The 72,089-nt window shown below is 41.3% G+C and overlaps 2 protein-coding genes and 1 pseudogene across 2 annotated transcripts in view; all 3 read left to right on the top strand.

Moving 5' to 3' along the window:
- Window positions 1-7,089: 7,089 nt before the first annotated feature.
- LOC101955832 (trimeric intracellular cation channel type B-like) lies at window positions 7,090-24,584 on the top strand (annotated as a pseudogene).
- A 5,013-nt stretch (window positions 24,585-29,597) lies between these two features.
- On the top strand, window positions 29,598-48,457 carry LOC120889000 (MHC class I polypeptide-related sequence B-like). Its single transcript, XM_078020310.1, has 6 exons — window positions 29,598-29,711; window positions 41,427-41,687; window positions 41,897-42,208; window positions 42,617-42,895; window positions 43,010-43,138; window positions 45,151-48,457. Exons 3-6 carry the CDS (start codon window positions 41,965-41,967, stop codon window positions 45,333-45,335), a joined length of 837 nt encoding a protein of 278 aa, XP_077876436.1. The 5' UTR covers window positions 29,598-29,711; window positions 41,427-41,687; window positions 41,897-41,964; the 3' UTR covers window positions 45,336-48,457.
- A 6,153-nt stretch (window positions 48,458-54,610) lies between these two features.
- LOC120888908 (MHC class I polypeptide-related sequence B) overlaps window positions 54,611-72,089 on the top strand; it is a 19,632-nt gene continuing 2,153 nt past the window's right edge. The window contains exons 1-5 of the mRNA XM_078018539.1: window positions 54,611-54,680; window positions 69,545-69,811; window positions 70,056-70,367; window positions 70,802-71,116; window positions 71,196-71,318. Of these exons, the coding sequence (XP_077874665.1) occupies window positions 54,611-54,680; window positions 69,545-69,811; window positions 70,056-70,367; window positions 70,802-71,116; window positions 71,196-71,318 (1,087 nt within the window). The remainder of the gene's footprint in view (window positions 54,681-69,544; window positions 69,812-70,055; window positions 70,368-70,801; window positions 71,117-71,195; window positions 71,319-72,089) is intronic.

Raw genomic sequence — 72,089 nt, forward strand, 5'->3', positions numbered from 1 at the left:
TGAAGACAAATTGAGTCAAAAAAAAATCTTCAGTTGAAAGTTTCTTTAGTAGAGAAGACCATGCTGAAGACAGGATCTCAGAGCTCAAGGTCAAAGTGGGAGGCCCTGGATATTCATACAATATTACAGAGAGTAAGTAATGTGGCCAGAATATATATAGTCTTCTGGGAGAAGACTGAGAGACCAAATTTAAGAATCTTTGGAATTGAAGAGGGTTATGAAAGGAGGACTAATGGCATAGATAACTTCTTCAGGGAAATAACAGAAAATTTTCCAAAACTTGAGACAATACAGGAGGCATTGAGAACCCCAAACAGACAACATCAAAGAGGAATCTCTACAGAACTCATTATAAGTAAAATGCCTAACATACAGAGCAAGGATAAAATGTTAAAATACTCTGGGAAAAAATGTCACATTAAATGTCACATTTAAAGGCAAGTCTATCAGAATTACATTTGATTTCTCAGCACAAACTCTAAAGTCGAGGAGGCTTTGAATGAAGAACTTCAAGCCCTGAAAGAAAATGACTGTCAGCCAGGATGGCTATATAGAGCAAAGCTTTCTATCAGAATCTAAGTGGAAAGAAAAACTTTCCAAGATAAGCAGAGACAAAAAGAATTCATGAGTACTGAGCTGGTGGTATAGAAAATATTTAAGCACATACACAGAAGAAATTTTAAAAAAGAATTCACAAATGGACAAGTGTCATTTGAAGTGGCATTACACAAATGAGAAACAGGACAAATTAAACATTAGAAATAAATCAAAATGGCTGGAAATAATAGACATCTCTCATAATAACATCAAATGTGAATGGTCTCACCTCTCTAATTAGAAAACATAAGCTGTCAGATGGACTAAAAAACAAGACCCAACTAGATGTGTTGGTAAAAGGCTCACCTGACAGGCAAAGATAGCCATAGGCTGTAATGAAAGGATGGAAATCGAAATATTGTGCAAAATGGAGACCCCTACCCCCGAAACATGAGTTTACATTGTCACACCCAACAAAGCAGACTTCAAGTCAAAATTAATCAGGAGAGACAAAGATAATTTCATAATGGTAAATAGAAAATCCAACAATAATTAATAGTTAAAACCCAAAAGGTAGTATAGCTAATTATATAAAACAGTCACTACTTACATAAAGACTCAGATAGACCCCTGTACAATAATACTGGTTGATTTCAACACACCTCTCTCATCAGTAGATAGATCATCCAGACATAAATTCAGTAAAGGCTTTGTACTGAAAAAAATATTATAAATCAAATAGACTTAATAAATTCTAGAGACTATTTTGTCTAACTTCAGTCAAATACACTTTCTTCTAAGATGCTTATGGGCCTTTCCCACAAACAGACCATATATGAGGCCACAAAGCAACCCATACCAAATAAAAAAATTGATATAATTCCTTGCATCTTATCATAATAGAATGAAATTAGAAATCAACACCAAAAAAAGACCTTCAGAACCTATAAAAACATGTGGAGATTGAACATTACATTTTGAATGATGATGAGTGATAGAAGAGAGAAATTTAAAAATTCTTAAAGTCAAACAAGAATAGTGATACAACATACCAGAACCTTGGCAACACTATGAACTCATTCTAAGAGACAAGTTTATAACAATAAGTGCCTATATTAGAAAATCAGAAAGATCCCAGATAAACAAAGGATGCATCTCAAGACTCTTGAAAAACAAAAATAAATCAATTCCAAAATTGATTTGTAGAAGGGAATAAATAATTAAGAACAGAGGTGAAATTGATGAAATAGAGAATATAAAAACAATAAAAAGGATCAATGACATGAAGAGTTGGTCTTTGAAAAGATAAACAAGATTGATAAGCCCTTAGCCAAACAACCAAAAGAAAAAGATAGAAGACCTAAATTAATCAAACTTGAAATAAAAAGGAGAAATGACTACAAATATCACAGAAATCCAGAGGATTGTTAGGCAGCAGTTTTAAAAACTTATACTCCAATATATTGGAAAACCTAGAAGAAATGGGGACATTTCTAGGCACATATAACCTGCCAAAATCAAATCAAGAACACATAGAAAACTCACACAGATCAATAACTAGCAAGGAGATAGAAGCAATAATTAAAAAAAAACACCTGGGGGCTGGGGTTGTAGCTCAGTGGTAGAGCAATTGTCTCACAAGTGTGAGGCACTGGGTTCCATCCTCAGCACCTCATAAAAATAAATAAATAGGGGCTGGGGCTGGGGCTCAGCAGTAGAGTGCTCACCTAGCATGTGTGAGGCCCTGGGTTCCATCCTCAGCACCACATAAAAATAAATAAAGATTAAAAATAAATAAACAAATGTATTGTGTCCATCTACAACTAAAAATATATTTGAAAAAACCACCTATTATGGTTTAGATATGAGGTATCCCCAAAAGCTCATATGTAAGACAATGCAATGATTTTCAGAGGTGAAGTGATTAGAGGGGTATGAGCTAAGCAGTGGATTAATCCAGAGGTAACTGTAGGCAGGTAGGTTGTGGCTACCTGATTTAGGACACGGGGGACCTAAGGTACTTATATTGTATAAATGAATCTGTTTCTCTCTCTCTCTCCTCCTCCCCCCTCCCTCTCCCCTCACCCCCTGGCAAGCTCTCACTACCTGGCTCGCTTGCTCTCACTCTCACTCTAACTCTCTTGCTCTTACTCTCTGGCTCTCATTCTCACTCTCTAACTCTCACTCTCACCCTAGTTCCACTTCCTGGTCGCTATGAAGCCACCTGTGAATTACTTGAGGGTCTTCCTTAGGAATAGAAGCCAAGGAAATTTAGTTTTAATTTAGGGAACTATTTGTGGCTCCTCCCACTCAATAGATTGCCCAAGGCACAGAATCTTATTTCTGCTCTACAAGGAAGATCCCTCACAGTAGCTCTGGAGATGGGCGGAACCTATTGGGAACTGAACAGCCCATCTTGTACCTTTTTCAGCAAGGAACATTCCATGGAAAACCTTTGATGTTTCCCAGTATATAAATAAAGCAAGTACAGGCTCCATTTTGCTATTTTTTTTTTTTAGTGTGGAAGCAGCTAGCCCATCTTGACCCCCTTCCTCCCCCTTAAAAATATATATATATTTTTGGTGTTCTGTGGTGATTTCCCTTGCTGTATATTTCTCAGCCTTTATTCTGCACCTAGCCCATTCCACCTAGAGGAACCCCATTTCCACCCTCACCCCCAACCCCAAGTAGGTCTTGGCCTGGGTTCCTCCATGCCCTTCCACCACGATGTTCTGCCACATCTAGGTCCCATAACAATGGAGTGGGCCATCTATGGACTGAGATCTCTAAATTCATGAGTAACTAATAAACTTTTCCTCGTCTAAAACAGTTCTTGTTAGAATTTTTGGTCACAGTAACAAAAAGGCTGACTAAAACATCATCCAACAGAAAAAAACCCAGGAACACAATGATTCTAAGCTGAATTCTACCAGAATTTTAAAGGTTTATTCAGGCCAACTCTTCTCAAATAATTCCAGAAGTGGAATGGGAATAAACACTTCAAATCCATAGTATGAAGCAAGTGTCATCATCAGACCAAAGCCAGTATCACTACAGATCAATATCTCTGATAAGCTTAGATGAAAAAATTCTTAATAAAATATTAGCAAAAGGGAGGGGGCAGGAGATTAGCAAGGATGGTGGAATGTGATGGACATCATTATACAAAATACATGTATAAAGACTTGAATTGGGAGTCAACATACTTTATATACAGAGATACAAAAATTGTGGTAAATATGTGAATTAAGAATTGTAAAGCAAAACAACAACAAAAGAATAGTGTTACTTTAGATTAGGTAGAGGGAAGTGAAAGGAGGGGAAGGCAGGGGATGTGGGGATAAGAAAGATTGTAGAATGAAACAGACGTTATTACTGTATGTATATATGTATGTATGTGACTGTATGACCAATGTGATTCTATAATATGTATACTTAGAAAAACGAGAAATTATATCCCATGTATGTATGATACATCAAAGTATATAAGTGCATTCCACTGTCATGTATAACTAATTTTTAAAAAAGGCAAAAAAAAACAATACCAAAAAATAAAATTTTAGCAAATTGTATTCAATAACATATTAAGATGATCGTACATCATGACTAAGAAGGATTTATCCAAATGATGCAAAGTTGGTTTAATGTTCACAAATCAAGACATGCAATATACTACATAAATAGAATTAAGGAGAAAAATCACATACTCATCTCAATAGATGCAGAGAAAGCCTTCAATGAAATTTGGCACCCATTCATGATAAAGACACCAAGAAAACTAGGCATAGAAAGAACTTACCTCATCATAAGGGCTATGATCAACAAGCACAAAGCCAAAATCATAGTGAATGGGAAAAAACTGAAAGTATTTTCTTGAAGATCTGGAAAAAAAAAAAAGGATGTCTACCCTCCTCACTCCTATTCAATATATTACTAGAAATTCTACAAATCAGACAAGAGAGAAAATCAAAGGGATAAAATTAGGAAAAGAAGAAGTCAAATTTTTCAATGATTGCAAATGAAATAATTCTATAATTAGAAGATCCAAAAATCTCCCCAATAGACTACTAGAACCAATAAACAACTTCAGCAAAGTCGCAGGTTACAAAATCAACATATAAAAATCAGTATTTTCCCATACACCAATAATGAATCTCCTGAGAAAGAAATTAGAAAAACAATCCCATTCACAATAGCCTCAACAAAAAAAGTACCTAGGAATAAATCAAACCAAGGAGGTTAAAAAACCTCTTACTATGTAAACTATAGAACAGTGAAGAAAGAAATTGAAGACGACACAAGAATATGGAGAGATGTCCCATGTCAAAAATTAGGCAAAATGAATATTGCTAAATGAACATAAAACCAACAGCAATATTCAGATTCGATGCAATACAATGACATTTTTTCACGGAACTAGAGAAAACAGTTTTATTGTGCAGCTGGAAGAATGAAAGACCCAAAGAGCCAAAGTAATTCTAAGTCTAAAAAGCAATGCTGGAGGCATCACAGCACCTGACTTCAAATTATACTACATGCATGGCACTTGGGTACTAGGTATAAAAACATATGTTTTTATACACAAACCCACACAGATATAGACATCTGATCCTTTGTAAAGGTGCTAAAACATGCATTGGAGAAAATAATGCCTTTTAAACAATGGTGTTGGAAAATAGGCTATGCATATATGGAAGAATAAGGCATGACTTTTATTTCTAACCCTGCATAAGTCAACTCAAAATGATCAAAGTCCTAGGGATTAGGCCAAGAACTACAAAAGACCTAGAAGAAAAAGGAGGTTCAACACCTAATATACAGGTACAGGCAATGACATTCTCAATAGTAACCTGAAAGCTCAGAAAATGACGCCTACTCTTCTGACAGAGGATTGATATCCAGAATATATAAAGAACTCAAAAAACTCAACACCATAAAAAATAATCCAAATAATAAATGGGCAAATCACCTAAACAAGACACTCTCAAAAGAAACACAAATGGTCAACAAATACATGAAAATATCATTAGCAATTAGGGAAAAGTAAATCAAAACTACACTGAGATTTGATTTCGTCCTACTTCCGTTTGAATGGCAGCCATCATGAATACAAACAATAATAAATGCTGGAGAAGATGTGGAGAAAGAACAACACTGTTGGTAGAATTGTAAATTAGTACAACTACCATGGAAATTAGTAGAGAGGTTCCTCAAGAGACTAGGAATGGAACCACCTCCCAGTTGTATCACTCCTCAGTATTAAGTCTAAAAAATTAAAATCATCATACAACAGTGATACATGCACACTCATGTTTATAGCAGCACAATTCACAATAGCCAAGTATGGTACCAGCCTAGATTTCCATCAATGGATGAAAAAAGAGAATATGGAATGTATAAAGGATGGAGTTTGACTTAGCCATAAGGAAGAATGAAAATTTTCCATTTTCATGAAAATGGATGGAACTTGACAACATTAGGTTAAGTGAAATAATACAGAGTCAGAAAGTCAAGGGTCAATGTTTTCTCTCTTTGTGGAAGATAGAGAGGAAAAACCAAAGAAAGGAGGGGAGGGTCTCATGAGCATCAAAGGAAGATAAGTAGACTAGAGGAAAGGAACCAGGGGAGGGAGGAGGAGATGGAAAGGGGAAATCCTGGGGAATGACATTAGACAATTACATTGTTATATTGTGTACACATTTGAATACATAACAACAAATTCCACCATATGTACAACTATCGTGCACCAATAAAAAATATAGAGAACAAAAAATGGAGAAGGAGCCAAGCCCTATGGTGCATGCTTGCTACCCGGAGGCTGAGGCAGGAGAATTCCTTTGAGCCAAAAAGTTTTAGTCCAACCTGGAAGACATAGCAGACTCACCTCCAAAGTAAAACAAAACAAAAGAACACAAACTGTGGCAAATACAAAGAATAATAATCAGTTTTAAGAACAACAACAAAAAGGTAATTAGGGCTGAGGATGAAGCTCATAGAGGGATTGCCCAGCAGACTCAAGACCCTGAGATTAATCCCTAGTATATTTACATAAAAAAGCCCCTGTAAAACAGGACATTGTGTCATTTGTAACAATATAGATTAATTTAAAGGAGACAATGAGAGAATAAAACAGACATGCAAATGATCTCACTTTTATGTGGAGATTGAGGCAGGCAGGAGGGGTGCTGGTTAGCACAGGTTGAGAGTAGATACAAGAGGGGAGACACTGGTCAAGGGGTACAAAGTTTCAATTAGATAGGAGGAATTACATCTGTGCCATACTATAGCACATCAAGATAACCACAGTGAATAATAATGTAGTATATGTTGCAAAATAGATAAAAGAGAGGATTTTAAATGATCAGGTCACAGGAAATGATAAATGTTTGACCTGAGAGATATGCTAATTACTCTGATTTCACCATTATAAAATGAATACTTATATCAAAACATCATACTGTGTCCTATAAATCTATACAAGTATGTGTTAAGGAAAAAAAATAAAACTTGAGGCCAGCTGGCAAGGCCAAGTCTCAGGGGTAGGTTGCAGCCATGGACTCTCCATGGGAGTAGCTGGCACTGACCTTCTCCTGCACGTCCATGTTCCCCTTTTTTGACATCACCCACATCTGGTGTCTGTGATGGCACAGAAACATCAGCTGGTAGGAGTGGAAGGGGCATGGAAGAATCCTGTTTCAAGCTGGTCTACTGCTATACTCCCTGATTTAGTGGAGGAATTTTAACATGTGTACTGCTTGAAGAGCCTCCACTGAGGTTTCTTCCAAACCACATTAATATTTTACTGGCATCTTCAATCTGGTATATTATATATATATTTTTTGCCCATGGGACCTAAATTCCCAGGACTATTCATTCTTATCTGCTCAACTTATGGCTTTGGGGTTGAAGGAAGTGACCAGAACTTGGAAAACAGAAGGTGGAGTCACACATGCTAATAGTTATTACAAAAATGGCTGGCCAGTCATGATAGCTAGTGGATGGGCCCAAGGTGCAGAGGGTATCCTTATCATGAATTTTTAATGGCTAGTGAAAGGAGATTAGAAACCAGAGATGATGAATGGCTGAAGATGTCCTATCCTTCCAAGGTAACCTTGCTGGGGTCCCTTCACATTTCAGCACACCAAGCATCTGACCACATCAAAGCATAATCTTATGTTCCTTTATACCATCTTTCTTGTGGCCAAAAAGATAACCATCATGGTTACACAGACTTCTTCTATGTCTCTTAGTCCTTTTGAGGATATATTGAGTTGGCTGATCTTTGGCAGCAACAGTTTTCATTATATGAAAAGAAATGTGGAACAAAATCATCTTCTAGTGGCACTAGTTCATTGGTCTCAAAACCTATGACTGATGGTTCAAATAATGTTAAAGGGAAACATACTAAGAACACTGAGTACATTTACTTGAGCTCTAGAAGGCAAAAAAAAAATTTTTTTCTGCCTTTCAGATTGTGATATTTCTATGCAGATGATGTGAAATAATGATTATATAGAAGGAATGGAGGTGACAAAAAGAAATAAATTCTATATTAGGGCGACTACCACTTTCTTGATTTTAATTCTTGAATGTCATAAGTATATCATGTGAGTTTGTTTCTGATATAAAGTATCTCTTGTGATTACTTAAATATTTTACATTGATAAAAGAAATTATCAGAATTTTAAAGATTGGGTATTTTCATACATTTAAAAATATGAATCTATTGGGCTTTAGTTCAGCAGAATTAAACTTTTGTTTTACATTGCCATCATAATTCTTAGGTATGGAAAATTAATTGATTAAAAAATTAAAATTGCTTTTTAATTTTGAGCACTGAAGACTGTAAAGTCTTCCTAAAAGAAAATATAAAATACTTTATAAGTGAAAATAAATTGCTAGTTTATAGTTGCTATGTAAACATTGTAATTTTGCCCACATTAAATGGAAAGTACCTGAAATTTAACTTAATTTTATCTCTAGTAGTATTTTTCAGTAAAAACACAATATTGTTAGTATGAGTTTCAATTTTAAGTCTGTTTCATGCCCTTGTTTCAAAAAACTGTTTTTCTTATTCCATCAAAAGAAAATCTGGGGTGTGATTTTTGATAAATTACTATTTCCATGTTTGATACTTTTCAGTGTTCCAAAATTACAAAACGTGCTTGTTTTTTTTTTTTTTTGGTTTCTCTCTTCCTCTCTCCTTAAAACACATTTAATTCAACTGGAAAGAAATTTTTCATGTTTCACATGTTTTCTCTGACTTTGGTTGTTCTGAATACATTGCTAGCAGTTGTCTTAATGAGTAAAAAAAATTTATTATCTCCATTTAATTTTTTTCTTCTGTTCTCCTTTCTAGTGGCTACTTTCTTAGTTTTTTGTTTGAATATCCCATGTTAGATTACATATGGTTATGTTTAGTTTTAATCTACATATATGTATTATTAATTTTAAATAAAAACTGATTAGCTTCATCAGTTTTCACCTCTGATGAGAACTGTGTACAATTGATAGTAATCAGCTAAGAAACAGATCAACGGAAATCCATTGATTGAAGAATGGTGACATTAAATCTTGTTTCTTACTGGCAAAATAAAAAACAAACAAGAAAAGGAATTAAATGATGCTAGAATTTCTTTAACTGATAGTTTAAAAGTACACTTCCAACATTCAAACTCTGTGACATGACTTCTTATGCCAAGACTAAGAACCTATCTACTCCCTGTATCAGGTAGAAATTTTAGATGGCTTACAAATACTCAAATCATATTCAAGTTGAAAGTTCTTTGCCTTTACTTTTTAACGACTGTAAATACCAGCAGGTACTATACTTGCTTAGGAGAAATGAATTTTTCTTTTTTGAGGAGGGGAACAGGAGAAGCAATTTGATATTCTTGGAATGGTAAGAAGTTTAACAGCATTAAATTTGAGTTCTGTATTATATTTGATATCCTTATAGTCAAAAACTTCAAAATTAACATGTAATTAATCATTGGTCAGTTTTGAAGTTTAGATTTAACTGTAGCTAAAATGGTAGGAATTTTTCACCCTTGTATTGAAAGATAAATTCATTAAAATAAGTTATTCAAAACCAAAGAGAGAGAGAGAGAGAGAGAGAGAGAGAGAGAGAGAGAGAGAGAGAGAGAGAGAAGGAAAAGAAAAAATGGGGAAAAAAATAAAAAAAAATTTAACAGCAAAATTTGGAACAGGGAAGGGCAGGATGGGGTGAGGGTTTTTTATTTACAGCAGGATTGGGTACAGCTACTGTAAGCAATGAGTCACAGGGAAGAAGGAAGGGCCAGCAGTGGGGAGGCAGGGGAGTTGTGAAACACACCTTAGAAATAGATCAAAGCACTGCAGGCAGGAGGGGAGAGCAGGGAGGGCAAGGCAATGGGACAATAGGGTGGGATGTGTGAGACAGGCAGCTGGGGAGGCACAGAGAGGTGAGGTGGGAACACTGGAGTTCCTATTAGGGTAAGAGGGGGTGCAAGAGGGGAGCAGATCCCGCCCCACAAGCAGCAGGAGGCCAGGGGACCTTGAGGGTGGAGTTGAGAGAAGTCACCGGAAGAATCTCTTGGCCAAAGTCCTCAGATTCTAACCTTGCTCAGTTTGAGTGTTTGGAGCAGCCACAGTGTCCCAGCAATAGAAAAGGCAGTGGGAGCCTGGGACATTCCTACTAGTTCCTGGCAGGAAAAAAGGAAGATCCTACTCCAGACACTGAGGACTTCAGTAAGAACATGCTGCTGGCACCGGGAAGAGGATGGGGCTTCTGGGGGCTGGACATTCTCCCTTTCACTGGTGGCTGGTGTCGCTTGAAAGGCAGACCTCCAAGGGACCTTGAATGTCTCTCAAAGGAACAAAGCTAGAAGCAGACCCTGGGAGTCCCAAGAACAACAAAAGGAAGAGCAAGGCTCAGAGGGGAGGAGGGAGGGAAGCAAGGTGCAGCACACATCCAGATGTGGAGGTGACAGGAGGTGATGGAGGAGTGCGCCCTGAAGAGCAGAGTTGGGGTTTTGTGGCAAACTGGTCCTATACAGCCCTGCACCCCTCCAGAGTGCACAAGTGGTTTAGCCCCAAAGCTCACAAGTCTGCCACCCTTCCCTCTGACCCACAGCCCCCTGTTCCTGGGAAGGGAGATTCTGGTGGAGTTTAACTGTCATTGGGTGTTGCTCAATAAGCACTTACTCAATGGGGACAAACCAAACAGAACAGAGAGGGAGGGGCTACGCTTAAAATGGAACTTCCCTACAAGTACAGGGTACTATTTCAAGAAAATGGGAAATATTCACCGGGTCCCATCAGCCTCAACGTCCAGAAAAGTGACTGTGATTTAGGATGACCCAGGTAGGTTAGACAAGCAAGTAAGGGCAGCTAGGTGAATGCTGTAGCATCAGATTCTGAGCAAGTGCCATGGCCCAACCTTAGAAGCACTTCCACATCTCTGGGAACCTAGTGGAATTCAGCCCACAGAGAAGCAGGGGTCTCCCCAACCTCTGGTAGCACATCACCCCATGTGACCGGCTCTAGGTTGTTCCTTGCAAGGCACATTTCTGGAAGAGCCAAGCCTTGTCATTCTCAGCAAAACACTGCCCTCAATTAAGTATAGCCTTGCTGGCAATGTCACCAGTAATCAGATTAGGTGAGATCTTTGTAGATTTCAGCCACCTCTGCTCTCAGAAGCACCTTCTGCACAAAAATCTCTCAGGCTCCAAACACCCTTAGAAGTTTCAGCCATTCTAATCTGCTCCTTTTTCTGCCATTGACTCAGAGATCTAGCCAGGTTTCCTTTCTTCTGGCCACATCCTGTAACTGCCCTAGCTGTCCCAGGGTAACTCAGGAGCCCCATCAGGCTGTTCCCCATGGGCCAATCCAACACCAACCAGACTCCCTTAGGGCATCTGCATCTCTGGGCCCATTTGACCCTCAAATCAGACAGGTTTATAAGCTCACTCTAAACACTTTTCCAACCACTATAGATCCCCCCACCCCCCACACACTTGCCCTACTTCTATTAACTGCATCACCACCCTTGGTCACGTCTCACTGACCCTTTCCCCTGCTCCTCTGGCTTTCCCAGGCAGCTCCTAAAACCATTTTTATAGCTTATCAGTCACTACCTTGGTACCAACTTTCAACTACCTTTATCCTAGAATCCTTCAAAGACTTCTTCCTAAATACTGTGTCTATCTCCTGTTGTCACCATAATGCTCCAAGCCAAGCCACAGCAGCTGCGTTGTTGACTTTAACGTAGGATACCTCTACTCTCCCATCCAAGCCCACAGGTGCCACAACCTGCTGTTTAGCATCACCCTCTCCCCCATTTCTCTGGTCACATCTCTCCTAGGCTGGGGTCAAAGCAGGCTGCCCTGTCTCCTTGCCCTGACTCAACAGGATATTACTGCAAAGCAATCTCCCTGGGGACTGCTCCTGCCTCTGCCTTCCAACCATCAGACCTCCTCTCCACATCCTTTAAACAATCCAAAGAAGGTAGTAGTGGTGGTGGCACAACCTCATGATTGTACTAAAACCACTGAATTGCACACTTTCAAAGTCTGACTTCTGATAAATGAAGTACATCTCAATAGTAATAGTAATAACCATGCTTACCAGAAAGCTCCTTGTGCTGAAGTTTGCCTTGTCATTAAACACCCTTTCCCCTCCACTCTCCCTCTGGACTCCTGGACTCACAAGAATACCAGAGGCTTTCTCTGAGTTCACCTTGGGCGCCAATGCTGAGTTCCTGAATATAAAGCGAAACCACTGTTCAGCGTGGTTTGAACTTTTTGGCGCCAAACTTTACCGAATTGCTGAAGATCACGTCACCCCCACTTGGGCCAAAGAAAATCAAAACTATTGGTTGTCATAAAAGCAGAGTGAAGGCGCTTGTGGGCGCGGGGGGCGGGGGCGAGCTGCATCTGGGTTTCAGTTCTGGGGCTGCTTGGCAGTTAGGGGAGTCTGCGGGCTGCGAGAATCAGACCCCGCGGCTGGGGATATCCGCAGTCCTGAGCGGGATGTGGAGTTCCGCACACTTCAACTAGCATCCGCCTGGATTGTGGTGGGTGGATCTGAAAAGCTGAGGAGCCCTCCCACCTCCACCCCCCTTTGGGTTCTAGGATCAGATCACTTCCAGGGCTCCGTTTCCCCGCCAGGAGCAGAATTCCCTCCTCAGGGCGCGACTGATTGAAAACCCCCAGATCCAAAGGAAAACAAAGACTAATTTCAAGGAAAATCCTCTCAATGTTCGGACCCTTCAGTGAGGATCCTAATCGGGACCCCACGGTGTGATCTCCAGGGAAGACTGAAGTGACTTTCACTGAACCTTCCCAGGAAGAGCGAAGACAGCGCCTCAGCGCGCACAGCACCCTGGTGAGGAGCCCTGCCTTGTGTCTCTCTCTTTTTTTTTTTTTTTGGCTTGTCCCAGGTGGATGCAGTCCCGCGTCTTGGCAACCAGCTTTCAAAAAAACAAGATGAAAAGGAACAAGGAGAGTAAAGAAAAGAGGGTCCTGGAGAGAAAGGTTGAAATGCTGAAGAAAGGAGAGGAGAGAAAGAAAGGCGGGGGAGGGGAGGAGGATTTAAAAAGCAAGGACAGCAGGAAGGGGAAAGAGATCAGAGATGAGGGCTGTCAGGTCCCGCCCTTACCTGCCTTCCCCCAGGATCAAGCCTCTGCTTCCAAATCAACCCCTTTAAGATTCCAGAACAGGATGCAGACCCTGAGCCTTAGGGACACCCCACAACCCCCACTGCAGAAAGGGCCACAGCCCTCCTCCATTTATCATATTTAAAATGAAAACCAGCTGGTGGTGGTGGCACAAGCTTGTAATCCCAATGATTTGGGAGGTTGAGGCAGGAGGATTGCCAAGTTCAAGGCCAGCCTCAGCAATTTGAGAGGCCTTAAGCAACTTAAAGAGACACTGTCTCAAAATAAAAAACTAAAAAGGGCTGAGGATGTACTCCATGGTAAAGGACCTCTTGGGTTAATCCCCAGTGTGTGTGTGTGTGTGTGTGTGTGTGTGTGTGTGTGTGTATCTTAAGAGCAGGGTTTGTTTCATTTTCTTTATGCTTGCCTAGCACACGCGAGGTCCTGGGTTCGATTCTCAACACCCCATAAAAATAAATAAATAAAATAAAAGTATTGTGTCCAACCACTAATATATATATACTAAAATATATATACTAAAAAATATATATATATCTCCAAAAAGAAATATAAGGAAGGGTAACAGAGTTCTATTTTTTCCAGTGATTATGTTTTTTTAAAATGTCATATTTAAAATGTATTTATTTGGTGGTTAAGAACACAGCACAGCCTGAACCAGGCCCTGGGTTCAATGCTCAGCACCTCCCAAAACAAGCAACATTAGGCATGGTTTGAAGTTTTTGATGCCAGACTTTACTGGATTGCTGAAGATCATGCAGACTTCAAGCATGCAGACTTTTCCTACTCAAGTGTAGAGGGCTGGGGATGTAACCCAAATGGTAACAGGCTTGCCTAGCATGTATGAAGCCTGGGTTTAATCCCTAGCACTTCAAAAACAAGTGTCTACAAAAGTTCTTTATGTGTCAAGCCCTGTTGCTAAACTACATCATTTTAAAAACAGGGTTTAATTCTGATATCTATAATCACAATAAACTTTGAGTTTGGATTTAAGATCTGATGCCCTCCAAATGCAATAATGAATAAAAACAAAATAAATGATTGAAATTCTAAAATATATTATTTTGTTTCTTGACACATTAAATAGCCAGACATTAATTAGACAGACCTGGATGCAAGTCTAACCAGTACCAAAGAGTATAAAGGATGCATTGAGCTCCCTGCTACACTGCCATGAGAGATGCTAACATCTGAGTTTAGTGGTCAAAGTAGGAGGTATGGCTCCTACTATCCTGGTTTTCTGTTCATAATGGAAGAATATGCTAATTGTCAGAAAGAAAATATGTATTTATTATTTCTAGCTTTTATTTTTACTGTTAATCTAGGGTCATCTAGATTTTTGTCACAGTTGTTCTCACTCTCCCACCCTCATATACATATGGCTGTTAATGGGATTGCTGCACCTTTGGACAATAAGTTACAGACACCAAAAAAAAAGTCTTTTTTTTTTTTTTTAAACTTGGGATTGAACCCAGGGCATTTAACAACTAAGCCACATCACCAAGCCCTTTTTTTGTATTTTTATTTAGAGACACGGTCTCACTAAATTGCTTAGGGCCTCTCTAAGTTGCTCATGCTGGCTTCGAACCTGTGATTCTCCTGTCTCAGCCTCCTGAGCTGCTGGGATTGTTCAGGTGTTCACCACGAGGCCCAGCCCACCATAACTCTTTACCTCCAGATATGTCTGGGTCTATCTCTTAAGAACATGGGTTTGTTTTATTTTCTTTACACAGAACCAAAATACAAATTTCAAGGGGGTTCCAACCTTCTTAAATCAACTTTACTAATCCATAGTTTACATACAATAAAATGCATGTATTGAAATGTACAGTTCCTTGAGTTTGGATATTCATACATTCTTGTGTCACTAAAAGGGAATGAAGATGAAGAACATTCCTATCATACCCCAAAGAAAATCTATGCAATAAAATTCTAGGTAACCATTAAAATGAGCAAAATATATTTTAATTTATTGCTACTAAAAGAGGTGCCCAGGGGATGGGGTTGTGGCTCAGTGGTAGTGTGCTTGCCTAGCATGTGTGAGTCCTGGGTTTGATTCTCAACACCACATAAAAATAAGTAAACAAAATAAAGGTATTGTGCCCAACTACAATTAAAAAAATATTAAAAAGAAGAAGTGCCCAACATATTTTAGGCTCCTATTAAAAGGTTAGTAATATACTGGATTATAATGCTTCCACATACATAGTGTATATTTTTTAAGAGGGAAAACCTGGATGATTTTTCCCCAATGGTTTGACAGAGGCCCCAATTGAATAACCACAGCAATATTCTGCAACCAATTGAACACTGATTGGTTCCACTTCTTCCCCAGAAGCCATATCCTGGATCAGCACCAGAGGGCACAAGTGGCCACACTGGATCCACACAGCTGGGGTGTCAGCCTCTGCTGAAAGCTCCTGGGGCTTCTCTGGGAGCTTATACTGTGCAGCCCTGCACTGACCAGCACTTTCCCACTTGCTGCTTTGGTTTTTCATCTCTACAATGTGGGCACACATATTTTCTAACTTGGGGTTGGGGGTATATATGAGGTGCCTGCAGCTGTGCTGTTCTAGGTATCCTCATTATTTTATTGCATTATAATTTGCATAAAATTATGCAGGATGTGAAAACTTAAAAAGAAATCATTATATAATGAGAGTTATATTTATATATATTATTTATATACTTCCAGTCTGAAATCTACAAATTTTCCTCAATATAGCATTTAAAATATTTTAAAAACCTTATTTGTCAATTAGAGAAAATGATTAATTAACTGAAAAGAATTACCAAGATGCTCACTTATTATTCAATATTATAATGGCATTAAATTCTTAAAATATTATAAGAATTCTAATAAATCTCAATTAAATACCACTAGGCATTTTGTGATACTGGGTTAGCTGATTCTAAGCCTTGTATGGAAAGATTCATGAATAATAGGCAAGACACATTTAGGCAAGAAGAATAAAGGCAGTATTCTCTTAGTAGATCTCAAGACTTACACTAGAGTTCATGTAGGTAGAGAGTAGGTTGTTGATACAGGGATATACAAGTAAATCTTAGAACAGAATAGGAAGCCACAAACCAAACAGCACACATGTAAACATCGGGTATATGTGACTCAGTGTATAATAGAGATCAAGACATTTAATTTATGTATACATACAAACTGGTATGATAGGTAATATACAGTGTTGATATATAACACTGGTAACATTAGAGATTGATGTGTAAAGGACAAATTTTGGACAAATGATATAAGCACATTGGTTATGCATATTGAAAAATTGGAATTGTACGCATCTCTTTCAAAATTTTAATTAATATTGTAGACTGCCTTTGTGACCTAAAGCAGAGGAAAATTTTTTTTTGAGTTACAGTAAAGCATTTACCCTAAGGGAGATTGATACAATTAAAGACATTTAATTTGAACTTCCAGATCATTTGGAGATTTTCAATTTCTCAGTGGACAGAGGTAATGACTAATTCTCCTTCTGCACAATCCCTGTAAGAATATACCTCAGAATACATTGTAGGGGTCTTTCTTAAAGGCACCAGCCTTCCACTCAATGGATGGTATCTGACATGGACCCTTTTAGTGAGAAGCCATTCAAATGAGGCAAGGGGTCAGGTTTCAAGGGGCTGAGTCCAGCTTCCTGATGTCTACTGTCAGCAGGTTGACTGGCATCTAGGAAGGCTACACCCAAAGGCACAACAAGAGAAAGGGACACACAAAGTGTTTCCATGAAACATTCTATCCCAAACAGGGCAAAGGCGTAATATCACAACGGAACAGGTGAGCTTAGCTCAATTCATGGGGCGACACACCTATGTCTGAAGATGCATCCTCAACCTCCAGGACTAGAGCAATGTCCAGGTCACTACAAGATTTAGTGCTGGTCAGAGCCTCTCCGCTCTGGGAAGGAGAATGTGAATCATTCAGACTGGCTGCCCACACACCTGTGATACATCATCATTGATATGGGCTGGTGGTTTTCACAAAGGTCTCTACACAGCAGACTCGGATAATGTACAGGCTCTCGAGTTTGCTTCAATTTGATTCATACCCTTTATTGAGGCCCTCTGCTCTGAGCCTCTGCTTCTTCCCTTGGCTGCTCACTAGAATCCCCTGGAGGGTTTCAGAGACAGGATTGGTACCTGAATTACTCTTCTGGTGAATCAGAGTTAAGGGTTTAATGTTTGATCCTAGCCTACACCTATTCAAAATCTCTCCAGATGACTTAACTTGAAGACATTGATCTATTGCACAGAAGAATTTAGGTTTTCATTAGCTAAACTAGTTAATGTACAAAAATGTTTGGCACTCAGAACAACACATTTTATCTGAGATGCTGACTGAGAGGACACATATAAAAGAATTCAGACCAATCATGTCTTATTTCTCCTTGTTCCAATACTGTAAGAGGAATCCAGGGGAAAAAAGAGCACAAATCAATGCTCCTTCACCCTCTCTCCCATCACAGTGCTCCTGTGGAGCCCAAGCTAACTGGGGGACAGATAGCAAGACTGACTTTGCAGATCAGTCAGTCCATACAGGGCAGTTCCCAGGACACCAAAAGGGTCCTACCTGGAGACTGGATCAGCAGGGCAGAGAGGACATACCCTGCATACCTACTATCTCCATTACATTCAAAAGTATACTGGATTTCCTAGCAAGTGTAATCAAGCAAGAGAAAATATAAACTATATATGAACTGACAAAAATTTACAGCAGTTATTGGACAAGAACTAGAGACAAAACTCATTTGTATTTCTACAGAACACAATAATACTTTGAAAACATAATTGAGAGAGATTATGATTGCTAGAGTAAGCTTTCAAAATGTTTGGAATAAGCCACCACAAGATAAAGAGTGTGAACAGCAACATTTTATTAAAATATTTTAATAGGGGAATATCCCATGTCCATGAATTATAAGACTCCATATGGTAAGAAATTGTCAGTGGTCTACAAACCTGTTTATGAAGTGTAATCCCTATCCAAAACAGAAATAAATATTTTGTGGAACTTCAAAAAGAGTATCTTTAACTTTAAAAAGTCATCAATGATAACAATGAAACTCTTGAAATCAAAGCATTAAATTTGTTGGATTTATTTACCTAGTAGACACATTATGATGGTATGAAATCCAACCAAATTTCTCAGAATGATTAAAAAAAGATCAGTACACAACAGAGGAAATCCAGGAAGCATCCCACGGAAATGAAGACACTGGAATGCTGAGGAAGGCCATACCTTACCAGATGCGAAAAAGGAGTTTTCCATATGTGATAGGTTGGTAAGTGACAATCCATGAATGAAAAAAAAAAAAAAAGAAAAAGATTGGGGCTGGGGATGTGGTTCAAGCGGTAGCGCGCTCGCCTGGCATGGGGTTCGATCCTCAGCGCCACATACAAACAAAGATGTTTTGTCCGCCGAAAACTAAATATATATATATAAAAATTTTTATATATATATATATAAAAATATATATATATATAAATTCCCTCTCTCTCTCTTTTAAAAAAAGGGATATGAGGGAACTTTAAAAAAAAGATTTTAATGTCTTCTGCACACCACATATGCACAAAAACATTAAAATATATAAAACTATGGAGAAGTTGTAGACAATTAACTTTCTGATTATAACTTAAGAATTTCTTAAGCAAAAACAAAAAATGCATAGAAGAAATAAACTTAATACATGTCAGTACTTCAAAATTAGAAACTTGTTTTTCAAAGATATCACTAAAAAGTGAAAAGAGAAGACAGAGAAGCATCTCCTGTGGCAAGGACTTGCAAATGGAATATGTAAAAAGTGGTCAGCCATTGAGTCTAGGGCAGTAGGCTTCAGAGTGAGATGGACTTGGGATCCCAATTTACTAAACCCAATGGGAGGCAGAAGGTGAGGGGACGTTTGGAATTACTGAGAAGAAGAGCCTCCAGCACACAGGGCATGGTGTGTGGAGGAGAAGAATGAATGGAAAATTCAAAAAGGAAAAAAAGAACAATCTACTTTCCATAAACCCTTGGAAACATTCTTCACCTCATTAGCTCATCAGTTTCCCATTAGCCAAGAGGGAAATGCCTTTCAAACCACAATGACAACCTGGATGAACTTTGAAAGCAGGATAAGTGAAAGAAGCCAGTCACAAAACACCACATGCTGTAGGATCCCATTTACATGAAATGTTCAGATAATGAAACCTATAGAGACGGAGAGCAGGAGAGCAGGTGCCTAGTGCTGGCGAGAAGTCCTGGACAGGGGAAGGGGTGACTGTGAATGGGCATGGGATTTCTTCTTGGGGCGATAGAAATATTTTAAAATTGAATGTGGTGACTGGTGCACAACTCTGTGAATGTACTGAAGTGTAGACTTTAAACGTGTGAATGGCATGCAAATTATAAACTCAGTAAAGTTGTAAGGAATAAATCTCATGAAAAATTAAAAGTAATTTCTAAATTACAATCACTGATGCTTCCATGTGGATGAGAAGTTGGGCCATCAAGAGCTTTCTTACACTGCTGCCATAGCACACACCTGGACAGCAGTGTGGCATTGCCTATTAGGTTGAATATTACACACACGCAGTAGTTCCACTCCTGGACACATAGTTCTGAGAGCCACATGCTCATATGCAACAATGAACATGTAACTGGAGGCTTAGAGCAGCTTTGTTTATCATTTCCCAAGCCTGAAAACAAACCAAATGACCACAAAGAGTAAAGGGGCATTATATTTGTATAATGCTTTTGGTAGTATGGCCATCTTGACAATATTAATTCCACCTATCCAGGAGCATGGGAGATCTTTCCATCTTCTGAGGTTTTCTTTGATTTCTTTCTTTAGGGTTCTGTAGTTTTAATTGTAGAGGTCTTTCACTTTTTTTGTTAGATTGAATTGATTCCCAGGTTTTTTTTTTTTTTTTTTTTTTTTTGTGTGTGTGTGTGTGGCTATTGTGAATGGTGTAGTTTTTCTAATTTGTCTTTCAGTGGATTCTTCACTGATGTATAGGAATGCGTTTGATTTATGGGTGTTGATTTTATATCCTGCTACTTAGGTGGATTCATTTATTAGTTCTAGAAGTTTTCTGGTGGAATTTTTTGGATCTTGTAGATATAGAAACATGTCATCAGCACATAGTGATAGTTTGAGTTCTTCTTTGTGAATTTGTATTCCTTTAATTTCTTTCTTCTGTCTAATTGCTCTGGCTAGAGTTTCAAGAACAATGTTAAATAGAAGTGGTAAAAGAGGACATCCTTGTCCCAGGTTTTAGTGGGATGCTTTCAATTTTTCTCCATTTAGAATGACGTTTTGAAAGTAAAGATGTGCTGTATTTTGTCAAATGCTATTTCTGCATCTATTGAGATGATTGTAAGATTCTTGTTTTTAAGTTTATTAATATGATGTATTATGTTTATTGATTTCCATATGTTGAACCAACCCTGCATTCCTGGGATGAATCCCACTTGATCATGGTGCACTATCTTTTTAATATGTTTTTGTATGCAATTTGCCAGAATTTTATTGAGAATTTTTGTGTCTATGTTCATCAGGAATATTGGTCTGAAGTTTTGTTTCCTTGATGGATCTTTGATTTTGGTATCAGGGTGATATTAGCCTCATAGAATGAGTTTGGAAGGGTTCCTTCCTTTTCTATTTCATGAAATACTTTAAGGAGTGTTGGTGTTAATTCTTCTTTGAAAGTCTTATAGAATTTGGCTGAGAATCCATCTGATCCTGGATTTTTCTTGGTTGGTAGGCTTTGGTGGCATTTTCTATTTCATTACTTGAAATTGATCTGTTTAAATTATGTATGACCTCCTTATTTAGTTTGGATAGGTCATACATCTCTAGAAATTTTCTTCAATACTTTCTATTTTATTACAGGATAAATTTTCAAAATAGTTTCTAATTATTTTCTGTATTTCAGATGTGTCTGTTGTGATATTTCCTTCTTCATCTTGTATTTTAGTAATTTGAATTTTCTCTATTTTTCTTTTGTTAGCATGCCAGGGGTCTATCTATATTATTTATTTTTTCAAAGAACCAACTTTTTGTTTTGTCAATTTTTCAATTGTTTCTTTTGTTTCAATTTCATTGATTTCAGCTCTGATTTTAATTATTTCCTGTATTCTGCTTTTGGTGTTGATTTGTTCTTCTTTATCTAGGGCTTTGAGGTATAGTGTTTAGTCATTTATTTGTTGACTTTTTATTCTTTTAGTGAATGCACTCAATGCAGTAAACTTTCCTCTTAGTACTGCCTTCATAGTGTCCCAGAGATTTTGATATGTTGTATCAGTGTTCTCATTTACATCTAAGAATTTTATTTCATCCTTGATTTCTTCTACTATCCACTCATCATTCAATTGTGTATCATTTAGTCCCCATTTGTTACAGTAGCTTTTACTTTTTTATTTTATCATTGATTTATAATTTCATTCCATTGTGGTCTGGTAGAATATAGGGTAGTATCTGTGCTCTTTTGTAAGAGTTTTTTTCTAATACTTGCTTTGTGGCATAAGATATGATCTATTTTAGAGAAGGAGCCATGTGCTACTGAGAAGAAAGTATATTTGCTCACTGATGGATGAAATATTCTATATATGTCTGTTAAGTCTAAATTATTGATTGTGTTATTTAGTGCCACAGTCCGGCTGCTGGGCAAAATAACGGGGGGGGGGGGAGGTGACGAACAACTTGTGTAGATCGATACAGCAGGAGTAGGAGCCGTTTATTGTAGGACAGGAGGGGTATTTATACATTCCACACAGCTTATCTAATTAACATAAACTAGATACATCAGTCAACCAATAAGAAATCTCCACACTTAATGGCTCACTGGCCTTACTTCATAAACCACTCCCTCTGGCATTTTGCCAGGCGCCATCCAGACTTGTTTTCAGACTCTAACATTCCCCTGGCAAAATGCCAGGCACCATCTTGACTTGTTTACAGACTCTAACAATTTAGTTCTATAGTTTCCTTACTTAGTTTTTGTTTTGAAAATCTGTCCGGTAGTGAGAGAGGAGTGTTAAAGTCACCCAGTATTATTGTATTGTAATCTATTTGACTCTTGAAATTTAGAACAGTTTGTTTGATCTACATAAGATTCTCCATTGTTTGGGGCATAAATGTTTATAATTGTTATGTCCTGCTTATATATACTTCCCTTAAGAAGTATGAAATGTCCTTGTCTCTTCTAATTAACTTTGGTTTGAAGTCTACTTTATCTGAAATGAGAATGGAAACCCCTGCTTGTTTATGCAATCCACATAAGTGCAAAGTTTTTTCCCATTCTTTTACCTTCAGCCTGTAAATGTCTTTGCCCATGAGGTGAGTCTCTTAAAGACAGCATATTGTTGGGTCTTGCTTTTTAATTCAGTCTGCCAGTCTTTGTCTTTTGATTGATGTTTAGGCAGTTAACATTCAAGGATATTATTGAGATATGATTTGAATTCCCTGTCATTTTGATTTATTTCTGGTTTTTGATTTGTCTTAGTTTATCATTTGGTTGAATGTCACTTTAGTATAGATCCTTCCTTTGCTGGTTTTCACTTTAAAAAAAAAATCACGTCATCCGCATGGAATATTTTAATGAGAATGCTCTGTAGTGTAGGCTTTCTAGATGTAAATTCTTTTAATTTTTATTTATCATGGGATGTTTTAATTTCATTTTCAAATCTGAAACTTAATTTTGCTGGATATAAAATTCTCAGTTGGCATCTGTTTTCTTTCAGAGCTTGAAATATATTATTCCAGGACCTCCTAGCTTTGAGGGTCTGGGCTGAGAAATCAGTTGAGATCCAAATTGGTTTCCCCAAATACGTAATTTGATTTTTTTCTCTCACAGCATTTAAGATTTTATCTTTATTCTGTATGTTAGTCATTCTCATTATAATGTGTCTTGGTATGGGTCTGCTGTAATTTTGCACTTTTGGGGTCCAGTAAGCCTCTTGTATTTGATTTTCCATTCCATTCTTTAGGTTTGGGAAATTTTCTGCTATTATGTCATGGAAAAGCTTTTGCATTCCTTTGGTTTGTATCTCTGCTCCTTCATCTGTTCTGATTTAAATTTTGTCCCATCTTAAATTTGGTCTTTTCATGTGATCCCATAATTCTTGGATGTTCTGTTCATGGTTTCTTATCATCTTCTACACATGGTCAACTCTACTTTCAAGGTTATACATTTGGCTTCATTGTCTGGGGTTCTGTCTTCCAACTGGTCTAATCTGTTGGTGATGCTTTCTATTGAATGTATAATTTGGTTTACTGAGGATTTCTGCTTTTTCCCCCCTATGATCTCTACCTCTTTATTGGTCTTTCACTTCTTGTATTTTTCTTTGATTTCACTCTTTATACTATCCTTTACTTCACATATCAGTTTAACTATATACAATCGGAACTCCTTCTTGGACATTTCTTCTACTGTGTTATCAGTGGCTTCTGTTGTTGGGGCATCTTGGTTTGTTTGGGATGCTTTAGTCCCTTGTTTTTTCATGTTGTTAGTTTGTTTTCCCATCTAAAAGTACGAATCTAAGGCAGAATAAATTCTATCCTGTAGCTATATAGTGTCCCTAAGGTTTCCAGCACTTTTCACCCAATGAACATAACATACAGCCTTAAACCTAATAACTCCCACTAAGGCATCTACTTCTTTCTCACTTTGAACCAAAATGATGAGTTCAACAACTATCTATAGTACAACAGAATATTTGTTAAAATGATTTATGATTTAAAATGGTGAATGAGAGAACAGAGGTAGTGTAGTATGCACTATTTGTGAGAGAGGAAGATAGAGGCTAGAAGTAAAATTTCACAGGAAGAGTGGAAGACTAGCTGACAGAGATTGGCTGTTGGAGAAAAGTTGGAAAGAAAATAGGCAAGAGAGTGGAAGAATATGAACAAAAAGAAAAAATTAAAGACATAAAAATACAACTAAAATGTAAAACCCCAATCATATATCATTGTCCTCCACACACTGATGCATAAAAAATTCTCTTCCAATTATGATAGAAAGATTAGTGAATCAGAAAATAGCATAAAATAAGTCTTGCTGAAAAGTCAAACTCTCTGTCAGTGTTCAACAGTTTCTCAGTCCTGTCTCTGATATCTCTTGGGATCACCGAACCCAGATCAGCCCTTGAAACCCGAGTCTCTATTCCACCAATCTGGGCTTCAGACACCTCAGGATTGGTCACACGTCTGTCCCAAGATCTCAATGCTACTCCTACTCGCAGAGAGACCACCAGGATACACTCATGCAAAGGAGTAACACCAAGATGCAGCAGCAGCAAGACAATGGCCACTACCTTCTCTCAGCAGGAAGACCCCAGGCTCCTCCAAACCTGCAGGCACCCCCACATTGGACCTGCAGGTACTAGCTGGAGTCCCCAGACAGAGGCACTTGTGGTGGTAAACCTGCTGGCACCCAGGCCCCCCGTCCTGGCTGGTGTCCCCACATGGATGCAGTCACGTGCAACCAAATCAGCCTCTGTATTCCATCCTCCATTGTCTTCTTGAGCATCTAAGACATGTCCATCTTCTGAGGACTGGACATCAGTTTTTCCTGGCCTCTCCCCCAAAGCAGTCCTCTGGGCTGTGGTAGCAGCGGTAGTGGCAGTGGTTGCTGGCAGCAGGCAGCAGGTCTGCAGTAGCGGTGGCTGCATTGGCAGCTACAACTGCAGCTGTGGGGGCATAGTCTCCAGGCCATCTCTGGGGGTCCACAGCAGTGTTGGCTTCAGTTGCATCTAAGGCAGTGGTTTCTTTTGTGGCAGTAGCACCCAGAAAGAAGATCGCCAGGAGATCTCAGGCTGGCAGCAGTGGAATCACAGGCAGCAGCAATGATGGTAGCAATGCAGGCCATGGTTGATTCACAGGAGACTTCCGGTTCAGTGGCTGGGACCAGGGAGTTAGGATGGAATTCACCCCTGAGGTAACTGAGGGCATGCCCAGAGTAGAGCCCTCCCAGCAGGGCAGTGGCATCTGCCTTTTTATTTCTTTATTTGGAATACTTATCTTGTTGGAAGAGTATCTGGAAAAGATTTTCTCTCATTCTGTAGGCTCTCTCTTCATGGTCTTAATGATTTCTGTTGCTGTGCAGAACCTTCTTACTTTGATGCCATCCCTTGTACTAGTTCTTGGTGTGGTTTCCTGAGCTTTAGGAATCCTATAGAGGAAGTCATTCTCTTTGCGTATAGGGAGGAGTTTGACCTTATGTTTTCTTCTAGAAATTGCAAAGTTGTTGTTGTAATTCTTAGGCCTTATTTCCATTTCAAGTTGACTTTTGGACAGTTTGAGATATAAGAATTCAACTCTCTGGTGGGTCTTGTGGCCTCACAGAATCTCTCCATTCCACACGCCCTCTTCCCTCAGCTTCTGTATTCCATCGCCTATTGTCTTCTTGAGCATCTAAGTCATGTCCACTTGCTGAGGGGTGGACATCAGTTTTTCCTGTCTTCACAGAGGTCACAGAACCACAGAAAATACCATAACTCAAGTGGCTTTATGTAGCTCCATTTGTGACCTCACAGTTACATAGGTTCCAAGTCCCCCATGAGGTTCACAGGGCTAAGGTCAAGGTGTCAGCTGGTCTTTGTTCCTTACTGGAGGCTTTGGTGAGGAATCTGCTTCCAGGGTCAATATGGTTGTTTTGAGAATTCAGTCCCTATCTCCTTGCTGACTGTCATGAAGGAGCCACTTTTAGCTCCTGGAACCCTCTCCCAGGTCCTCATATGTGTCCTACAGCACGTCTCATGCTTCTTCCACTAGAACCTCTGATGTCCTCTCTGCTGAATCTCCTCCACCTGCCTTTCCTGTAGCATCTCTCAGACTCCAGGCAGAGGAGTATCTCAGCTTGGAATTTTACTGTGATTTGATTGGTCTACCCAGGACAATCTCCCCAATTTCAGATGTTCACCTTAGTTACATTAATAATGTCCTTTCTACCATATGATACAACGTCTTCATTCTTCCAAGGATTAGGGCCTGGGCATCTTTGGAAAAAATTTTCAATCCCCACTTCTTCTTGCATTGAGATCAGTGAGGAGCAGGAGAGAGCACTTCTGAGAAGGTGACAGACAGGGAGGAGCCAAGAGTGCTGAGATGGGGTCCTTGGGAGTGCCTACCATGAGGGAGTTGGGGGCTCCCATCTTATGCAGGTTAGCAGATATTGGGAAGGGGCAGCAGATGATCTGAGATACTCATTGTGGAGCACTTGTTCATCCCAGCTGCTGACCCCCAGGGAAACCCCCAAGGGAGGGGACTTCAGAGGGCCTGTGTCCTTTAGGAGACTCAGTTTCTGTTAGAGCTTGGAGGTGAGGACATCTTGAGAGGTCTTTGGAGGTTTGTTTTTCATGAGCTGAGATTCAGAAGGTGCCATGGGAGATTCCAGTTTTGGGGAGAGGGCATGAGAAGAGACAGGGATATACAGAGCCTCGGGAGGATGACAATGCAGGACATTGGAGGGGACCTACCATGGCTAGCCAAACAGGGAAAAGACACATGAGGTTAGTCCTGGGGGATTCATGCTCACACCATGGCATGTGAGGTGGGCTGGGAGAGGGCCAGGTATGGGAGCAGGTGGGTCTGGGTCTTTTCTTTGTAGATGGAGATGAGATGTGGGTTGTAGGGTCTTAATGCCACTTGGAACCTTTCTTGCCCCCTGATCATTAGGTGAAGCATCTGAGGTGAAGATTGGCTAGTCTGTGCTTGATTTATTCCTCAACTGAGGAGAGTTGGGTGCTCACCCCTAGCCTCAGGTGTGCTGACCCCTGCTGTTGGAGGTGCAACACAGACACAGAGCCCTGTTCTGTCCTGCTGAGGGGGACAGAGGCCCAGGGAAAAGAGGGGCTGTGACCTTGTCCTGATAGTCTCAGCGTCCATATTCATACTATTGTGGATATTTGGTGGGCAGTGAGTTGCTGTTCCTAAGTAAGAGATCATTTTGCTTTAAAAACCTTAGTGATTAGGGTGTTTCCAAAAAATATTTTCCAAAAAGTGAGAAATAAGGAGTGGAAGAGATATTTCTACTTTTCTCATGTCCTGGCTGTGGTCCCTAAGGGATTGGGGCTGCAAGTTTATATGGGATCCTCAGAGAGGGACATAAGAAATTATACAACTGAAAGAAATTATTCTTACATCCTAAAGAAAATGTTGAACTAATTAGGCCTATGGTCACCATTGTATTATTCTTTCAAAGCTTGGAATCTTTGATCTTTTTCATGTAATTTGGATATAATTTAATTTAATACTTCCTAACAACATGGGAAATATTCACAATACAATGCTGGACAAAAATTAAGTTTCTCTGGGAGTGGTGGCACATGCCTGTAATCCTAGTGGCTCCTGAGGCTGAGATAGAATGATCCTGAGCTCAAAGTCAGCCTCAGCAATGGCGAGGCACTAAGCAACTCAGTGAGACCCTGTCTGGCTCAGTGATTGAGTGTCTCTGAGTTGAATCTCTGTTACCCCTTCACCCCCCAAAATGTGTGTGAGCCATATGGTGGTGCATGACTATAAACCCAGCTACTCTACACCCAGAGACAAGATGATGGCAAATTCAAGGCCAGCCTGTGCAACTTAGTGAGACACTGTCTCAAAATTGAAATTTAAAAGACAGTGTGTTTCAGTGGTACAGTATCACTTGATTTGAGTGTTAGTACAAAAAAAAAAAAAAGAATGTAGGGGAAAAAAGTGCATGTTTTGAGAATGCCTCAGTTGAGGGTGTATTAGTGTTTGTCAGCTTCATATTACAACAGTTTAATACCTGAGGCAAGTAATTTATACATGAAAAGTTTTATTCAAAGTACAGTTTGGGAGGGTCCAAAGCCTGTACCTGTACCAGCTCAGTTCTGGTAAGACAATGGATGGTGGCCTACCTTGGTGTGAGCATGTTCCAGAGCTAACCTGTGACATCACCATCTAGGAAGCAGAAAGAGACTGGAGACCATGCCCCCCAAACCTCTGTGCATTAAGGGTTCCACTGGGACTCAACCCTTAAAGTTCACAGCATCTTCAATACCACTGTGTTGAGGATCAAGCCTTCATATAGAGACCTGTGGGTGACATGCAGGCCTATATCAAACCATAGTGGAGGGGGTGTACGTGTGTACAAGTGTGTCAGTCTCTGTGGACATTTATTCATCCATTCAACCTGCAATGCTTTTGAGGTAAGTTCTTTCAAATGACAGAGATGTTTAGGTAACATACTTTGAAAGATCCTTCAAGAATTTCCAGAGGAAGTACAGGGGAAATTTTATTCACCTTTTTTTTTCTTTCTTTTCTTTTTCTTTCTTTCTTTCTTTTTCTTTTTTTTTTTTTTTTTTTGGTGTGTGTGTATGTGGTGCTGGGGATTGAACCCAGGCCCTTGTGTATGCAAAGCAAGCACTCTACCAACTGAGCTATATCCCTAGCCCTTGGGAAATTTTATTCAGGCCCCAGGCCCCAGGGTTTCAGGACCTTGCCACAGATGAACATGTCATCAATTTTTCATGTATCTCATCTGAGAAAAAGTTATGCAAATACTATCATACTTGCTGCATTAAGAAGGAGCACTGGAGGCTGGGGTTGTGACTCAGTGGAAGAGTGCTCGCCTAGCAAGCATGAGGTACTGGGTTCCATCCTCAGAACCACATATGTATAATAAAGAAGGAGCACTGGAAAGCATAGGAGCAGAGGAAAAACATTCTACTTTTCAGCTTTCTGGGATGTTGTTGTCATGGGCTGGTGGAAGGGGTGGCAGAGAGGAGGCAATTCCCTCAGGCAGGGCACAAGGCCTCCTAAGCTCTCCTCTCCTTCAGTCTCTGCAACATTCAGGACCTGGACACCTGTGGAGTTCAGGGTGCTCAGAAACTTCCTCATTACCCTCTGACACGCAGCCCTCTAGGATCCAAGAGCAACGTAGCGGCGCCCCCGTGTGGTCCGTTGAGAGGATTTTTCTTGGAATTGGTCCGCTCCACCCTGTAATCAGGAGGACTCAGTACCACGCTGAGGCGGGAATTTGAATCCTGGCCGGCAAGGAGCCCTAGGAAGTGTTTTCTGATCCTAGAACCCAAAGGCTGGCCCTCAGAGGGAGGAGATGGGAGAAGCTAAAATCGGTACCCACAGGCGAAATCCGGGTAGGTGACGGATGGACTGTGACCCACTGCACATCCCACTTCACTACATGGACGTCAGCCAGCCTCGGGGTCTGCGTTCTCACAGCCCAGCAGCCAGAGAACCCCAAACGCAGATGCAGCTCGCTAGCCTCCCGCCAGGCACCCATAAGCACCTTCAATCTGCGTTTATGTCAACCAACAATTTTAATTTTCTTTGGGCCAAAGTGGGCGTGACTTGTGATCTTCTGCAATCCCAGTAAAGTCTCACGCCACAAATCGCCGCCCAACTAGGGCAGGAGAGTGTGCTTCCTGGCTTATGTAAGTCAGAGCTGGGTGGTTTCTGTTTCTATTCAGAAACTGAGCAGTGGCGCTCAAGGTCAGCAGGTCAGCTCGGAGAAAGCCCCCAGTATTCTTGTGAGTCCAGGGGCCCTAAGGGGAGAGTGGAGGGTGTTTAGTGACAGCAGAGAAGAAGGGGGCATGGGGGCAGGGGAGGTGCAGAAGCTCTTTGCTCAGAAGACTACCCGAAAGTCTTGGAGAGGAAGGGGTAGCCAGGCCTAGGTCCTGCAGAGCCCCAAATCCTGAGCCAAAGACCTGCAGGGCCTCCTCTGAGGCTCACTCTTTGCTGTCATATGTAAATGTCCTGGAGCAAAACTAGCATATAATTATTAAGGCAGTCAGTCTTTGGGGGAATAAGCAGAATAAGACAGATTGTTGGAGCTGCCACACCTAAGAAGTCCTGGAAGGAGGGTAGACAACAGGGAGGAAAGGGTTTGGGACCAGCTGTCAGGAGAGCTGTGTTCCCTCTCCCACTCTGCATCACCACCACCTTGGGGAACTTCACTAATGAAAATAGCCTCTCAGGAAGGAGACTGGACCCTAATCGTCAACCCCTTTTGTAATTAAAAACAAACAAAACAAAAAAATTGACTGTTAATAAAAAGGAAAGTAAGTCTAAGAGCTTGCCAAAACATCTCCATGAATGGCCTTTCCACCCACAGAAAAAGTCTAGAGGAGGGCCTTAGGGAATAGTTAGGAAGGGTAGGTAGAGTTCAGTTTTATAAAGGCATTTTAGGGGCAACAAAGATGAAATGAACAGTTTCTTTTCCTGGAGTTGTCTGCAGTCCAGGGGGATGTCGTGGATGATAAGAGGGATTCAAGGCAAGGCACAGCTAGGACCATCATGGGCCAGAACCCTGGTTATGAGACTTTCCTACATATTTACAGCACTAAAGGAATTTTAAAAGATACTGCAGCCTACTTCCCACCTAGCTTTACCTATTGAATATGTTTTGGACGTGGCCTGGGCACAAGGATATTAAGGACTCTCCAAGTGGTTCTCCTAAGCAGCCAAGGTACAGAACAACTGATTCCATGTTCCAAAGACCAAGAAATGTGTGTTGGGGACAAGGCAAACTTCTAGCAGAAAAAGCTGTCTGGTAAGCATATTTATTATTGTTAGTACTGAGATATAATTCATTTACCAGAAGTCAGACTTTGAAAGAGTGCAATTCAGTGGTTTTTGGTACAATCATGCGGTTGTACCACCATCACTACTGTCTTCATGGGATTATTTTAAGGATGTAGTGGGGTCTGATGGCTGGAAGACAAGCAGGAGCAGTTGCCAGGGAGACTGCTTAACAGCAGCATCCTGTTCAGACAGGGTAAGGAGACCAGGGGAGTCTGTTTTGACCTCAGCCTAGGGGAGATATCACCAGGGAAATGGAGGGAGAGGGTGATGCTAGACAGCAGATTGTGGCACCTATGGGCTTTGTTGGGAGAATAGAGGCATCCTGTGTTAAAAATCAGCAGATGCAGCAGCTGTGGATTGGCTTGAGACATTATGGTGACAACTGGGGGTAGGCTCAATATTTAGGCAGAAGCATTTGCAGTATTCCTGGATGAAGGCAGATGAAAGTCTGGACTAAGGTAGTGTCTTTGAAGCTGTAAAAGGGTTTCAGAAGCTGACTGGGGAAGCCATACAGGCAGAGGTAAGGGCCAATTAGAAGTGACCAAGGGTGGTGATGCAGTTAAGTGTAGTAGGGAAAGGGGGTGGGTCTGTAATGGTTGGAGAGGTGTAGAGTGGGCTTATAGATTTGTCTGATTTGAGAGTCAATTGGGCCCAGAGATGCAGATGCCTTACGGTGGGCTGGCAAAGGGAGTCTGGTTGGTGTTGGATTGGCCCATGGAGAGCAGTCTGATGGGGCTCATGCATTGCTGTGGGATAGCTAGGGAAGTTACAGGATGTGGCCAGAGGAAAGGAGACCTGGTTCGTTCTTGGAGTCAATGGCAGGAGAAGGAGCAGATTAGACTGGTTGAAGCCTCTTAGGGAGTTTGGAGACTGAATGATGTAGTGCTGAAGGGGCTTCCGGGAGTAGAGGAGGCTGAATTCTACAAATAGCTCTTGTAATCTGGTTATTAGTGAATGTACTTGATTGAGGGCAGTATGCTGGGAGAGTAACAAGGCTTGGCTCTTCAGGAAGTGTGCCATGGAAGGAACATGCTAGAGATGACCATATAGGGTAATGTGTAACAAGAGCTTGTGGAGAACCATGTTTCTCTGTGGGCGGGATTCCACTAGGTTCCCAGTGATGTGGCAGTGTTTCTAAGGTTGGGCCAAGGCAGTTGCTCAGAATCTGACCCTCAAGCATTCACCTAGCTGCCCTTACCTTCACGTCTAAGTTACCTGGGAAATCCTAAATCACAGGCGCTTTTCTGGACCTTGAGGCTGTAGGGACTTGGTGAATAGTTCCCAGAGTCTTTGGAAAGGTTTAGCTTGGCCTTGTGCTTGCAGGGAATTTCCACTTGAAGCATAGCTCCTCCCTCTCTGCTCCTGATTGGTTAGAGTCAGAGGTATGTCCTCATTGGGTGAGTGCTTATTGAGCCACACCTCTTGCCAGGTAATTCACCTGTGCCTCTCTTCCCGGGAACTTTGAGGCTAGTCCTGCAGATCAGCTGGGAGGGCGGGCGGCAAAGTCGCGCGCTATGAGGCTGAAGCCCGTCCTGCTGCTCCTGGCAGGAGCCGCCATTTGTGCATCTTTGGGTACCGCCGCTGGTGAGTGCGCTCACTGTGGGTCTTCAGAGCGGGAAATGCTTGAGAGATCCAGGGCGTCCAGCGGCTTCCAAGGAGAGTGGAGCCCACTTGGCGGGCTCTGGGGCGTTAAGGAGGGGTCCGGAGCTGGAGGAAGCCTGTTTCCAACAAAACCTCAACTCTGCTTTTCAGGGCGCATTCCTCATCACCTTCCGCAAGTGGATCTGTGCCTTAACTCGCTTCCCTCCCTCTGCTCTGAGCCTTGTACTTCCTTTTCGAACATCTTGGTTCTTAGGATGCCTTGGAGTCCCCAGATCTGCCTCCTGCTTTACTCTTTGAGAGGTATTCAAGGACCCTTGGAGGTCTGCCTTTCATAGAACCACTTCCCACTGCAGGGCGGGGGGTGGGGGGCAGTTTCCGGAGTCAGCTGCGTGTTCTCACTTGAGTCTTCAGTACCTGGAGTTAGGGGTCTTCCTTTCTTCCTGCCAGGAGCTTGTAGGGCCATCCCAGCCTCCCACTGTGTTTCATGTCGCTGTGGGTACTGACTACTCCAAACACTCAAGTGAGGGAGGTTAGAAGCTGAGGACTTCTGGGCCAAGAGATTGTTCCAGTGACTTCTCTCTTCTCCACCCTCAAGGTCCCCTGGCCTCCTGCTGCCTGAGGGAGGGGGGGTATTCTCCCCGCTTGTACTCCCCCTTACCCTATAACTCCTATGATCTCACTGGATTTCTCCAACCTCCTCAGCTGCATGACTCACACACCTCACCCTGTCTGTCCTGGTGCCCTCCACCTCCCTGCTCTCCCCTCCTGCCTGCAGTTCTCTGATCTACTTCTAAGGTGTCTGCCCCTCATCTTCTCACCCTCCCCTCTAGATCCTTTCTCCTTCCCTGTTAGTCATCGCCTAGAGTAGCTATACCTAATGCTGCTGTAACTACCTCCTGTCCACCCACCCTTCCCAGGCCTGAATTTTGCTGTTAAAAAAAAAAAAAAGATTTTTAGTTGGAGTGGGTTTTTTTTTCAAGTTTTCTTTTTTTTTTTTAATGGGATGCAATGTGAAATTTTGATACATATACACATTTTTTAATGATCAAATCAGAGTAATTAGCATATCCATCACCTCAAATATTTATCATTTCCTTGTGGTCAGATTATTTAAAATCCTCTCTTTGATCTATTTTGCAACATACTCTACATTATTATTTACTGTAATCATCTTGATGTGCTATAGAACTGCATAGAAGATATTCCTCCTTTCTAATTGAAACTTTGCATTCCTTGATCAGTGTCTCCCCTCCTCTGTCTACTCTCTATCTGTGCTAACCAGCACCCCTCCTGTCTGCCCCAGTCTCCACATATAAGTGATATCATTTTGTGTCTGTTTTATTCTCTTTTAATGTCCTCTAGGTTCATCTTTATTGTCACAAATAACACAATTTCTTGTTTTTTGGGGACTTTTAAAGATAAATATATTGGAGATTGATCTCAGGGTCTTGTGTCTGCTGGGCAATCCCTTTATTCCTGAGCTTCACCCTCAGCCCTAATTACTTTTTTGTTGTTGCTATTGTTATTAAGAGTGATTAGTATTTTTCCCATGTATTTTCCCCAATGTATTGTTCTTTTGTTTTTGTCTTGTTTTGTTTTGTTTTGGAGGTGGGTCTGCTGCTGTTTCCCAGGCTGGCATTAAAATCCTTGGCTCAAGAAATTCTCCTACCTTATTCTCCCAAGTAGCTGGGATTACTGACATGCACCATAGTGCCTGGCTCTTTGTCCATTTTTTGTTTTCTATTTTTTTAAATTGATATGATAGATGTACTTAATGGTAGAGTTTGTTTGCATATACATACATGTACACAATATAACAATGTAATTGTCTAATATCATTCCCCAGTATTTTCCCTTTCCATCTCCTCCTCCCTCCCCTGATTCCTTTCCTCTACTCTAGTGAGCTTCCTTTGATTTTCATGTGACCCTCCCAGCTTTCTTTTTGTTTGTCTTCTCTAGCTTCCACAAAAGAGAGAAAACATATGACCCTTGACTTTCTGAGTTGGATTTAATTCACTGAACATAATATTGTCAAAGTTCTATTCATTTTCCTGAAAAATGCAAAAATTTTATTCTTCCTTTGGCTAAGTAAATCTTCATCATTTTTATATACAATATTTTCTTTTTCAGTTCATCCAGTGATGGAAATCTAGGCTGGTACCCTATTGAGGCTACTGTGATTTGTGCTGCTATAAACATGAATTTGCATGACAGTATGATGGCTTTGATTCTGTAGTACAAATATAGAGGAGTGGTACAGCTGGGTGGTGGTTCCATTCCTGGTTTACTGAGGAACTTCCATACTGATTTCCATAGTGGTTTTACTAATTTACAAATGAACTAACATTGTTGTTCTTTTTCCACATCTTTGTCAGTATTTCTTTTTTTTTTGTATTCATGATGGCTACCATTCAAACTGGAGTCAAATGAAACTCAGTGTAGTTTTGATTTTTTACATTTGGCCATATTTTTATTTACTACATATACTATAAACATATATAATACATGCTATAAAAGCATTTTTAAAAATTTAACTTTCAAGAAAGTGTATAGTGTTATAATACAATGGAAAATGTTCATATGTTATATCAAATTGGTTTGCTTATCATCCATTTCAAACCACTAATAGTGAAATTTTACTTGTGGAAAATTAAAAATTATCTATTTGCATAATTGACAATAAAGTCCAACAAATTAATAAGAATTAACCATGTCAAACATTGGAATCCAAAAAATGGGCTTTTGCAGAAACAATTATATAAAATATAGCAGCCAATTTCAGTTTATTTTGTTGTCTTCACATTCTTAATTGTTTTATTTGTTGTACAGAAACTTTTTCATCTGATGTCATCCCATTTATTAACTCCGGGCATCATTTTCTGAGCTTTAAGTGTCCTGTTAAGAAAGTCATCACCTGAATCTGGGTGAAGTGTTGAACCTCCTTTTTCTTCTAGGAGTTGCATAGTTTCTGGTCTAATTCCCATTTTTGGTCTTTGATCTATTTTGAGTTGACTTGTGCACTGTGAGAGATAAATGCCACCTCCCCATCTTCCACATAGGCATAGCCTGTTTTTCAGCATCATTTGTTTACAGGGTTGCCTTTTCTCCAGTGTGTGTTTTAGCGCCTTTTTCAAGGATCAGATGACTGTATCTGTGTGGGTTTGTTTCTGTGTCTCCTGTTGTGTACCATTGGTATAAGTATTTGTTTTTATGCTAAGTACCGTGCATTTTTTTATCACTATTGCTCTGTAGTACAATTTGAAGTCAGGTGTTGTAATGCCTCTAGCATTGCTTTTTGGGCTCAGAATTCCTTTGGCTGTTCTGGATCTTTCAATCTTCTAACTGCACAATAAAACTTTTCTCTAATTCTGTGAAAAAAATGTCTTTGGTATTTTCATGGGGATTGCATTGATTCTGTGTCTTGCCTTTGGTTTTATGTTCATTTTAGCAATATTCATTCTTCCTATCCATGAGCATGGGAGGTCTCATCCATCTTCTGTGTCTTCAATTTCTTTCTTCATTGTAGAGGTTTTTTTACCCCTTGGTTTGAAGTATTCCTTAGTATAAAGATGCACCCTCCGTAGCTTTGAAGGACATCTCATATCTAAACAATAACAGAAGGCTTTTTATTAATGCTTCTATCTCCTTTCTAGTTATTGGTCTATATAAGTTTTCTATGTCTTCTTGATTAGATTTTGGCAGGTCATATGTGTCTAGAAATGTATCCATTGATTCTATGTTTTCCAATGTATTGGAGTATAAGTTTTCAAAACTATCCTTATAAACCTCTGGATTTCTGTAATATCTGTAGTGATTTCTCCTTTTTCATTTCTAATTTGATTAATTTGGGTTTTCTCTCTTTTTCTTGGTAGTTCAGCTAAGGGCTTATTAATATTCTTTATCTTTTCAACAAATCAACTTTTCATGACATTGATCCTTTTTATTGATTCTGTATTCTCTTTTTCATCAATTTCCCTTCTGATCTTAATTATTTACTCCCTTCTACTGGTTTTGGAATTGGTTTGTTCTTGTTTTTCAAGAATTTTGAGATGCCTCCTTTGTTTAATGGGGGTCTTTCTGATTTTCTAGTATAGGCAGTCACAGTTATAAACTTGTGTCTTAGTTCATAGTGTTGCCAAGGTTCTGGTATGTTGTGTCACTGTTTTTGTTTTTCTCTTGATTTCTTCTATTACTCATTAATTATTCAAAAGTGTATTGTTCAGTCTCCACATGTTTTTATAGGTTCTGAAAGTATTTTTTGGGGTTGATTTCTAATTTCATTCCATTATGATCAAATAAGATGCAAGAAATTGTATCAATTTTTAAAATTTGGTATGGGTTGGTTTGTGGCCTAATATATGATCTGTTTATGGGAAAGGTCCATGGGCATCTGAGAAGAATGTACTTGGCTGCAGTTGGATGAAATAGTCTCTAGAATCTGTTAAGTCTATTTGATTTATAACATTTTTTTTTCATTATAAAACTCTTTACTAAATTTATGTCTGGATAACCCATCTACTGATGAAAGAGGTGTGTTAAAATCAACCAGTATTATTATACCAGGATCTCTCTTATTCTTTCATGTGAGTAGTGACTGTTTTATATAAGTAGGTGCACCACCTTTTGGGGTTTTAACTTTTTTAAAAACATTTTTTAGATGTTGATGGACCTTTATTTTATTCATTTATTTACATGTGGTGCTGATAATCAAACCTAGTACCTCACACGTGCTAGGCAATTGCTCTACCACTGAGCCACAACCCCAGCCTCAGTTTTAACTGTTTATTATAATTAAATCTTCTTGTTGGGTTGTTCTCTTTACCATTATCTTTGTTGTTCTCTTTACCATTAGGAAGTGACCTTTGTCTCTTGTGATTAATTTTGTCTTGAAGTCTGCTTTGTTGGGTGTGAGAGTGTAAACTCATGATTTGGGGGGGACTTCATTTGCATGGTCTGTCCATTTCCATCCTTTCACTTTGAACCTGTGGTTCTCTTTATCTAGAGGATGAGCCTCTTACAACAACATACAGTTGAGTCTTATTTTTTAGTCCATCCTGCCAGCCTGTGTAATTAATTGGAGAGGTGAGATCATTTACATTTGATGTTATTACAGAGAGGTGTCTATAAATTCCTGCCATTTTGATTTCTTTCTTTTAAAAAAATTTTTTTAGTTGTTGATAGATCTTTATTTGATTTATTTATACGTGGTGCTGAGAATCGAACTTAGTGCCTCACACATGCCACACAAGTGCACTACTGCTGAGCCACAGTCCCATCCCCCATTTTGATTTATTTCTAATGTTTAATTTGCCCTGTTTCTCATTTGTGTAGGGACACTTCAAATGAGACTTATCCATTTTTGAACTCTGGGGTTGTTTTTTTATTTCTTCTGTGTGAATTATTGGCTCAAAAATAACCAGCAGAGGACTCATAAATTCTATTTTTGTCACCTTTTTGATTGCTGTGAACTAAAGATCTGACCAGAACAATTTTAGAGGAGGAAAAATTTACTTGGGGACTTGCGGTTTCAGAGGTCACTATCCATAGATGGCTGACTCCATTTCTTGGGGCCCTAAGTAAGGCATCATGGCAGAGGAGTGAGTTGGAGGAAAGCAGCTCAGGACATTTCACCAGGAAGCTGAGAGAGTGAGCTCCGCCCAACTACACAAAATATGTACCCCAAAGGCATACTGCCAATGACCCACCTTACCTAGCTACAACCTACCTTCCTACAGTTACCACTCTGTAGCTCCTACCTGGGATTAATACTATTTAGGTTAAGACTCTCATAACCAAGTCATTTCACATCTAAACTTTCTTGTATTATCTCGCACATGAGTTTTTGGGGGATACCTCATATCTAAACCACAGCAGGGTCTTTTGTGATTCCACATGAATTCTAGAAATTTTTTTTCCCATTTCTTTGTTGAATGAAATTAGAAATTTGATAAACCCAACTGGTTTTGTTTTTTCCTTTTCCTTTTTCTTTTTCTGTGGTGCTGGGATTAAACCCATGACCTCAAGCATGCCAGGCAACTGCTCTGCCACTGAGCTCCACTCCCAGCCTGATGACCCTGTTTCTGGTGGAGCCTTCTGTCCTTGGGTCTTCTTTTCATCCCACTGCTCCGAGCCCTCCCCAGCAGGGGTCTTGGTGCTGACAGTCATTGGCTCTGAGCACAGTGCAAGACACCTTGACCTCCCTGCTGTTCTCAGCATCATGCCCTCTTTCTCCCAGTGTGGGCATCTCCCTCCTGATGGTCTCTTGCCCACTTCTTTATCCAACCCTTGCCCTTTTTATACCTCTACTCTCCACCCTACAGGTGCTGGACTTTGTCTCTCCCTGGTCTCTCTACACCTCTCTGCTATGGGACCTTTTCCTCACTACCCCTGCCTCCCTGCCTGGAGCCCTCACCAACTTCCACCTGTCACAAGCCCCCTCTGGTGGGACCTTTGCAATCTATAGCCACTCTCATCTGCCTTCATCCAGAGCAACACCCCTGTCTTCCCCCTAACCCCCGTTCTCCTAGGGTCACCTCTATGCTGTGTTCAACCCCCACCCCTAGTCATTCCTTGACCAGGCTACTAATCTCTCTTGCCCTTCCCTCCTCCCCTTCCCATCCATATTAGAAAAAGGCTCTTGGTCCTCCTGCTCTTTGCCCTTTTCCCTCCTTTTTGGGGTTCCTTTACCTTAGAGGGCTTTGGTTCCCTTAACCATGTGTCCAAATCTGTGTTTTGATACTTGGTTGGTCCTGGTGTTCCCCAACTATGGCCTGTCCCATCACCACTTTCGTCCTGTGATGTTTTTTGTTTGTTCATTTGTTTGTGTTGGGCATTGAACCTGGCCTCAACCATGCACTCCACCTCTGAGTAACACCCCCAGCCCCTATGTTTTCTTAACCTGATGCTCTTTTGGGGTGTGACCTGCTCCACTCCAGCCCTTCCACTGTGAAGGGCCTCCCCCAGGTTGTGCAACTTGTCCCTCTTCCTTTATACACTTTGTATACTAACCTCAAGATCATTCATAGTGTAACAACTAACAGAATGCCCTTCCTTTTTAATTCAGAGTAATAATCCTTTGGCATATAAGCCACATTTTGATGAGGTGTTCCTCAGTTGATGGGTACTTGGGTTACTTGTATCTTTTGGCTTTTTGGAACAATGTTATTATTAATGTGGGTGTGCACATCTCTGCATTCACCTGCCTTCACTACTGTTGTGTTTATGCCCAGAAATACAGTAACTGGATTATACAGAAAGTATCTTTTGAGCATTTGGAGGGACCTCCTTACTATTTTCATAGCAGCTGCACCATTGTATGCATAGGTAAGCAATTCACCTGTGCTGCAATTTTCTATGTATTTGTGAAATTGTTCATTCCACATTCTTTTTTTTCTAAATGGTAGCCATCCTCATGTGTACAACGTGGAGTCTTATTGTGCTTTTATTTTCATTTCCCTAATGACTGCTGATGTTGAGTATCTGTTCATGTGCTTCTTAGGTATTTGTATATATACCAGGGAACTGGCTGTAGAGATATTTTGCCCAGTTCTGAATAGATTCAACTTTTATATTATTTTTGAGTTGTCAAGATCTTTTTCTGTTTGCTTGTTTTTGGAACTGGAATCAATCCCAGGCTCTTGCACATACTAGGCAAGTGCTCTACAGCTGAGGATTTCCACCCCAGCTCAAGTATTGCAAATATTTTTACCCCATTCTGCAGGTCACCATTTCTGTGGGTATGCTTTGGTGTTCAGATGTTTTTATGATTATTTTGATGGGTCAAATTTATCAATTATTTTCTATAGTGTCTGACAAGTGCTTGTGGTGTCATATCATTGAAAATTAGTCAATTCTTTTTTCTGAAGATTATTGCCAATACATTTTCTAACAAATATGTTTATCTAATATATACATACATGTATGCATATGTATATACATATATATATTATTAATAATATGAATTGAACCTATAATCTCTGACATGCTAATAAGAAATCTAACACTGAGCTACATGACAGGCATTTTAAAAATTTTATTGTGAGATAGGGTCTCTGACTAAGTTTCCCAAGTTGACCTTGAACTTGCATTCATCTGCTTCGGTTTCCTGAGTAGCTGGTATTACAGGCATATATCACTATATGTAGCTGCCAATGTGTTTTCTTCTAAGTTTTATAGTTTGCATTTTGAGTTTATGTGTGTGTGTGTGTGTGTGTGTGTGTGTGTGTGTGTGTATACAATCTGCATATTGAACCCAGGTACTTGGACAAGCTAGGCAAGCACTCTCTCATTGAGAGTTAATTTCTAGTCCAGAGTTAATTTCTATCTGTGAATAAGTAAAGGGTCCAACTTCATTGTTTGTGAGTGGAAATCCAATTTTTCCAGCATCATCTATTGAAAAGATATATCAGATCTTTGAAAACACTGCCAGCTGCCTTTTCCCAGGAGATGCTAATAGGACCATTTACCTCCCCTACCTAGGGCCTCCAGATGTTGATCTTTTATTTGGACCCACCAACTGCTTTACATCCCTTTATGGTACAACCCTGCTTAATACTTTTGGGGCCACAACTCTCCCTTACACTGCCCCAACCTGCCTGTCCCACCTTATCCATGAGAAGTCTGCAGAGAGGCAGCACCCCTATTTCAGCTCCCTGCGCCCCTGCCCTATCCCCTGCACATGTGTGGCCATGGGTCCACCCTCCTTCCACCCTTCCTGGGCCTTCCCTTCTGTGCACATCTGGACCTCCTGTTCCTCCTGCCCCTGCAGGCCAGCCTCTCTTCTTGAACTCTCTCCTATACACTTAAGCAACCTGTTCCCCTGTCTTGGGCCCTGGCTTATATGCCTGCCCCTCTCCATTTCCCCTTTCTCCATCCCTCACTTCCCCTCTCCTTCGTCTTTACTTTTCTATCTGTGTTGTATTGGGAACCTTTCTTCTGTCCCTTTGTCTGTGTGTGTCTGCTGCCTCCTCAGGTGCTCAGGACAGCAGAGCCTTTGTGGTGAGCATTGATGAGCACTTGTTTCCAGGAAGAAGTGTCATCTGTTGCTTCCTCTTCCACAGGGACCCACAGTCTTCACTATAACTTCACAGTGAGGTCCCAAGGTGGATCAGTGCAATCTTCTGCTGATGGTTATTGGGACCATCAGCTCTTCTTTCACTATGATAGTGACTCTAAAGAAAGCCCCAAACCCCAAGGGCCATGGGCAGAAAAACCCTTGGGAACTGAGAGGTGGAACACAGAGATCCAGGAATTGAAAGAGCACATCAAGAAAGCAAAAGCAGATCTGGCAGAAATCAATGCCCGGCAGGAGCAGAGAGGAGGTGAGTGTGGGTTGGAGCAAGGGTGACATGAGCTTACTCCAGGAAGGCTGGGGCAAAGAGCAGGGACCTGTCTCTTCTCACTGCAATTGACAGTGAGGAGACACTGAGGAGAGCCAAGTTGAGGTCCTCTGTGGGCTGGAATTTTTCACTTGGAGGGCAGGGAGGCAGAGGGGCCAGGGGATGGAGAAGTGACTGTTGCGTGGGGACAGGGTCTCATTCCCTTCAGGAGATTTGGGGCTGCAAGATTGAAGAGGACAACCACACCAGGAGCTTCTGGATGATCTACTATGATGGGGAGCCCTTCCTCTCCTACCACCCAGAGACGCGCAGCTTGAGAGTGGAGCCATCCTCAGCTCAGACCTTGGCTATGGAAGTCAAGAATTCCTGGGATGCAGATGGCATTCAAAGCAAGGATATCTGGGCCCAAGTGCAGGGAGAGCTTTGTGGAAAACTTCGGACTTATCAAGTCTTCTGGAAGGGCTCCTCCCTCTCCCCTGGAGCCTCTGCCCAGGGGACCTTGTGTGAGTTTGTGTTGTGATTTGCCTGTCCTGTCACACCACTAGATAGTCAGGAGGGTGTATGTGCCAGACACTAGTGAGCCCTCACCTGCCTGCCTGCCTGCTATCATAGAGCTCCTACTTGTCCCCACAACCCCAAGTCCCCCAAAATACCCCTGATGACCTCACATACCAGAGTCCCTGTAACAACCTCTCCTCAACATGAACATGTGGAGTGAGAATGTGAGGCCAGAAGCCCATCCTTCTGTCAGACGACTCAGGCTCCAGGCTGAGAACAGACTTGTATAAGGTCTGGGGTCAATGAGGTCTTAGGCCAGAGTCAGAGATTGGAGAAGACCAGCCCTATTCCCTCCCTGAGAGGAACATGAGGTTTTGTCAAATGTCTGAGTAGCTCTGCCCTTTCTTCTCCAGTGTCACCAACAGTAAATGTGACCTGTGGTGAAACCTCTGAGGACACCATCAACGTGACATGTTGGGCTTGTGGCTTCTATCCCCAGAATATCTCTGTGACCTGGCTTCAAGATGGGGAACTCCTGAGTCAGGACACCCAGGACTCTGTGGATATTTTTCCCTTTGGGAATGGGACCTACCAGACCTGGCTGTCCACCAGGATTCCCCAAGGACAGGAGCAGAGGTTCAGCTGCCATGTGGTACACATTGGAAAGAACACCACTGTGTCTGTGTCCTGTGGTAAGCTTGGGGATCCCAGCAGGGGTTCCCAACCACATTGGTCAGTGACTAGGGTGGTGAGAAGGGAGAAGCCTTGAAGTTCTGGTACCTAGAGTGGAACAATCCTGTTTTCAGGTGTTGGACTTCGGAAAGAATGGCCCATCTTCTTATCTGTTGCTGTTCTTCTGATTATGACGGTTATGATTCTTGTTTGTGTCTATTACTACAAGAAGAACAAGACGCCATCAGCTGCAGAGGCTTCAGGTGAGAAAAGTGGTCATTGGCTGTAGATGTGAAGGCCTGCCTGGGATGTAGGGCCCCTCATGCCTTCTGCTGCACAGAGAGCAGTGGAGGTGACCAGAAACAGGAGTTGGAAGGCTGTGTATTTGTGGGGGTTGGGAGCCATGTCTCCAGTTAGAATCTTCAGTCCTGCCAAAAGCCAGGCAGTAACATCCTTGAAGGTCCTGCTGTAGCTGTGGCTCCTGCTCTGTCCATGTCTCTTTCTCTCACACTTTGCTGGCTTGACTAGGGTTTGGGTTGGGAATGGTGGGCTGATTGGTGTGGACTAGATTATCATGGCCTGAAGGGGACACAGAGTCAACGAGTTGTGATCTTTGGATGCTTAGAAACTAAAGAGGAATTCCACAGAGGTAATGCCTCTGGTCCCTTCCTGTCTGCCTTGCTCTCCCCCAGTCTCTCCAGCTGACATAATCAAAGACTCACAGGGCCAGCACCTCACCAGTGCAGTCCCTGGAGGCCACATAGAGCAGGCCATGGCTCTGCATCCCAGGCCACCACCTCTGCTCTGTGGGTAGTTTCTCTAGTCCTTCCTCAGAAGCTGTCTCCTGAGTGTGTCTTCAGGGTCACTGAGCCTCCCAGTCTCTATTCTATTACCACCACACAGGTCTTCCTCCTAGAGTGGCCTTGCAGATGACATGGACAGTAAAATAGCTGATGTCCTTGACCATCTGGGGAGAGAGACCAGCCCATTCTGGGGCAGTTATAGTTACAGTTTTTTCGTATATCTACCATTTTCCATTGCAGCCTCTAGGAGTGTTGGTCACCACAGATAGGGCAGACTGCCCCAGAGCAGAGGCCCATGCAGGTGACTCCTCTAGTAGGGTAGGCAGCTATGTGCCATCTGCTGCTCCCACCTGTGGCCTCTCTGATAGGTGCAGCAGGGGAATGTTAGTTCTACTTTCCTCTGGTCAGAAATGGGGACTGTCACTAGGGCAGTACCTGGGAAGAGTGGGAAAGGCCTGTTGCTTATTTCTGCAAATTTCTCCTTTAAATGTTGAATCTCAGTAAGGACGTTCCCAGTTTCAGCTGTATGGTGTGAAAGGAAGTTCTCCAGTGCCCATGTGATAATGTGCACTAAATGTCACCCTTGGAGATCCCTCTACAGGAGTTCCCCCTGTGGGAGACCTAGATTGTGGCCATGGCAATTCCAGGGTGCAGAGGGTGGGCTGGCAGTCCATACTGCAGGATCTCAGGAAGGCTTTTAATCTGCTTTGGGGGGAGAGTTGTGGCCTGCAGGATTTCATGCCAGGAATGGACATAGGGAGTTCAGGGCAGCCTTAGGAAAAAGGAACCCACGGGGAAGAGCTGGGTTCTCAGGGGTGGGTAGACCGTGCAGGTAGGAGGAAGCAAAAGTGCAGATTGAGAGCCTGAGCAGGTGATTCTGAGTCTCCTCTGCATGGGCTGTTGTAGGCAGGGGAGCAGCAGATCATGTGGCAGGCATGCTTTTCCAGGCTGGGCCTTCTGGTGTCCCTGGGATTCCTGGTGGACTTTCCAGTTAAGAGCTGCTGGCTCACAGCTGGGAGGGAGGGATGCTGAGCTGCAAGTAGGGACACCCTGTTGGGTGACCACCTGCCTGTCCATGGGAGGAGGTTTGGGAACTAAGGGGAAGAAGGGCTCTGTGTGAGTGAGCCCCTGTTCAGCCTGGCAGAACCAAGAGCTGCCCTCTCTGGGAGGCTCCCACTGTCTGTGAAGGAGGGGGCATTGGGTCTCACTTCCAAATCTAGACTCTGAATCCTGAAGCCCTTTCACTCTCTTCCATGGTGGAAACAAAGACTGGTGATGTTGCCGATAGACACACAGAGGAGCCTGATAAGGCAGGAAAATGGGATGAGAGAGAAAAAAAAATCAGGATATTTACTTCCCTCAGAGAATGGCCAAGTCTGGTTTTTGAGGAACTGAGGAGAGAGAGGTGTAAGGGAATAAAGAGCAATGTTCTGCCACCAATTGAACACTGACTGGTTCTCCTTCTTCCCCAGAGCAAGTGAGTCTGCAAGTCCTGGATGGGCTGCAAAGAACACCAAGTGACCACGCTGGATCCACACAGCTGGGGTGTCAGCCTCTGCTGAGAGCTCCTAAGGCATCTCAGGGAGCTTTGCCTGTGCAGCCCTGCTCTGAGCAGCACTTTCCCTCCTTCTCAATGATGTGGAAACACGTTGATTGACTTGGGACTGGGGAATGTATGTAAGGTCTTTTCTTCTTAGTGGAATATAGACAGGTGGTCCATAAATGGATTTGCCTTCCCTAAAAGCACTCTGTACCATGCTGAAGCAGTTAACTTGGTAAGCTGGTGGAAGGGCCTTTTGACTAAGTCACTATAGTGCCAAATAGGTGGTAATAACTTACAGGACTGGGACAAGTTTGTCACCCAGTAGGTGAAGAACTGTGACCAGCTGAGGTGTTTATTCAAAGCAAAGAGAACACAGGGAATAGAGTAAACCAACTCTAATTTGTGACTGACATGAAAACAAGAGTTATCAGAGTTTTTATGATTAATAAATTTATTATTACCATGATATATTGCAAAATATTATTTTCCAAAGACTTGGCCATTATCACAATAAAAATAAAACCCCTCTGATTCCTGTGAATTTATCTCTGGGTATCCAAGTCCAGTAATGATCTCACTATCTGAGCACTGAGAGTGCTTCACTTGTTGCTATGCCTCTGTATTGGTGTACTAATGTCATAAAATCTTGTTTGATTTCCTTGAAATATCTGGATTAAAAATGCAACTATTAGGCTAGTGATAGATCTCAGTAGTAGAGAACTTGCCTAGTACATGTGAGGCCTGTGTTTGATTCCCAGCTTTGTCTCAAGAAACCCTAAGTTCCACTATTTAACTTACCTGTATTCATCTAACGTATACAATGATGAGAGCCAGAGTCTGTGGCATTTTGCAGATGCTGCATGAGCGTGCCGGCTTCAAGTTCTGTATAATTTTCCAGTGTTCTTTACAACATCTGGGGCATTGGTGCCAATGTTTCACAACCTTTAAGCACAGCTGCTCTGTAGCCTGGCAGAGATGAGGTGAGCTGAGAGGAAGTCCCACAGGGCATCTTGAACTTTCCTTTCTCAGAAATTGCTCAGCAAGAATTTGAAGATAGCAAGGACACAAAAATTCGACTACAGCCTCCAAGGAAGACCTTTTCCTCTTTTATAGCCTAATGTGAACAGCATGCACATATCCTGAGCTCTCTTGTGTGGTTTACATTGTACAGTGACCGAGGCAGTGAGCCCTGCTGTGATCAGATTACTTCCTTCCTTTTTAGCAAGTGTGTTATTCTGGTGTTCTAACTCCAAGATGCAAGGATCTCTCCAGAATGTCAGAGACACCTACTGCCCACACAGTGTTCATGCCCCTGTGTAACATAGGCCACCTATGTGGCTCCTGCACCCTTAGCACAAGCCCTCTTCACACTGCCACTCAACTATTCCAATTTCCAACCACTTACTGTGCATGTGTTTTTCAATTTAATATTCAGATCTATTCCCTTTACTCTCATGTTTGTTCATCAGGATCATAGTCACATGTTAAATATGCAATTTTCAAGTCATCATTTATTGATATACATTTTAATTATGGCATATAGAGATGCTATGGAACTTTTTGTTTTTATTATATCTAAGTTATACTTGCTTAAATGGCCATTATTGGTGCTTATGGTTTTCTTCCTTAATAGGTGATGGTAAGATATAAAATTGTTCTCTGTACTTTGGTTTCCAGCTGCCAATTAATTTGGACCATCCCTCCCACAGAATACAACTAAAAAACTGAGGGCAAAAGCATCTACTGAAGGGGTAGATGGGCTAAGAAAGCACTGAAGGTTTACTAGGCCTGGAACCAGAAGGCAGAAATCTAGAATAAGAAGTTAAGCGCACTGAGCTTTGTGCTGGTGGTGTCTGCTGACTGGCCCAGTGCCTGGGAGCCTCTCAGGGCCGGAGGGCAAAGGCTACAGTTAAAGGGTGCAAAAGGGACTTAGGGGGCAACAGGGATCCCTTGTGTTGGGATGGGCCCAAAAGGCTATCCTTTAAGAATCTGTCAGCAGTTCTTCTGTGGGTTACACCTGTACTTTAACATATGTGATCCAGAGAATCTGAATAGCGAAAAGTGCATTAAGGTGTTATTTCCCACCACTCTTATTTAAAATTTTTTTTCTTTTAACTTTTTTAAGTAATCAAGATCTTTATTTTTATCTATCTATCTATCTATTTATTTATATGTGGTGCTGAGAATCAAACCCAGGGCCTTACACGTGCTGGGCAAGCACTCCACCATTAAGCCACAACTGCAGCCCCCAGCACTCTTGTTAAGCATTATAATTGAGAACCTCCTCAATGTTTTCAAGGGAGAAAATAAATAAATATAGAAGGGTTTGAACAGAGATATTGAACTCTCATAATTTGCAAATGATAATATGTTGAATTCATAAAGTCTCAAATTATTACAAATTCTTGGAATTAATAACATAGTTTCCTATGGTTGCTAGATTAATATATCTATTTCAATGTTTTATATTCCAGAAGTGAACAGAGTATAAATTTAACAAGAAATCATTGACATAGTAGGAATACATTTTATACACTTCTAGAATAAAATCTACAATTTTTCCTCCAAATAGCAAATGGGGTATTTTAACAAACTTATTCAGTAATTAGAGTAGACAGTTAACTAACTGAAGACAATTGCCAAGATTCTGGCTTGTGATTCAATATTTCAATGGCATTAATTTCCAAAAATGTTTCAAGAATTCTAATCAACCTCAATCAAATATCCACTAGGCATTGTATGGCACTTGGTTAGGGGATTCTAAGCCTTATATAGAAATATGCATGAATAATAGCCAAGACACCTTTAAACAGGAAAAATAAGGGACTGTATTCTCTTAGTAGATATCAAGACTTACATTGCAGTTATCATAAGCCGAGAGTAGAGTGTTGATACAGAGATAGATAAATAGATTTGTGAGTAGAAAGACACAAACCAAACAATACACATGAAGATATTATGAGACTACAGTGTGTATCAGAGAGAGAGAGAGATACAAACTGGTGCTATATGTAATATAGTGATATCTGAGATATCTACACAGCAGACTAAGATATTTCCTGGCTCTAGAGTGTTGATATATAATACTGATAACATTAGAGATTGATGGGTAAAGGACAAATTTTGAAGAAATGATTTTAGTGCAATTGGTTACCCATATGGAAAAAAATGGAATTGTACTCATCTCTTCCAAAATATTAATTAACATGGTAGACTACCTTCACTACCTTAGCAAAGGGAAGAAATGTTTTTCATCCAAGTGACAATAAAACATTTACTCTAAGGGAAATGGGATAAAATTAAAGATATTAAATTTGAGATTCCAGATCATTTGGACATTTTCCATTCCTAGTGGACAATGGTAATGACTAAATGTTCTTCAGCAAAATCTCATTAAGAAGAATATACCTTGGAATGCATTATAGGGATCTTTCTTAAAGGCACCTAACCTTCTATTCAAAGGATGGCATCTGACATATAAATTGGCTTTGGTTGGAACTGGGTAAGAGTTCAGAAGACATGAGATTACCCAGAACACTTAGCAGTTCTTACACCTACATGTTTCAAGTGGCACATAAACTCCTTGATGAGGAGAGTGTCCTCCCAGCACTCTGAGGAGATATGGTGAGGAGAGAGTTGAGCAGGTTATATGTAATCTTTACATACCACATTCCCATTTCTCTGAGCCACTGTAGGTGCCTCCCTCTACAATTTATCTGAGGTATCTGCACAGCAGACTAGGATATTTCCTGGCTCTAGAGTTTGCTTCAATTTCTAGCTGGTTTTGATTCACACCCAACAGTGAGACTCTCTGCTCTGAGCCACTGCTTCTTCCATTGGCTGCTCATTGGAATCCCCTGGAGAGTTTCACAGACAGGATTGGTACTTGAATTACTCTTCTGGTGAATGAGATTGAAGGGTATAATTTTTGATCCTGGCCTGGGGCTATTTAAGCCTATCCCAGGTGACTCAAAGTGAAGATGAGTTTGAGAAGCACATGTTGTCTGACTATATTCATATGTCATTCTGGAAGAAGAAAATCTACATGAACAGAAAGCAGATTTAGATTGTTATCAAGAGTTGGATAGGAGAGTGATAAACAAGATTCAAGAGAAAATTTTAGGATGAAGGATCTGTTCTATGCAGAACAGATGTAATACGTTTTGGATGTATTAGGGTTTACAGTTTGAATCTTAAATGGCCACCAAAAGCTCATGTGTTTAAAGGCTTGGTCTCCAGCTGACAGCACTTTTGGGAGGTGGTGGAAATTTTAGGAGCTGGGATGTGACCTCGTTGAAGGAAGTAGGTAAGTGTGTGGGAGTATCATTGAAGGGTAGATATTGTCCCCAGCACCTGTTGCATGTTCTCTCCTCTCTCTCTTTCTCTCTCAAGGAAACTCTAAATACACACACACACACACACACACACACACACACACACACACACACACACCTTCTGTAAGTAAAACTTTTATACTCAACAATATCACAAATTTAACTGTGGCCAGGGTGTATGTGTTTCATTTTTAGGTCATTGACACCAAGAAAGAGTAATCCTCATTAACTTGTGGCTGTCCTAATCTAGTAATTAAACATTTTCTGGTCTAGTTTCTTGTTCACCTGTGATAAGAAGCAGTTGCATTTGTGGTCAGTTCTGGTCTTCTGGGAGACCCTCCTTTCTTTCTGGATTGAATCTCTGTGTTAATTCATGCATGTTTCCTCCTCTCTGCTCAAAGATCATTCAAGATAACTGGAGTGTAAAGATTCAGAAATTCTTAGTCTATCTGGTACTCCACTTCCAAAGATGACAGATCAGCCTGTTTCAAACCAACCCATCCCCCCAGGAACAATGGTGAATTGGTCAGTAGGTAAAAACATCCACATGAAGGCACTGGAGAGTGATCAAGGCAATGAAGCCTCTGAGACCAGAGTTTAGACAGAGGAAAACCCCAGGTATGTGAGCACTACTCTGCTTCAAAGTATATGTCAAGTTCAGGCTGGTAGCTGGGAGCCTGGGAAGCAGAGTGGGATTTTCAGAAGATTTCACTGGTAGAGAAATTTAACATTGGAGAATACAGTTTTACAGAATGAAAATGAATGAACTATTGTTATAACAAAAAAAGTGGATGACCTCACCAAAAGCAAACAAATTTGAGCAAAATAAGGGTGTATGGAATCATTTATCTCAAGCCCAGCAAATGGATTTGGAGAAGCCCATAGAATGAAGGCTCTCACAAGTGATTTGTCTGACAACAGAGATTATCACAAGAGATTTTTCTAATCTGCAGCTTGTGACTACAGACATACAAGCCCAGCAAGTGGCACAAAGACAGCTAGTAGTTTATGGAACACTTTTGCCTGATGCTCTCTTTTGCAAATCCAATCCAAGGAAACAGCCTGGTATGTTAGGGTAACAAGTTTACCTGGTATCTGCCAATGCTACAGCCACCTGCCCATCAGAGCTCACCAGCCCCTGTGTAGTGCCACAGGTGCCCAGGAACTTTCCTTCATATGATTTATGTAACTTTCCCCCAAATTACTCAAGTGTATCCTTTGATTTTCCAATAAACAAGACACCAACATGGTCTGCATGTGTCCAAAAGGTCAATTCTATTCTGTGCTGATTCTCAAAAAAAAACCTGTTGTTTGAGATTTGTCATTCTATTGTATTTGACTTCAAACCAGATACAAAAGAGTGGATTCTCTGTGATTCCATGTGCATAAATTTTTAAAAACAGACCAAAGTAATTTATGACAGGAAGGCAGCTACTTGGGTGAAGGAAAGATAGTGTCCAGAAAAAGATGGAGAAAGGCTTCTGATCTGTGTCTGGGCTGGGAGTGGTTTCAAGTGCAGAAACTAACACTGAATTGTGAATAGAGAACTTTTATCTGCATGTTTTAATTTAATTTTTAAGTTTATGTAAACAACTTGGAGGGCTGTGAAATGCCTGAAACCCTCAATAGAAAACAGGCTGAAGCCAGGTACGGTGGTGCTGGCCCGTAGTCCCAGCACCTGGGGAGGCTGAGGTGAGTCACTTGAGCCTAGGAGTTTGAGGACAGGTGAACAACATGTGGGAACAGGGTCCAATGAAAAGAAAAGATAGAGGGGAAAAAAGAAAAGAAAAAGAAAGAGTCAAAGGCTGTCAAAAGCTGTTTAGACCAATGACAGAGCAGGGAGAAGAGGCCCCAGGCCTCCTGGTGGATTTTTGATTAAAGCTTTGTTTCATTGTATTTATTTTATTCTATAAGAAAATAAAAATTGATCAAACAAGAAAATATTTTTAAATACACAAAACAGAAAGGTGTAAAACCACCTTTTGTTTCCACTGGAGGATCCTGGGTAACCTGGCAGATGAGTTGGGCTTGGGTGTGAAGGGGCCTCTGGGGCTGTGCTGCCCAGAGACCCTGCTGTCTATGCAGTCATTTCTATCTGGGTGCACACACAAAACTACACAGCCGCAGTCTTCCATGATGAGTTATTTTGAATCTTGTATTTGGAAACTTATTATAGTTGATCAGCAACTTTGTCTGAGACTTCAAACACTTCTTCAACACTGTGCCAGCTGTACACCATTTCATTATTTTAAAGAACATAAGCAGTCCTCTTCTGTATCTCTGTTTTTTCTTTTTTGTTGGTTTTGTTTTGCTTTGTTTGTGGTTGTAGAGGTTGAAGCCAGGACCTGGATAATGCTAAACACATGCTCTACTGTAGAGTTATATTCCCAGCCCTCTTTTGAATCTTTTTCCCCCCTTATTGTAAATAATGCCTGATTATACCATCTACTATCTAAAGATTCTTCTATATTTTGGGTTTTTGTTTTAAGATCAAGAATTTGTTGAATAGGAATAAGATAAATGGTAAGGATATATATATATATATATATATATATATATATATATATATATATTTGAATTGCTTCTCAAAGCATTGCAGTAACATATTCATCCAAGAACAGTTGACTGTTTCTATAGGCATGGATTGTGTTGACTTTCAGTGTCCTATATGTATCATAAAAGGCCACTGGGTGGGGGCCTTAGTTCCCTTGAGCAGGTCCTGGCTTCTGCTTCAAGTACAGTTTCTGGTTATATATACACTTAGAGTCAAACAAAGGATAATAATTAAAATATGAAGCCAACATCTACCAAATAATAAAGTACATGTTAAAACCTGGGATCACTGTGTACTGCTGAATGAAGAGGGAACTTCAAGGGGCCCTGAGATGTAGGGACTGTTGGGCTGCAGTCCTAAATAGGTCCTTTCTACCCCAGAACTCACAAAAACTTCCAGGCAAGAGCAGTCCCCAGGGAGATTGCTTAGCAATAGCATCCTGTTGAGATAGGGTGAGGAGGATGAGGAGACTACTGGAGCCTGCTCTAACCTCATCCTAGGAGAGATGTCACCAGGGAAATGGGGGGAGAGCGTGATGCCAGACAGCAAGTTGTGACACTTGTGGGGCTTTGATGGAAGAGTAGAGGCATCCTGTGTTAAAATCAGCAGATGCAGCAGCTGTGGGTTGGCTGGGGTCAGGCACAATATTTAGGAAGAAGCCTTTACAGTATTCTAGAATGAAGGTAGATGAAAGTCTGGACCAAGGTAGTGACTGTGAAGCTCTAAAAGAGTTTCAGGAGCTGATTGGAGAAGCCAGAGAGGCAGAGGAAAGGGTCAATTAGTAGAGACCAAGGATGATGATACAGTTAAGAGAAGTAGGAACATGCATAGGGAGAGGTCTATAGTGGTGGAGAAGGTGTAGAGTGGGCTTATAGACCTTTCTGATTTGAGGGTCAAATGGGCCCAGAGTTTCAGATGCCCCAGGAAGTCTGGTTGGTGCTGGAATGGTCCATGAGGAACAGCCTGATGGGGCTCATGAGTTGCCCTGGGAGAGCTAGGGCAGTTACAGGATATGGCCAGAGGAAAAGCAGACCTGGTTGTGTCTTGGAGTCAGTGGCAGAAGGAGCAGATTAGAATGGCTGAAACATCTAAGGGCCTGAGAGATTTTAGGGCAGAAAGTGCTTCTGAGAACAGAGGTGGCTGAAATCTGCAGAGCTCTTGTAATCTTGTTATTGGTGACATTGCCAGCAAGGCTGAACTTGCTCGAGGGCAGTGCTGGGAAAGTAACAAGGCTTGACTCTTCTGGAAGTGTGCCATAAAAGGAACAAGGTTGAGCTAGCTATATGAGGTGGGGTGCTGCGGGAGCTTGGGGAGACCCATGCTTCTCTGTGGGTAGAGATTCAACTAGGTTCATAGTGAAGTGGGAGTGCTTCTAAGGTTAGGCCATGACACTTGCTCAGAATCTGACCCTACAGCATTCACCTAGCTGTGCTTATTTGTGCGTCTAATCTACCTGGGGAATCCTAAATCACAGGCACTTTTCTGGACATTGAGGCTGATACAACCCAGTGAATATTTCCTAGTGTCTTTGGAATAGTTTAGCCTTTGATCTGTGCTTTAGAGAATTTCCATTTAAGTATAGCTCCTCCCTCTCTGTTCCTTATTGGTCTTTTTCCCCCCCTCAAGCTGTGAACTTTATTGTTCTCTCAATATCACAAATGATCCCAAAACTATTGTTCAGATAATGAGTAATGCAAATTATCAAACAGCATTATCTGTATATATACACTGAAATATGCAAACATATAAAGAGTTATTTCTAAAAAAAACCTTGAAATTCAAATATTTACTGGAGAAATTTGAAATTTTGTAAAATCAAGAGTTTCTGCAATAAAAATATTCATGTTTTAGTTTCAAGCTTAAAGATTAAGATTTTATTACTATGAAGGACAGAGTACTTAAGCTTATCTCTATTGAAACATTATATAAAAACAGACCAAATAATCCTGTAGTGTATTTGGAGTGAACAGAATCTTCAACAGAGATTTAAAAAAATATTTTAGAATTTTAATCTCACAAATGATACTTATTTAATAAGAACAAGAGATCCAGTAAACAAAGTAACAACAACAACCAAAACAAACAAACAAACAAAAAACCCCCACAATGAACATAGTTTGAAGTCTGTTTCTAATCTCTATTCCCAACGCTTTGAGCCTTCCCTTTTCATATCTGTGAATTATCTTTGGATCCTTCTTGGGCTGGAGAACCTGGCTGTGTCTTGACAGGGCTGAGGCTCACTGTCACCCCCAGTGTAGCCTGGCCTTCAGCTACACACCTGCCCAGAGGGGACAGGCTGCTTCTCTGTGTAGGTGGAGTAGATTTGGCAGTCATACTTTGCAGCCTGGCCTGCTTCAGTCCCCGCCTCCCAGTCAGCTCTCTCTAGTGATTAGTCTTGAGTCTGAGTCAGACTTCTGATGGCTGTCCTTGGGTGTGTGCTCATTGAGCAAAACCCCAAAGACGCTATACTCCCTAAGATCTAGGAGGGAGGCAAACGCGCTATGGGTCTGAACCCTGTCCTGCTGCTCCTGGCTGGCTCCGCAATTTTTGCATCTCTGGGTGCCTCCGCTGGTGAGAGCGCTCATTGTGAGTCTTCAGAAAGGTCAGGCGAATCCAGGTGGGCGGCAGCTTCCAGGGAGCTGGCTCTGGAGGTGTGCAGCGGGTGCTGCGGGGCTGGACCTGGTCCACTTGCCACAAAACTTCAAGGCCGCTTTTCAGGGCGCATCCCGCCGCCATCTCCAGCATCTGGATCGGTGCTGCACTTTGCTTCCCTCCCTTCCCTCTGAAGCTTGCTCTTTCTTTTCCAACATTCTGGTTTTTAGGATGCCCAGAGCCCGGGACTGCCTTTCATGGGGCCACCTGTTAGCAGTGATGGAGACAGTTTCCAGCCCCTCTCCCCCACCCGTCTTCTTCCTGGAGTCAGCAGTGTGTTCTCACTGGAGTGCTCAGGATCTGGAGTTAGGGGTCTGCCTTTCTTCCTGCCAGGAGCTGATAGGGGCCTCCCAGCCTTCCACTGCTTTTCTATCACTGAGGGCATTGTGGCTGCCCCACACAGACTGAGGGAGGTTGGAAGCTGAGGACTTCTGGGCCAAGAGATTCTTCCTGTGACTTCTCTCATCTCCACCCTCAAGGTCCCCTGGCCTCCTGCTGCCTGGGCAAGGGAGGGTCTTTTCCCTCCTGCAGCCCCTTTACACTAATATGAACTCCAGCGTTCTCCCCAGCTCTCTCCAACCTCCTCAGCTGCCTGTCTCACACACCCCAACCTGTCTTTCCTGTTGCCCTTCCTCTCTCTGTTCTCCCCTCCTGCTTGAAGTTCTCTGATCTATTTTTGGGAAATCTGCCCCTGACTCACCTCCCTCCTCACTGCAGGTCCTTCCTCCTTCCCTGAGTCATTGCCTACAAGGAGCTGTACCCAATGCTGCCATAGACAACACTATTGCCCCTTCCCAGGCCCAAACTTAGCTTTTTTTTTTTAAAAAAAGATTTTTGTTAACTGTTTTATTTATTTATTTTTGTTAACACATAGTTGTATATAATTGTGGGATGCAATGTGATGTTTTGATACATGTACACATTTTATAATGATCAAATCAGAATGATTAGCATATTGATCAGCTCAAATATTTATCATTTCCTTGTGATCAGATCATTCAAAATCCTCTCATTTAGCTATTTTGCAGCATACACTATATTATTATGTAATGTAGTTATCTTGCTGTGCTATAGAATGACACAGGAGCCATTCCATCTTGAAATTTTGTACTTTTTGACCAGTGTCTCCCCTCTCTATCTACTCTCTACTGGTCCTAACCAGCATTCTTTCTGCTTGCTCCAGTTTCTACATAAAAGTGAGATCATTTATGTGTCTGTTTTATTCTCACTAATGCCCTCCGGTTTATCTATATTGTCATAAATGACACAATTTCCTGGTTTTTAGGGTCCCCCCCTTTTTAAAATAAATACAGTAGGTACGAATCTCAGGGTCTGTGTCTGCTAGGCAATCCCTAGGTCCCTGAGCTGCATTCTCAGCCCTAATTTCTTTTTGTTGTTGTTAAGACTTATTAGTTTACTTTGTGTGTTTGCCACAGTGTATTGTGAAATGGGTGTTCTTAGTTTAGTTTTTGAAATGGATGTGATACTTTTGGAAATGTGTTTGCTATGTTTCTCAGACTGGCCTAAAACTCTTTGATTCAGGGAATGCTCCTGCCTCAGCCTCTTAAGTAGCAGGATTACAGGCATGTACCATAGTGCCTGGTGCTTTGTCCATTTTTTGTTTTCTAAATTTTCATTGGTACATGATAGGTGTACATAAGGGTGGAATGTGTTGTTACATATTCATGTTATTGTCTACTATCATTCCCCAGTGTTTCCCCTTTCCATCTCTTCCTCCCTCCCCCTGATAGCTCCTCTACTCTACTCATCTCTCTTCCATATTTCATGAGACTGTTCATCCCTTTCTTTTGGTTTTCCTCTGTAGCTTCCACATAAGAGAGAAACATATCATATAAGATTCTTGGTTGGCATCCATTTTCCTTCAGAGCTTGGTATATGTTGTTCCAGGATCTCCTGGCTTTGAGGGTCTGGGTTAAAAAATCTGCTGAGATATGAATCTGTCTCCTCTTATATGTGATCTGATTCCTCTCTCTTGTGGCCTTTAGGATTCTATCCTTATTCTGTATGCTAGACATTTTCATTATAATGTGCCTTGGTGTAGATCTGTTGTAATTTTGAACATTTGGTGTCCTGTAAGCCTGTTGTATTTGATTTTCCAATTCATTCTTCATGTTTGTGAAATTTTCTGATATTGTAGAGATTGTGCATTCCTTTGGTTTGAAGCTCTGTGCCTTCCTCTATCCCTATAACTCTTATATTTGGTCTTTTGATGCTATCTCATAGTTCTTGGATGTTCGGCTCATGGTTCCTTACCATCTTCACTGTGTGGTCAACTTTATTTTCCAGATTGTATACTTTGTCTTCCTTCTCTGACGATCTGTCTTCCAAGTGATCCAATCTGTTGGTGATGCTTTCTATTGAGTTTTTTTATTGGGTTTATTGTTTCCTTTATTTCAAGGACTTCTGATAGTTGTTGGTTTTTTTTTCAGAATCTCTATCTTTTTCTTGAAATAATATTTTGTTACCTGTATTTGCTCCCTTATCTCTTTGTTGATGTGATTAATGGATGCCTGTATTTACTCCCTTATCTGTTTATTGGTGTCATCAATGGTTGCCTGTGTTTTGTCTCTTGTGTCTTTGTTGGGTTGATCAATTTTTGCCTGTATTTGCTTATTTAGGTTATTATTTAATTCACAGGTTATTTTAATCATGAACATTCTGAACTCCTTCTCTGACATATCATCAACTGTACTGTCCATGAGTTCTGTTTTTGTAGTTTCCTGGTTTGTTTGGGGCACTTTCCTCCCTTGTTTTTTCATGTTGTCTATGTGGTTTCCTTGCTTGCAGTGTGGATCTGAGGAACTATAGTTCCTACCCTGCCATCTATGACCCACGCAGACAGCTAACTAAAGGTTACTCGAGAAAATTCCCAAGGCATCAAAATAAAACACAGACACACAATTTACCTTTAAATCAAGCTCTGGGATGGCTCCTCACCCTTTGCCTCAAGCTTCCCAAACTGGAGAGTAAGGAATCACATGAGAGGCTAGTGAGAGAGACTGAGCACATTTTATTAGGGGGGCTCTAAATTCTTAGAAATTTCCATTCAATGAAGGTCAAGGGGGGCAGTGTTACAAGGACAGGTGAGGTAATTGGATCCCTGGGGATTTGGGAAGGCACGCCCATGCACAAAGACACAGGCTTGACCCTAAAGATTGGGGAATCTGTCTAGAATTTCTAGTAGTACATTGAATCAGAGTGATGAGTGTAGACATCCTTTACTTGTTCTAGATTTTCATGGAAATGCTTTCAGTTTTTCCCCGTTCACTATGATGTTGGCTTTGGATTTGTTGTATGGAGCCTTTATGATATTGAAGTAAATTCCTTTTGTGCCTACTTTCCTCATTTTCTTCATCATGAATGGGTGTCAAGTTTTGTTGAAGGCCTTCTTTGCATCTATTGAGATGAGTATGTGATTTCTGTCCTTAGTTCTACTTATGTGGTATATTGCATGTATTGATTTGCGAGTACTAATCCATCTTGCATCACTTCAATAAATCCATCTTTGTTGTGATGTACAATCATCTTATTATGTTGGTGAATAAAATTTGCTAATATTTTAAAAAGAATTTTTGCATCTAAGTTCATCAGAGATATTGATCCATAGTGATATTGGTTTTGGTCTGATGGTGATACTGCCTCATAGAATAAATTTGAAGTATTCATTCTTACTTTATTTTTGGAATAATTTGAGGAGCATTGGTGTGCATTCTCCTTTAACATTCTGGTAGAATTCAGCTGAGAAGCATTGTGTTCCTGGGGTTTTCTCTGTGGATGGTGTTTTAGTTAGCATTTTTGTTAGTGCAACCAAAAGTTGTGACAAGAACAATTTTAGAAGAGGAAATGTTATTTGTTCCTACTCATGATTTTAGAGATCTCAGTCCATCCATGGCCCACTCCATTGTTCTGGGTCCTAGGTCAGGCAGAACATCATGGTGAAATGGAGGAGGAAAACAGCTCAGCACATAGCAATCAGAAAGGGGGGGGGAGGGAGGGAGGGAGGGAGGGAGGGAGGGAGGGAGAGAGAGAGAGAGAGAGAGAGAGAGAGAGAGAGAGAGAGAGACTGAGATCCTTTCATGAACCAGGAATAAAATATAAGACCAAAGGATACATCTCCAGTGACCTATACCATCCATCCACACCCTGTCTGGCTACTGTTTCTTCTGAATTAATCCACTGCTTAGGTCATGCTTCTCTAATCTAATCACTTTACCTCTAAAAACTCCTGAATTTTCTTACACATAAGGTTTTGGGGACACTTCTTATCTAAACCATAACTGATAGCTTTTTATTAATGCTTCTATCTCATAGATAGTAATCAGTCTGTGTAAGTTTTCTATGTCTTCTTGATGTGATTTTGGTAAGTGATATGTGTCTAAAAGTATACCTAATTTGGGCTGGGGATATAGTTCAGCTGGTAGAGTGCTTGTCTCCAACACACAAGGCCCTGGGTACAATCTCCAGAACTATACCCTCCCCCCACTTCCCCCCTAAAATAGTCAAAACCTATCAATTTCTTTCTAGTTTTCCAGTGTATTGGAGTATAAGTTTTCAAAACTGATCCTAACAATCCTCTGGATTTCTGTGTTATCTGTAATGATTTCTCCTTTTTCATTTATAGTTTGAATAATTTGGGTCTTCTCTCTTTTTGTTTTGATTGTTTGGCTAGGGGATTATCAATCTTGTGTATCGTTTCAAAGAGCCAACTCTTTTGTTATTGATACTTTTTATTGTTGTTGTATTCTCTATTTCATCAATTTCACCTCTGATTTTAATTATTTGTTCCCTTCTACTGGTTTTGGAATTGGCTTGTTCTTGTTTTTCAAGGATCTTGAGATGCATCCTTTAATTATTTATCTGAGATCTTTCTGATTTTCTAATATAGTTACTCAGTTATAAACTCGAGAACTGAGTTTATAGTGTTACTGAGGTTCTGGTATGTTGTATCACTATTTTTCTTTGTCTCTAAGAATTTTTAAATTTCTCCTAGCACCCATTAATCATCAAAAGTATATTGGTTAATCTCCATGTGTTTTTATAGATTCTGAAGGTGTTTTGGTGTTTATTTTTAATTTTATTCCAACATAATCAAATAGATATAAGGAATTATATTAATTTTTTAAATTTGGTATGGGTTGCTTTGTCACCTAATATATGGTCTGTTTGTGAGAAAGATGCATAAACAGCTGAGAAGAAAGTGTATTCTACTATTGTTGGGTGGAATATTCTCTAGAAGTCTGTTAAGTCCATTTGGTTATATAATATATATAATATAATAAATTAATAAATAATAAAATGGACTTAACAGACTTCTAGAGAATATTCCACCCAACAATAGTAGAATATACTTTCTTCTCAGCTGTTTATACATCTTTCTCACAAACAGAAAAAAATAGTAGAATACTATATATATATATATAACATATATATATATATATAACATATATATATATATATATATATATATATATATATATATATTTTGTTCAATGAGTCTTTACAAACTTAGGTTTAGATGACATACCTATTGGTGAGAGGTGTGTTGAAATCAACAAGTATTACTGTACCGGGGCCTGAGTCATGTGTGTAGTGACTATTTTGTATAATTAGGGGCACCATCTTTAGGGTTCTAAATATTTATAATAGTTATTTTTTCTTTTTGAATTGATCTCTTTACCACTATGAAGTGACTTGTATCTCTTCTGATTAATTTTGGCTTGAGGTCTGGGTTTTGATTGTGAGAATATAAACTTATGCTTTTTTTTTGTGAGGGCTCCATTGGCATGGTATATCCTTTTCCATCCTTTCACTTTCATCCTGTGGCTGTCTTTGTATGGTAATCCTCTTACAACAACACACAGTTGGGTCTTGTTTTTAATCTATTCTGCAAGCCTATGTTTTTTAATTGGTGAGGTGAGACCATTTACATTTGATGTTATACAGAGAGATATCTGTTAACGCCTGCCATTTTGATTTATTTCTAATGTTTAATTTGTCCTGTTTTTCATTTGGTTGGCAACTCTTCAAATGAGACTTATCCATTTGTGAACTTTGGAGTTGGTTTTTATATTATGCTGATATTTCTTCTGTATGAATTATTGGTTTAAGAATCTTCTATAGTACCATCTGAGTACCCATGAATTCTTTTTGTTTCTTCTTACCTTGGAACATTTTTATTCCCACTTAGATTCAGAAGGAGAGCTTTGCTGTATATAGATAGCCATCTTGGCTGACAGTTATTTTCTTTCAGAGAAGAAAGAAAATAAATTATTTTCTTTCATTCAAAGCCTTCCTGGATTTTAGTGTTTGAGCTAAGAAATCAGATGTAATTCTGATAGACTTGCCTTTAAATGTGACGTGACATTTTTCCCAGAGGCTTTTACCATTTTATCCTTGCTCTGTATGTTAGGTATCTTAATTATTATGTGTTCTGTAGAGGTTCCTTTTTGATGTTGTCTGTTTGGAGTTTTCATTGCCTCCTGTACTGGATGTCCTCTCATTCTCATGTTTTGGAAATTTTTCTGTTATTTCTCTGAAGACGTTATCCATACCATTAGCCTGCCTCTCATAACCCTCTTCAATTCCAAGGATTCTTAAATTTGCCTCTCAATGTTGTCCCAGAGTTTATATATTCTGGTCACATTACTTATTCTTGTTATTATTGTCTGAATGTATGAGGCCTGCCACTTTGACCTCAAACTCTGAGATTCTGTCTTCAGAATCTACCCTACTGGAAAGACTTTCAACTGAAGATTGTATTTGACTTATTTTTTTTTCATTTATAAGATTTCTCTTGGTTCTTTTTCAATGTCTCTTAAGTCCTTATTGAACTTCTCCTTCTACCCTTCAGTGACTTCCTTAATTTCTTCTGTTTTTTTTTGTGTGTATTGTCTAGAAATTCTTTGATTATTTTAATAATCATTCTTCTGAATTCTTATTCTGATATTCTGATATTTCATTCACTCAAATATCTTTAGAGTCATTTTCTGGAGATCTATGAATTTAGGTGTTGTGTTAGCTTGAGTTTTTGTAGTTCTTGTGTTCCTCTGTTGGGTTTTATGCATCTTTTGAGATGAATTCTCTTTTGCTCTTATGTTTGGGCCTTTTTAGGGCACAGCCTTTTCTTTCCACAGTGGCCTAGAGCACTGTAATTTGAGAACCCTCAGCAGGATGTACCCACAGACTTTGTTTTCACTCTCTTTTTGCTGTAGGAGCGGATGCCCAGGAGTGGGAACCAAGGGCCCCTTGAATCATTCCCATATAGCATCTGATATTTAGTTGGATTCTTTTCTCTTCTCTTATTTGGGCTAGATATTGCTGAAGTTAGTGTGATTAATTTGTATGTGTAGCAAGATACACTATTTCTTGGTTTTGTTTTTTTGTTTTGTTTTGTTTGGTACCAGGGGATTGAACCTAGGAACACTCAGCCACTGAGACACATTCCCCAGCTCTGTTTTGTATTTTATTGGGAGACAGGGTCTCAACTGAGTTGCTTTGTGCCTCACTTTTGCTGAGACTGTCTTTGAACTTACGATCCTCCTTCCTCAGCCTCCCAAGCTGGGATTATAGGTGTGCCCAGCACTAAGATATGCTGTTTCTTGGATGGGTTTATTTCAGTTAATAGAGTGTCTATTCTGTGAATGGTGGTATCCCTGTAGATTCCAAGGACTTCACAGAAAAAGGAAGCCAAAAATATCAACAACTGAAACAAACAATATACAGCATTAAAGTCAATACATGGTGCACATATACAACACTAATTACCACAAAATCAGGAATAGTTAGGTCAGGAATTTACAACAACAATAACACACATATTCATGAACTAGTTCTGGCATTAAAATAAACAACAAGTTTCAACTATGCCAGCCACAGAACTAATCATTGCAACAGCATGAATGTTGTGAGCAGGAGTTGTATAAATTAGGTATTTTACAAAATGGTGAAAATATTGTTCAATAAGAGAGAAGAAAATGTGATAGGATAGTAAAGGAAAGTTTAGAATGTTCAAAATGTTAACAGAGGGCATATAGAAGAGATGTAGCAAGTGATGGCTGTAAAGAAGAATGAATAAAATAAATGGGAAAAAAAAGTACAGGGAGAGAGAGAACAGGAGATTGTGGCTGTTATTGAGAGAAGAGAGGAGAAAAAGAGAAACAAGAGGCGTAAACAAACAAAAACAAAATAATACCTAAATAAAAAACAACCCTATCACACCCAAAAGATAAGAGAAAATAACTACCATTTAAAAAATGCTAACATGAGACAGAAGGAAACAAATATGAATGGGTATATGCATTCATGAAATAATCAGCACAGCAAGACCACCAAAAAAATAGTTCTTAATGAAAAATTAGACAGACAGTGTGGTGCACAACTGTAATCCCATTGGCTTGGGAGGCTGGGGCAGTAAGTTCGTGATTTCAAAGCCAGCCTCAGCAAGTGAGGCCCTAAGCAGGACAGTGAGACCTTGTCTCTACATAAAATACAAAATAGGGCTGGGGATGTGGCTCAGTGGTTGACTGCCCCTGCATTCAATTCCCAGTACCCCCATTCTCTACCAATAACAAAGAAAGAAAGAAAAAGAAAAGAATTTCTCTACTGAGGTAGTCAAACTGTTAACGAGGATGATGGTCACTGACTTTGTCCAACTGTCCCACTTTCCATTTCTTCTTCAGCTGTAAGAAGAGAGAGACAAAGCTCTGGGAGTTGTTAACCCCTTCCTCTTTTTCTATTGCTCACAAAATTGCCAGGAGGAGTGGTCTAAAACTGAAGCTTGTTGTAATAGTTCAGCTTCTTCCTGGTGTAAGGGGTGATGGAATGGGAAGGACTGTTGACTGGAGTTTTCTCTCACAGACCAGACTGATGCACTCCCAGGGTGAGGCTGCTACAGAGTTCCAACTGGGGAGAGCTGGTGGCTGTGGCTTGGGTCTGTTCAGGCCTTGGGAACTTGGTTGGATGGTATCTGCTCTGGAGAGATTAGATCAACACACTTCTATGGTCAGGAAGATGCATATCTCTGCTGGGAGTCTGGATCTCTGGAGCCTCCCAAGACCTCTACTTGTGGGGCAGGAGAGCCAACCCTGCACAGGTGTCACACCGTCAGCTGCCCACAAATATGGCCTTCCCAGGATTAGTCCCTGAGTGTGCTCATCCCCCCTCACTGAGAAGCAGCCCTCCTGTTCAGATTCCCAACCCTTTCAGGGAGGTTATGTGAGCCACCAGACTTAATGGGACAGTGAGTTGCACTTTTCTCTGACTTTAGTCCCCCTGAGCAAAGTACTCTCTATGCCTGTTTCACTAATTGTTCTAGGTGCAATCTGGGCCACACTATAGGTGCTTTTCTGGACCTTATGATGATATTGTTAGGATCTCCTGGGCTCTGGCAGCAGCAAGCTGAAGCATGGCCTCCACAAAATGGTTCCCACCTCAGCTGTCAGCTTGCCAGTTGAGAAACACAGAGCTCTTTTCAAATACCCATTCACCTTGCAAACCTCTGGATCAGCTGAATACATAAGCTTTTCCGATCTCCATATTTTTCTGTGCCAAATGTGCTTTTCTCTGTGTTTTTTTTTTTTTTGTCATCCCTCTCCTCTGTGGTGAACTAGCGCCACCCAACAACCAGCTTAGTTTCAATATATGTCTCCTACTATGTTTAATGCACTTGAATTTCTAAGCCTCTAAGAGCCTCCGACTGTCCATTGAATTTCAGTGAATTTCCTCTTTCACCCACCTCACCTGACAAGCAGTACTCCTACTGCTTGAATCCCAAACCACAGAGCAACTGGAAATGCAGAACAGCCTCTAATACACCATGTTGAATGTGTCTTCTTTGGCCATTTTTTTGTTGGGTTATTTAGTTTGTTATTGGGAAGTTTGAATTCCTTGTCTATTTTGGATAGTCACCCCTTGTCTGAAGTATGATTTGTAAATACTCTCCCAATGTGTGAGTTGTCTCTTCACCCTCATTTTCCGTGCTCTGAAAAAGAATTTTAGTTGAAAGCTATCCAATTGTTCTATTTTTGCTCTGGTGGCCTGTGCTTTGAGAATTGTAGCTGAGAAAGTTCTGTCCTGACCCATGTCAGGGACTTTGCTCCTATGTTTTCTTCTGTCAGTTTCATAGTTTCAAGTAGGATTTTTTTGGAAGGTTTGTTGCTCTTCTGCTCAGGTTGGTCTTGAACTCATGTGCTCTTCTTACATCAATCTGTCAGGTAACTGGAACTATGGGCCAGCTCTATCACCCACTGCTTCAGGTCTTACATTTAAATCTTCAATGCATTTTGAGTTTTATTCTTATATAAGGGCTGACATAAGGGTCTATTCCCATTCTTATGTTTGTGAATATCTTATTTTCTCAACAGTTTTTTTTTTTGAGATACCCATCTCCCATATTGTATACTCGGCACCTTTGTCAAAAATCCATGCACTATACATGTGTGAGTTTATTTCTGAGTTCTCTTCTATTGGTCATAGCATTTGTTTTTATGCTGATATCATGCTGTTTTATTTACTGTAGTTTGTAATCTATGCTAAAATCTGGCACTGTCCTTTTTGGTCTATATTGCATTGTTTTTTGGGGAGTCTCTTTTAGTCAGCTACTTTTTGATGCTGTGAACAAAAGACCTGCAGAACAATTTTAGAAGAGGAAAGATTTATTTTGAGCTCATGGTTTCAGAGGTCTCCTCCATAGATCGCTGGCTCCATTCCACAGGGCCCGAGGAAAGGCAGGATATCATGGCAGCTGACTGAAATAAAGGAAAGCAGCTCACGACATGGTACCAGGGAGCAGAGAGAGTGGGCTCCACCCAAAAAGGACAAAATGTTCTCAATGACCCACCTCCACCAGTGGCACTCTACCTGCCTCAGTTACCCCCTGTTAACACCTTCTGGGAATTAATACGCTGATTATGTTAAGACTCTCATAACCCAATCATCTCACCTCTAAACTTTCTTGCATTATCTTCCACATAAGCTTTTGGGAGACACCTCCTATCTAAACCATAACTTGGTCTTTTATGGTTCCCTATGAATTTTAGAAAAAAATTTCCCCATTTCTATGTAGAATGGAATTAGAATTTTGAGAAACCTAACTGGTTTTGCTCTTTCATTTTCCTTTTTTCATTTTTTTGGTGCTGGGATTAAACCCATGACCTCAAGCATGCCAGGCAAGTGCTCTGCCACTGAGCTGTACTCCCAGCCTGATGACCCTAAGTTTCTGGTGGAGCCTTCTGTCCTTGGGTCTTCTCTTCATCCCCACTGCTCTGAGTCATCCCCCGGAGGAATCTTGGTGCTGACATTGGCCTTTAGCACAGTGCAGAGCTTACCTTGACCTCCCTGCTCTTCTCAGCCCTGCATCCTCTTTCTCCCTATAGTGTAGGCATCTCCTTCTTGATGGACCTTTGCCTGCTTTCATCTAAACCCTCACCCTTTCAAGGCCTCCATACTCCACCCTACTCTCTTTCCCTGGTCCCTCTGCATCTCTCCACTGTGGGACCTTTTCCTGCACACACTGCCTGCCTAGCTACCCTGAGCCCTCACCAAACTTCCATCTGTCACAAGCCCCCTCTGGTGGGAACTTTGCAATCACTATAGCCACTCTCATCTGCCTTCATCCAGAACAACACCTCTGTTCTCACCCTAACCCAAGTTCTCCTAGGGTCACCTGTATGCCATGTTCATCCCGCATACTCCAGGTCATTCCTTGCCCAGACCACTAATCTCTTTGCCCTTCTTATCTCCCCTCCCCATCATACCAGAAGAAGGCTCTTGGTCCACCTACCTCTTGACCTTCCCCCTTCTTATGGTTCCTTTACCTCAGAGGACTTTGGCTCCCTTCACTATGCATCCAAAATCTGTGTTTTGCTACTCAGTTGCTCCTGCTGTTCCCTTACTCTGTCCTCTCCCAGCACCAGCTTCCTCCTGGAGTGTTTTTGTTTGGTTATTCGTTTCTTTGTTCTGGTCATTGGACCCAAGACCTCAACTATGCCTTCCCCCACTGAGCAACCCCTCAACCACCCACAATGGTTTTCTAACCTGGTGCTTTTTTGGGGTGTGACCAGCTCCCACCACCCCCTCCAATTCTGAAGGCTTCCCCCAGGTTGTGCAACTTGTCCACCTGCCTTGATTCTCTCTTTTCAGGCCTACACCTCCTTCTTCTTTCTGATTCTACAATCTGTAGTACACTGCCCTGATTTCTGTTTGGTGTTTAACTGTGGTAAAATAGACATAATGTACAGTTTAAAATTTGAACCATTTTAAGTGTACAATTCAGTGGCATTTAGTGTGTTCACATTTTTGTGGAAACTGAAACTTTGTACCCATTAAACAGTAAGCATCCATCCTCCCCACCCCAGTCCCTGTCTTCTTTCTGCAGCATTCTACATTCTGTCTCTATGAATTTGGCTCCCTAAGTGCCTCATACCAGTGCAGTCATTCAGAATTTGTCCTTTCATGACCGTCTTCTTCACTTAGCATAATGTCCTCATGATCATCCGTGGTGTAGCAATTGTCAGAATGTCCTTTGTTTTTAATGCTGAGTAATTTCGATTCTGCATAAAAGCCATATTTTGATTAGATGCTCCTCAGTTGATAGATACTGGGGTTACTTCTGTCTTTTGGCTTTTGGAAACAATGCTGCTATAAATTTGCACCTACAAATATCTCTGCACTTACCTGCCTTCACTACTTTTGTGTTTATATCCAGAAATAGAATCACTGGATCATTTAGAATGTATCCTTTGAGCATTTGGAGGAACCACCATCCAATTTTCATAAAAGCTGCTCCATTGTATATATAGGAAGCAGTGCAACCATGCTGCAGTTTTCTACGTACTTAGGAACTTGTTTTTCTGCATTTTTTTTTTCTAAATAGTAGCCATCCTCATGGGTCCAAAGTGGAATCTTATTGTGCTTTTATTTTCATTTCCCTAATGACTGCTAATGTTGAGCATCTCTTCATGTGCTCATTGGTTATTTGTATAACTCCTTAGGGAACTGGCCTTTGCCAGTTCTGAATAGGTTGAAAGATTTTATATGGTTGAGTTGTTGAGGTTGTTTTTTGTTTGCTTGTATGTGGAACTTGGATCAATCTTGGACATTGCACATGGATAGTCAAGTGCCCCACAACTGAGCTAATCCAAGACTGGGAGTTCTTCATATGTTCTGAATGTTTCATCTCTTATTAGATATGCGACTTGCAAATATCTTTTCCTATCCTACAGTTCATCATTTCTGTGGATATTCTTTGGTATACTGAAGTTTTTATGTTTTTAATTTGGATGAGTCCAATTTATTAATTATTTTTCTATATTGTCTGTGATTTTTGTGTCATATCATTGAAAATGTGGTCAAATCCTTTGTTATGAAGATTATTGCAAACATGCAAACATTTCCATTATGTGTGTATATGTGTGTGTATATATATATATATATATATATATGAAATGTGTGTGTGTGTATATATATATACTCTAATATATATATATATATATATATATATATATATATATATATATATATATATATATATGAAAGTGAGAGTTGAACCCAGGATCTCTCACATGCCAGTAAGCCATCTACCTCTGAGCTACCCCCAGGACTTTTCAATATCTTATTTTGAGACAAGGTCTCACTAAGTTGCCAGTTTGGCCTGGAACTAGCATTCATCTGCCTCAGTTTCCTGAGTGGCTAGGATTATAGGCATTCATCACCACATCCAATGTGTTTTCTTCTAAGACTATTTGGTTTTATAGTTTATTTTTCATTTTGAGTTTGTGTGTGTGTGTTGAACCCAGGCACTTGCACATTGTAGGCAAGCACTCTATCATTGAGCTACATCCCCTGTTCTGAGTAAATATCTGTATGTGAGTAAGTAAATTGTCCAACTTTGTTGTTTGCATTTGGTAATCCATTTTTTCTAGTGCCATCTATTGAAAAGATGTATCAAGTCTTTGGAAACTGCCAACCGTGTAGTCCCCGGAGATGCTAGCAGGATCTCCCCAATCTGGGGCTTCAAGATGCTGATTAGGACCCAGCCCACAGCTTCACATTCCTTTAGGATACAACAGCACTCAACACTTTTGGGGCTACAACCCTCCCTCCCACTGCTGTCCCTGCCTGCCCCACCTTTTCTGAGAAGTCTGTGCAGAGGCAGCACACCTCTCTGGGCCCCTGCCCTGCCTGGGCTGAATACCTGTGGTCATGGGTCCTCTCATCCTTCACCCTTCCTGGGCAGTCCCTACCACTCTCTCTCTCTCTCTCTCTCTCTTTTTTTTTTTTTTTGTACCAGGTATTGAACTCAGGGGCACTCGACCACTGAGCCACATCCCTGGCCCTTTTTATGTTTCATTTAGAGACAAGATCTCACTGTGTTGCTTAGTGCCTCACTTTTGCTGAGGCTGGTTTTTAACTTGCAATCCTCCTGCCTCAGCCTCCCAAGCTGCTGGAGTTACAGTTGTGTGCCACAGCACCCGGCTCCAGCCTCTCATTTCAAACACTCCCTATTCCCTAAACAAGTCTGTGGCCTTGTCTTGGGCCCTGGCCTACATGCCTGCCCCACTCCATTTCCCCTTTCTCTGTTCCACACCTCCCTTCTCCTTCCTCTCTACTTTCCTGTCTGCATTGCATTGGAAATCTTTCTTCTGTCCCTTTGTCTGTGTGTTTGCTGCCTCCTCAGGTGCTCAGGACAGCAGAGCCTTTGTGGTGAGCATTGGTGAGCAGTTGTTTCCTGGAAGAGGTGTCATCTGTTGCTTCCTCTTCCACAGGGACCCACAGTCTTCACTATAACCTCACAGTGAGGTCCCAAGGTGGATCAGTGCAATCAAGGATTTTTGCTGAGGGTTATTGGGACCGTCAGCTCTTCCTTCAGTATGATAGTGACAAAAAAGAAAGTGCAAAGCCCCAGGAGCTATGGGCAGAAAAACCTTTGGGAACTGAGAGCTGGGACACAGAGATCCAGGAGTTGATAGAGAACAGCAAGGAACTAAAAGCAAACCTAGCAGATATCAATGCCCTGCAGGAGCAGAAAGGAGGTGAGTGTGGGTGGGAGCAAGGGTGACATGAGCTTTCTCCTGGGAGACTGGTGGCAAAGAGCAGAGTCCTGTCTCTTTTCACTGCAGTTGACTGGGGAGGGCAAGAAATGGGCTCCATGCAGCTCAGCACATGGGACACTGAGGAGAATTACTTTGGGGGTCTTCTGTGGGCTGGAATTTCTACTTGGTGGGCAGGGAGGCATAAGGGCCAGGGGATGGAGAAGTGACTGGTGGGTCGGGGCAGGGTCTCATTCCCTCCAGGAGACTTGGGGTTGCAAAATTGAAGAGGACAACCACACCAGGGGCTTCTGGAATTTCCACTATGATGGGGAGCCCTTCCTCTCCTACCACCCAGAGACGCGCAGCTGGAAAGTAGAACCATCATCAGCTCAGACCTTGGCAATGGAAGTCAAGAATTCCTGGGATGCAGATGGCATGCAAAGCAAGGTTTACCAGGCCCACGTGCAGGGAGAGCTTTGTGGAAGACTCAGGAGATATCAAGTCTCCTGGAAGGGCTCCTCCCTCTCCTCTGGAGCCTCTGCCCAGGGGAACTTGTGTGAGCTTTTGTGTGTGTCTGTTGTGGTTTTCCTGTTACACCACTAGATAGAGACAAGAGGTTGTATGTGCCCAGACACTAGTGAGCCCCCCCTGCCTAAGTGCCTGCCAGCTTGCTAATATAGAGAGCTCCAACCTGGCTCCACAACCCTGGACCTCCCCAAAATGCCCTTCTGGGCCTCAAAAACCAGGAGTCCCTGAAACAGCCTCTCCTCAACTTCAATATGTGGAAGTGAGAATGTGAGGCCACAAGCCCGAAGCCCATACTCCTGCTAGAGGACTCAGGCCCCAGGCTGAGAACAGACTTTCCAGGGTCTGGGCTCAATGAGGACTTTGACAATAGTCAGAAGAGTGGAGAAGATCAGCCCTGTTCCATCCCTTAGAGGGGAGCGACTTTGGTCACATGCCTGACTAACTTTGCCCTTTCTTCTCTAGTGTCCCCAGCAGTAAATGTGACCTGTGGTGAGGCCTTGGAGGACACCATCAACATGACATGTTGGGCTTTTGGCTTTTATCCCCAGAATATCTCTGTGACCTGGCTTCAGGATGGGGAACCACGGAGCCAGGGCACCCAGCAGTCTTGGGGTGTTTTTCCCTATGTGAATGGGACCTACCAGACCTGGGTGTCCATTAGGATTCCCCAAGGACAAGAGCAGAGGTTCTGCTGCTATGTGGGATACAGAGGGAACAACAGCACTGGCCGTGTGTCCTGTGGTGAGCCTGGGCATTCCTGCCAGAGTTTCCAACCAGGTGAGTCAGTGACCCTGGGTGGTGAGAGGGGAGAAGCCTTGAGACTGTGGTACCCAGAGTGTAACAAGCCTGCTTTCAGGGACTGCACTGCTGCTGGAGAGCCAATGGCCACCTTTGTGGTGGTATGCACTGTTACTGCTGGGATTATTTTCTTGTATTCCTTCGTGCAAGAAGAGGAGGACATCAGCTACAGAGGGTTCAGGTGAGAAAATCATTCAGTGGCTGAACATGACAGGGCCTGTCTGGGATGTAGGGCCCCTCATGCCTCCTGCTGATCAGAGAGCCGTGGAGTTGAGCAGCCTTTGGAAGAGGGGATGGAGGTCTGTGTATCTGTGAGGGGATGGAAGCCAAGCCTCCAGCTACACCCCTTAGTGCTGCCCAAAGCCAGGGCTGTCAACTCCTTCACTGTCCATCGGTAGCCTCTTCTGGCTGCAGGGTGAGGAGTGAGCAGCATTGGTGCCATGGCTCCTGCTCTGTCCTTGTCTCTCTCTCAGGCCCTGCTGGCTTGTCCATGGGGCTGTGTTGGGAATGGTGGGCTGATTGGTGTGGGCTAGATTATCATGGCCTCCAGGGGACACAGAATAAATGAGTTATGATCTTTGGGTGCTTAGAAATAGAAGAAGAATCCCATGAGAGGTGATCTCTGGTCCCTTCCTGTCTGCCTTGCTATCTGCCAGCCTCTCCAGGTGTCACCAGCAAACAAGAAAAAGACTGACATTGCCAGAGTCCCACCAGTGCAGGCCCTGGGAGGCCCGTATACAGCAGGCCCGTGGCTCTGCAGCACTGGCGCCTCCTTTGTTCTGTGGGCAGCACCTCCGCCCCCTGTCAGGAGCTGCCTCCTCAATAAGTTCTCTGGGTCACTCAGGCCTCCCAGTTCCCACCACACAGCTCTTCCTCCTAGTGGCCTTACAGATGACATGGACAGGAGAATAGCTGATGACCGTGACCATCTTGAGAAAGAGACCAGTCCATT

This window comes from Ictidomys tridecemlineatus, chromosome 8 (genome assembly GCF_052094955.1).
Source record: "Ictidomys tridecemlineatus isolate mIctTri1 chromosome 8, mIctTri1.hap1, whole genome shotgun sequence".
Lineage (NCBI taxonomy): Eukaryota > Metazoa > Chordata > Mammalia > Rodentia > Sciuridae > Ictidomys > Ictidomys tridecemlineatus.

Bases quoted from the DNA above. Each gene is read 5' to 3' on its own strand.
- LOC120889000 (XM_078020310.1), top strand. From the start codon at position 41,965: ATGATCTACTATGATGGGGAGCCCTTCCTCTCCTACCACCCAGAGACG. The intron at 42,209-42,616 runs GTGAGTTTGTGT...TTTCTTCTCCAG, and splicing joins CTCTGCCCAGGGGACCTTGT to TGTCACCAACAGTAAATGTG. The intron at 43,139-45,150 runs GTGAGAAAAGTG...CTTCTTCCCCAG, and splicing joins ATCAGCTGCAGAGGCTTCAG to AGCAAGTGAGTCTGCAAGTC.